The 72,089-nt window shown below is 34.1% G+C and overlaps 3 protein-coding genes, 1 long non-coding RNA gene and 1 pseudogene across 6 annotated transcripts; 4 read left to right on the top strand and 1 right to left on the bottom strand.

The window, feature by feature from the left end:
* Window positions 1-25,506: 25,506 nt before the first annotated feature.
* Window positions 25,507-27,485, top strand: LOC105775290 (uncharacterized). The gene is made up of 4 exons (XM_052622376.1): window positions 25,507-26,305; window positions 26,539-26,652; window positions 26,707-26,771; window positions 27,339-27,485. The coding sequence occupies exons 1-4, from the start codon at window positions 25,507-25,509 to the stop codon at window positions 27,483-27,485; spliced, it is 1,125 nt and encodes a 374-aa protein (XP_052478336.1).
* Window positions 27,486-30,583: 3,098 nt separating this feature from the next.
* Window positions 30,584-32,666, top strand: LOC128033786 (probable WRKY transcription factor 51; annotated as a pseudogene).
* Window positions 32,667-33,684: 1,018 nt separating this feature from the next.
* Window positions 33,685-35,545, top strand: LOC105778017 (uncharacterized protein At5g64816). Of its 3 annotated transcripts, none has more exons than XM_012601564.2 (2): window positions 33,685-33,751; window positions 34,912-35,545. In XM_012601564.2, exon 2 carries the CDS (start codon window positions 34,959-34,961, stop codon window positions 35,334-35,336), a length of 378 nt encoding a protein of 125 aa, XP_012457018.1. In that variant the 5' UTR covers window positions 33,685-33,751; window positions 34,912-34,958; the 3' UTR covers window positions 35,337-35,545. The 3 variants fall into 3 exon arrangements, with proteins under 3 accessions (XP_012457018.1, XP_012457019.1, XP_012457017.1); XM_012601565.2 differs by having other exon boundaries at window positions 33,731-33,878; XM_012601563.2 differs by having other exon boundaries at window positions 33,735-33,882.
* Window positions 35,546-56,173: 20,628 nt separating this feature from the next.
* On the bottom strand, window positions 56,174-57,523 carry LOC128033886 (uncharacterized). Its single transcript, XM_052622374.1, has one exon. The coding sequence runs from the start codon at window positions 57,521-57,523 to the stop codon at window positions 56,174-56,176; it is 1,350 nt and encodes a 449-aa protein (XP_052478334.1).
* Window positions 57,524-63,910: 6,387 nt separating this feature from the next.
* On the top strand, window positions 63,911-64,948 carry LOC105775055 (uncharacterized). Its single transcript, XR_001127652.2, has 2 exons — window positions 63,911-64,230; window positions 64,548-64,948. It is a non-coding gene; the product is annotated as an uncharacterized LOC105775055 (long non-coding RNA).
* The last annotated feature ends 7,141 nt before the right edge of the window (window positions 64,949-72,089 follow it).

Raw genomic sequence — 72,089 nt, 5'->3', positions numbered from 1 at the left:
TATTTCAATGGCTAAGTGTTTTGATTGTGTGTTTGAGGTTTTGGGTTCAAGGCTCATTTTTGGCAATTCTGTTATTTTTTATCCAAGCCTTATCCCTGCTGGGTAGGCTTTTGTAATATTCTTTATAAACCCATATCAAAATGAGCCTGCTGGTTCGAGTGGTAAGGAGTTAGTTTGCTGGAGGTCGTGTGTTTGAATCCTCGTGCGAGCGTGGATGTTAATTTGTGTCTCCAATGTCTGATAGAGTTTTGGTAGAGTTGAGATTTTGAAGTGGTTAGTGGGTTATTGGGGAGTGGGAGGAAAATTAGGGATATGTTGTCATTATTTAATTTTAATTTTAATTTTAATTTTTTCTCTCTCTCCTCCAAAAAAAAAATCCCCAAGTCTAATGTTTTTTTTCCTGTTAATTTGCAAAATTTCCTTTTCCCCTACCTTCTGAATTCTGTCACATTTTTGTTATTCAATCTTGGTATTCCAGTTCTTCAGTGTTGTTGTGCAGCTTGATAAGTGTAAGGGGTGAATTTTCGTGTAGGTTAGGGAATCTTTTCTCTTTTAACCGTTCTGAATCGATTCGATCATTTTCTTTTAGGTAATGTGGTTTTGGGTTGTTAGCAGTAAATCGTGAGGAACGGATTTCTCCTCTTGCAGGATCGTAGTTGGGTTTGTTCAAGAAGTTGGGATCGAACACTTAAATTTTATCGTTGTCAATTTCGTTGGTTCGGTTTTATGTAAGGACTAATATTGATTTTGGGAGTTGTTACATTAATTTTAGGTTTTGTTCACTCCGGGGGGTGCGTTTGCTTTGAAAATGAACCAGGTGTGTACTCTAAACACGAAAAATTAAGTTTCGGTGAAAGCTGAAAATAGAGTCTGTCTACGCCACACAGGCGTATGGCGGGCCGTGTACAAGAAACGGTTGTGTGACTGACGAAGGCGTGGCTGTGCATAGGACACGACCCTGTGACGATGTGAGTGTGGCCGTATGGACCACACGAGCAAGGCCAGATTGGGCGTGTTGGCACACACGGGCATACCACACAGGGGCCAGGCCGTGTGGGCCACACAGGCAAGGCCAACCTCGGCATGTGGGTCCATACAGGCCTATGGGCCCAAAATTTTGAAACTTTCCTTAGGGTCACACGGGTCATTCAGATCGACTGTGGGCCCACCATAGGGTCGGTAAGGGCTAACCAAACCCTATTTCATGTAATTTAATATTTTGATAGACTGATCTGAGTAGGGTACTGATATATATGTCTGACTGTACTGTTTAAGTATGTATCTATCTGTATACGAGCATGTTAAGCATGTTTAATCTGATATTTCTGCATCTGTACTCTGAATCTGTGATTGGGTGGGAATTGTATATGTGGAGAAAGTGATTTGTATGATGACTTTTTGCCTATATTCTGACAGATTGACTGCATATTATCTGTTATGTGTCGCATCGACACTATATGGTGTGTAGGGATGGGTCGGTGTTTTCAACCCCACATGGTGTGATGGGATGGTCAGAGATGGTGTGTAAAGGATGAGGGTAGGATTCTGTATATCTCTTCTGTTTATTTGATTCTAATGTTTATATCTGTTATAGACTTAGGTCTGAATCTGTAACTGATTGTATATGAAACATTGTGTAAGTTGCATGGTTATTTCTGTTGGATTACACACTGAGTTTACGAAAACTCACATCTGTTTATCTGTTCTGTTCAGGTAATCCACAAGCTTAGGCGGGTCGGTGCAACGAAGGTTCAAGGGTGACCACTCGACCAAGAACTATTTTTATTTAGTAATTAAATGGTTTAATTTTAAAGTCTGGTTTTTTCTTGGGAGTTTGTATTTTTTGGGGGGACTCTCTGGACTGTTTGGTTTTAACTTTTGGATTTGGATTTTGTTTTGCTATTTTTCCGCAGCGTCAACAAAAACACTTTACGCAACAAATGGGTTTTTGAAAACACAAGCTTGGTTTTTGTTTTAAACGATTTCCAAACTTCCACTGCGAAATAAACGGTTAATTTTAAGGATCATCTTACAACAGTTTCAGTAATGGACATGTTTTATAATACTTGGACGTTTTATCAAATAACTAAACATGGTTTATCAAAGAATCGTCAATTTCAAAACCCTTCTGTGTAACACTCCCAGATTTGGCCATAACGTTTAGGCTGTATTTGGGGTGTTACAGTGTGGGTCCAAAGTTCAGAACTTTTCCCTAGGGCTATATATATCGTCCCGATCGACTGTAGGCCTTCCGTGGGATCGGCATATGACTATATAAGCTATAAAACTTGAGTTTTATTAATCTGTTAGCATGAAACTTGACGTAAATACGTGTATATTATGTATAAGGTTCATTTATTATGATGCGATTGTATGATCTGTTATGTATAAAACATGTTCTACATCTGTTATACGAGCATGTATGATATGTAAATTCTGGCATCTGTTATTTCTATTTATATCTGATTATGAGGTGGGGACATATATTATGAGAATAAAATGTTCTGTGAGAAGCGATAGCTCCCCCACTATACTGGCAGCACCGTTGCGAATATTCTGAAAGTGACATATCAACACTAAGTGGTGTATAGGGCTAGATAGGTCTTTAAGACCCTACATGGTGTGTAAGGATGACCGGAGATGGTGTGTAGCGGATGGGGGTAAGACTGTAATTTGCATATGATTCAAATTATGTATGAGATATACATTTATATTTGCTCTGCTATGCAGTAAATCTGAAAATAAATTTTTATTTCTGTTTCCTTTTAAGTTACACACTAAGTTATAAAAACTCACTTTCTATTTGTCTGACACTCTTAGGTAATCCTCAGACTTAGGTGAGTTGGTGCGACGGTAGCTCGGTTATGTCCACATTTCCGTAAACTCAACTTACTTGAATTTGTTTTATTTAAAATTCTGATTTGAGAGTTTTGTAAATTTTTGACTTTCTGGACATTTGGGGTTATTTTTGTTTTGGACTTTTATTTTGGATTTTTGGCATGACTTTCGATAAAACGACTTTACAAAAACGACTATTTTTCTGCAATCAACTGTTTTCGAGAAAACAAACTTGGTTTTCCAAAATATAACGTTCTAAGAATTTCCGTTGCAAAATATTCGATTTATTTAGAAAATGTAAACAAACAACGATTTTAACTAAATAAGTATGACAAATATGTTTTCAAACAAAACAGTCTTTTTAAGTAACAAAGGTTCACGCTGTTTTTAATAAACGAAAACTAGATTTCAATCCATTTTACATAACCACTCCAAATTCAGCCATAACGTCTAGTCCGGGTTTGGGGTGTTATAAGAATGTTTGGATAATTAATGAAATACAAGTTTAAAGAATTGCAATTAATCAAATCAAATCAAATCTTATTTTTATTTAGTTTATAAGTAATTTAAATTTTTATGATGTAAAAATAAATGTTTTATATTCAAAATAATGGAAATAACTTAAAATTCTAAATAAAAATATTTCTTTAAAAATATATCATATAAGAATTATTTTTCATTTACTTGAATTATCGTTATGTAGAAATATTTATAAAAAAGATTTTAAAATTTTATCGAATAATTTCCAAAAGTCATAATAAATAAGGTCCAATTTGTCAAGATTAGTGTAAAAACTTAAAACTTAAATTAGTATGAAAAAATCAATAATCGAATTGAATCAAATAAAATTATTATAGTTAATTTAAAAAATCTAAAATACTTGATTGAACCGAACTCACTCTAAACTGTGGCTGACCTTTATTGGTGCAAGCTAAAAGCCATGAGTAAGGCAAACATCCACAGTGGCTTCATGCAAGCTCTCAACTCGTAGAATAATAAGGGTTGGCCTAAGGAGGTTTTTTTAATATAATTTTTAGAATTTTTCATACTTTCAATCTAATTTTTAAATAAAAAAATAAATATTAAATATATTTAAACTCACCTCTTTTTATATTAATAATAATATTGTTGCAAATTAAATTAAACTCTTGTCAAACTGATTGGGCTTTCACCATGGTTGCTGCCTGCAATGTGTTGCATGACGAAGAATTATTGCGGGAGAAATTGGATGGGGTTTTCACCTTTGGGCAACCAAAGGTGGGGCCAGAACTTCGGGAATATACGAAGGAGAATCTGAGAAAATTTGATATGCAAATATTTCACTTTTATATATATATTTTATTTTTATAATTTTTAATAGGTTTTTATTTTTATTTTTTAAATTAAAATTAAATTGATAAATTTTGTAAATATTAAAGGTAAAATTTGTTAAATTTTTTAAAATTAAAACCAAATTAATTGAATGCGTAAACATTATAAGGCTGAATTTGTTATTAAGATAAATTATACTTATAGCCACTCTAAAATGGGGTTTGTCCTATTTTGGTCACTTTATTTTTTTTCTCCATTTAGTCAATCTAATTAAAATAATTAAAAATTTCTTAAATTTAATCACTCTAATTAAAATAATTGTGTGAATTAATTATTGTTATTAAAAGTTTCGTTAATCACTAATAGATTAGGGTTATCAATAATTTTCTCTCAACTAAAAACCTTGGCCTTCCTTTTGTGCCCCTGTTGCCTCCACCGCCTAAATTCCAACACCGTCGTTCCACCTCCGATTGCCTTCTCCAATCATGCTTGCTGTCATTGTCCCCTTCTCTTTATTATTATTATTTTTAAAACCCTTGCCATTCCAACACATCGCCACCATAAGTCCCATTTTCTGAGTTGTTAGGACTCTTCAAAATAGAAAAAAATTATTTTATTTTCAATTGGCTTTTTAGTTAGTGGCTCCTTGTTACTATTGTTGGAATATGGTAATGGGTAAGGGAGGTTTTTGGGTGGGGTGATGGTTTAGAGCATGACATAGAGAACAGTAACGTATCCCTGAGATTTTTATACAAGAAAAAACAAGGAACTTGTAAAATGCCAATGTCGTGAATTAACCGTCTTGCACCCAAGTTTACATTAAAAAGTCCAAAAACCAAGCTGTTTGTAGTTTTAGCAGGCATTGGCAAGCATGCAATTTGTTGAGTGTTTTTCTTTATCTTCTTTAGATGGTAAGGTTGTATATTTATATGATATAGTTACTATTCATTAATGTTATATTCTAGGTAGGTTTCATGCATGCCAATACATACCCTACTCTAGACTTAACACGTGTTTATACGATGTGGGTTCACCGATGTAGTGACGTGCGAACCCACATCGCATGGTCCTATGCGTAACAACACTTAACGCCATGCGAGTTCGATATACGAGCTCAATGTGCAAGCATGATATGCTAGCTCGATACGCGAGCCCAATGTGCAAGCTCGATATGCAAGCTCAATGTGTGAACCATGTAGAATCTGACTCGGACCCATTCAAGTTGTTGGTCAGTATAGTTGTCCCCCACCTGGTTCGAAGAGGAGTTATGAAGTGACTCTTCTTGGAATCTGGTTCTATAAGGCAAGAAATAACATAAGGAAAAACTTATTGAGTACGTTTTATACTTTAATTTGCAACGTACACTTCACCACGTGTAAAGACAGAGTACAACTGTTTGCAACTGATTGTGCCCTCATTCTTGGTCATTTGAATTGCTAAAGTGCAAAGAAAATCCTTTTAAAAGGAGGTTATCGAAGCCCTAAAACTAACATTATTCAAATATGAGACTTAGAAGAAAAACCATTGTTAAGGAAAACAATTTCAGAGGTAATCTTCTTAAAATTTCCATCGTTCTTTCAATTTTTCTTTCTAGCTTTTGTTAGCACACCATGGCTAAGTCCAATGGAAGTGGCCTCGTTGCCCAGAACATCCTTTTGCGACACTGTGAAGCGAGAAGTCCAGTGGAAGCTAAGACCTACATTTGTACCACGAAGGTGTAAGAGATGAATCGATCATTGGATTTTCAGGGAATTCAAATACCAAATTTTGCTTACGTTTTATCGATTCCTGAAAGGTCAAACCGCTTGAGTGACACCAGTGATAGTAGCTTTTTACTTCCACTGCACGTGATAAAAATAGGGTTTCATTTACCCTCCACCCTTTTTCCTGTCATCTCCTCGATGAATATAGGATAACTCCTGGATAGTTATCTGGTTTTTCATAATAGGTTGCGAAGGCGTACTTCATTGAATGCATTCAGCACAATGAAGTGCCATTGATCATCGTTTTTCAAAATTTGTATTAATTGAAAGCATAAAATCGCTGTAAGTATATACTAGTTAAATACAAGCTGAATAGTGGTTTTGACTTTCCTACTGAATGGTCAATACCTGGTAAAGATGTTTGTTCAAGGAAGTAAGAAATTATGGCGGAGATAGGTTAAGGGCAGTATTATAGACTTCGCAAGGGACGTGTGCTAGATCTAGATGAAGTGCTAACTGTAAGGAATGCGTTTTGATATTATCTTTTGAACTTACTACTTTGTAAAGCCATCTGCTCTCTCGTCAACCTTAATTGCTCCTAAAGGGCAAATAATTACTATAGGGATACCTCCTGATCAGAGGGAAATGATAATCCCTGACCAAAAGAAACATTTAAATCAAAAGAATTCAAAGCCCCTACATAGGCTAAGTTACCCAAACTTTTCGGCCAATCGGCAAACCAACCAGCAAATAAATTCATTTCACTAGGTTTATTACCGATCCTAGAACCTCCAGCTTGCCCTGTAAAAAAATTGTGGGGAAATTATCATTAAGATGAGCCATTTTGTTCTTTTACAAATTAAAAATCTAAAGATCAAAAGTCTGTCCTCATTCACCACACTAATTTGTTAAGTGTTTGACTCTATCTTCTTTAGATGGTAAGGTTGTATATTTATATGATATAGTTACTATTCATTGATATGATATTCTAGGTAGGTTCCTACTCTAGACTTAACACGTGTTTATATGATATGGGTTTGCCTATATAGTGACATGTGAACCCACGTCGCATGGTCTCATTTGAGCTCGATACATGAGCCCAATATACGAGCACGATATGCAAACTCAAAGTGTGAACCATGTAAAATCTAAACTGGACTCATTTGGGTTGTGGATCGGTAATAGTAAGTATCATAACACAATTCATTACTAAGAAAAAGAGGTAAAATTTTAACCAAAATAATAAAAAGAATGTGTAAAAGGGTAAGATCGTGTATTGCCGAATTGAGGAGTATGTTTTCCAATGACGTTAACTGAATTGCCAAGGCTGGCGGTGCAACTCCTCGAAACCCCAACAATCTGAGTCTTGTATATTTATAATTGAAGAAATATATTATTAAAGCAAAAGCCAAAATTTAGATTAAATTACCAAAAAAATCTATTTTTTTAATTACTAAAATAGGCCAATTTTTGGAATATTTATGGGAATAGGCCGATTTAGGGAAAATGCTTCTAGCTGGAAGTGTTATATTAGGGTTTTTAAGGTTTTTAATGTGTTAGGGTTTAGGATTATGGTTTTAAAGTTAGGTTTAGATTTTTAAATTTTAAATTGATAAAATTTTTAACATAATAATTGTAATTATTGAATTTGATATTTAAAATATTTGTATTTACACCAATCGTATATTCAAATTTTATTTTGCAAATTGATTAAAAATTGAAACTCGGAGTACTCGGTTTGGATGCAGAACTAATTTAAAAAATCTTTGCCTTTTCTTAATCTTAGTTTGATCCGATATTTCAATAATATACGTGTCCAGTGACTTATTTTTTACCAGATGGGTTTTGAAAATATATCTCGTGAATTCTAGTATATCTGAAATGATTCTAAAAAAATTCCCCAGATAATAGGGGGTTGAATTTGTAGAGGAAAAACGCTCTAAGCAGGATGCATTATCAGCAAAAGCACCAAAAGCACGTCCTGCAAGAAGCGCTTTTGGCTGAGCTTCTTGTTGGATGCGCTTTTGGTACTTCTGCTGACAGTGTGTCCTGCTTGGAGTGTTTTTTTTTCTTTACAACTTTCAACCCCCCACTATCTAGAGAATTTTTTCAGAATCAAATACGAGGTCATCCCCTGGGCAATAAATGTAACATATTTCAACCTCCGATGGCATAAGCCGAGAAAATAAAATTTGAATAAGTTTAGAGGAATAAAATTTCGTAAGGAAGTCATAAGTTAGAGCAACGATACTATTTGTATAAAAAGTAAGCAAAAGCATTGATTTTTCTTGTTAATTTTATTTGTATAAAAAGTAAGCAAAAACATTAATTTTTCTTGTTAATTATTTTTTACACGCATTATATTATTTGCATAATGTTTTTGTTTTGAACTTCTTTCAACAGGTGATTTGGTTCAAAATGAGTGTATGGATTAATGTTATTATTTATTACGACGATGAGGTCCATGACATGAGAATGACGTGGTTTTTTATCGGAGAACACAACACGGCTGGCATTTAACCAGAACATAGAGTTGCTAAATTTTCAGAAAAGAATTAGGTGAAAAATCGTCAGATCCAACCAGACGAGAGTATCATCTATTAAGCATCAATTTGGAGGCGATAGTGCTGACGTATATCGGCAGTGGATCATCATTTCTTGAGTTATATGTGAAATTTTCAATGCAGATGAAGGTATTCGGATGTCAACATCTGTTCCTGTTTAAGATGCCAAAATGGTTGAAAATATCGATAGTCTAACGACACAATTATGTGGTGGGTTCACCACCTCGTTAGAAAGTTTTGGTTATAATATCCCGAAATTATCGATGGGAAGACACTCATCTATCTTGGCCTTAGATTTCAATCGTGAGAGGCAGAAGACCGAACAATCAGGTTTTGGTGGTAGAACGGTAGGAAGCTACATAACCCATACATAACACTTAGTTAGTAGGTTAGACATAAACTTCAGTGGGTCGATGTTCAACGCTGAGAATACTTACTAGGGAATGATAGCAACTTCCAGCGGGTGGAAATCGGCAAGTGATTCTGGACATTTCGACAACTACACGAGAAGGGATAATGTAATCCTTATGATGTCCACTGGTGAAGGGGCATCCAAAATAGCAGATGTTGATGGGTCTGATAATAAAGATGACAATGAATCTGATGTTAATCTATTCTAGGAGCCTGATGTCGACGGTTCAGAAATTGCATTATTTTTTTAATGGAGCCTATTCCAACTGAACCAGAAGACAGTGAAGGTGGTAGAGCTAAAGAAAAAGATCCACAATTCACGATGTACTCGCCTCCAACCCACATGCATAATGTTGATCTATAGGTAGAGGATTTGTTGGATTTTGTAGAACTACCACACAGGAGGTCGAGCTATGCGAGTTCTTTGTTGGATTTGAGTGATTTGAAAGTGGTCAATGAGTTTTCCACTAAAGATGGTTTTGTCATTGAAGTGAAGCGATACAACATAAAGAACAAGGTTAACTTCCATGTAGTTAAATCTCGATCTAAGAAGTTCAAGGCCAAGTGTGCAATGAGAGATAGTAGATGCGCGTGGAGCGAGCACATTGCATCCAATTATTAATAAAATATTCCTCTACCGCTGAACGAGCACAAGTAACCAACTTGGGTATATAATCACCACCAATATTCTTTGATTTTTAATATTTTGTTTGTTTTTTATATATATTTTAGTATCTAATCACCACTATTTACTTTTATTAATAGGGTACGAGCTCATGAAGGGTCATTTCCATGAGATGCTGAAGATCTTATGGTCAACTAACCAGGCGGGGGCACAGTACCTCTCTAACATACCATTCGATTAGTGGACACAATCCTACGATGGGGGTCTACGTTAGAACCACATGACCTCAAACTTGGTAGAATACATAAATTATGTTTTAAAGAGGACACATCATTTGCCGATAACAACGGTTGTAAAATAGACATACTCCCGTTTGGTGGAAATCTTCCTAAAGCGAGTGATGAGTTATGTTAGGCAATTGTAGGGAAGCCGTGTATGGAGCCAAGATGTTGTGAAACAAATTAAGAAGGCTACGACACGAGTGAACTGCATGCACTCAATGTTTCACTCACACGAAGACCTATGGTTTCGGGTAATAGAGTTCGACAAACTGAACCAAGATATTGTCGGGGGAGTGAACCGTGTAGACCTGAGACATAGGACTTACGAATGTGGTAGATTTTACGCACTTCGTTTTCCATGCGCTCATGCAATTGCAGCGTGTAGAAGTCAACGCTTGGATCCCATGAGCTTTGTAGACGAAGTGTACAAATTAGAAAACTTGTACAACGTGTGGAGACATATTTTCCCACGAGTCCTAGATGAACGTATGTGGTCGTCTATATCAGTGCTCCATTTAAGTTGTTACCCAATAGCTCATTGCATTTCAAACCAAAAGGTCGACCGAGGTCGACTCGAATACACGACAACATGGATATTCGGGACAAGTCAAACCAACCAAGATTATGCGGGTGGTGTAGGAACCCGGAACATACAATGCTGTCATGTCCACATCGAAGAGACGATGCAAAGTAGAAAACAAATATAAATTCCATTGTAATATGTAAACATGTGGTTTTATGAAATGATAACAAATATCAGCTTTCATTTTGTGAAATGATAACAAATTACAACTTCAATTTTGTGAAATGATAACAATGGGAAACCCTAAACCCTAACTTTAAAACATTAACCATAAACCTTAACACACTAAAAACCCTAACAACCCTAAAAACCCATAAATAACATGGGGGAAACACTTTCAGCTGGAAGCGTTTTCCTTAAATCAACCTATTCCCGTAAATATTCCAAAATTTAGCCTATTTCGGTAATTTAAAAAAACGGCATTTTTGGTAATTTAATCCAAAATTTAATTATGGAATTAGAAGATTAAAAAAAACAGATAAAATTATAATAAAAACTAAAGAGACCCAACCATTAGACCTAATAAAAGAGAGCGTATTGAACTTGGGTGGTGAAAAAAGGTATTAGAAACGGAGTGAGATCGCCGAAGCAAGCAGTGAACGCCATTAGACCCAACCATTTGCGACCTGGAGCGGGGGCACAAAAGGATGCTAGGTTTTCAATTCAAGATAGGGTTTTCTTTTTAGTGATTAACGAAAATTTTAACGGTGGTCACTAGTTCAAATGATTATTTTAATTAAAATGGTTAAAGTAAAATATAAAAGTGGTTAAAATAAAATAAATCTTATTTTAAAGTGATTATAAGTATAATTTATCTTTATTATTATACTAATAAAAAAACATCACATCAAACTTTTATGTAACATCAAATTTTCATTATTAACTTAACGATAAGGTGACAAAAAATCAAATCTTAAAATGCTAGTAACTAAATTGAGAAGTTTTTAGTTAAATGATGAAAATAAAATCACCCTAAAGTTTACCAAAGATTTAAGGGATAAAAATGGTTGGTTCCCCGTACATTTTGTTTCCATCTTCATTGTGTACCGTTAAATAAAGATATTGTCTCCATCTTCATTTTGTTTTCCAGTGCCCGTTTCTTTCGGACCAAAAAGCTTTAATGGAGAAAAAGGCAATTCAAATTACTATTTGTATTTAATGTCTTGTTTTTGCATAATGACATATTCAAGGATATGACTTTAAAGGCAAACTTATGTTAGCATTATTTATATATATTTTTTAAAACTTTAAAAAGGTTGATGTGATTTTAGGGGTTTGGAGAATAAAATTTAAATTTTTAGGGATTTAATGTAATCAAGTTGATTGAGTGCTATGTAAATTTTTAAAAAATTAGGGGTAGTGGCCCTACCTAATCCCTTGTATCCATCAATATTTATGCATAAAGTTTTATATTCATAACTAGTCATTAATCGCAATTTAAATTACAATTTATATTTAATATTTTGTTAGTGTATAAATTTTCATATTGAAAAGTTTTATATTGTTAGTGCATAAATTTAAGTTGTGGTTTTAATTGGATATTTTTTAGATAATCTAGGTTTGAATAATAATTGTGCCAACAAAATATTTAAATTAAAAGGTTTCGATTTAATTCAATTCAATACAATCATTTTTTTATAAATTGACTTTTGAGACGAATTATGATAAGTTTCAACTCAACAAAATATATTTTTTATTTTTTAATTAATTCACAAGTGGATTCAAAATTAATTTATCTTGGATCTAGTCCAATGTATCATTCTGTCAATGAATACATCTATGTCTCTACCTGTGGAGTCAACTGCTCTGATAACCAAGACTAGTCATCTCCTCAATTGGAATTGTAGACGACATAATAATCATTTTCAATATTTGAATCAAATGCTCACTTTGATTCTTTTACGGGATTACACACTCGTTTAGATTATCTACTGAAGTAAGTTGTCTTTCTCACAATGTAAATGTTCTTAAAATGCCACTTACCGTCAATTTGAACATAGACAATCAATGAGCTAATATTTGTTTGTCGCAATTTCGCTATGCATGCAAAATATGAAAGATAGAAATACAAAAGACATAATAATGAAATGTGAAATTTCTTTATTCATCGCTCAAATGCATAGAAAAGAATTACATATTTACTACAATATGGGCACATTTCCAAATAGGCCGGGTTGGGGAGGTTACAGTGTTATTCATCTGAGGAACTTCTCTTCATCTCATATTGATGTGAAGGTACATGAAGAGGATGGGATGGTACCATGGCGGTTCACGAGATTCTGTGGATTGCTAGAAGAACGACGGAAAGAGGAGTCATGGAACCTTTTACAACAGCTGGGTAAAGATCTCTCATTGCCATGGTTGGTGATGGGGGATTTTAATGAAATAATGTTTGCTTTTGAGAAAAGAGGGGGACGCTTTCATAATGAGAAACATTTAAAGGCGTTTCAAGGAGCTCTAGAGGAATGTGACCTTAATGATTTGGGGTTTTGGGGACAATGGTTCACATGGGAGAGAGGTCGATTACTAGAGAATAATGTACGAGAACGTCTTGAACGGGGGTGGCCAATTCAGCTTAGTAGGACCTTTTTTAGGGTTATACTGTTAAGCACCCCCTCACAATTTTTCCAACCACTGTCCGATATAAATTGACACGATTGGCAACAGTAAAGGTCAGTTGATAAGGAAACACTTTCAATTTTTATTTAACGCTAATTGGGTACTTCAAGAAACATGTGAGCACCAAGTAAAAAGCTTTTGGGAATCAACTGGGACGGATGTTCCTAAAAAATTAGAAGAGCTCGGCTCCAAGCTAAGTAACTAGGCGAGAGTGAATCAAATAGAAAGAAAGTAAATTTTGACTACCTTGAGTTTTCGCTTGTGTGAACTGAATCCTGATGATCTTGATAAGGATAACCTAGTTAAGCTAGTTGAGGTTAAACTTGTATTTAACATGGAAGTAAATAAATGAGAAATGTTTTGGGAGCAGTGAGCAAGAGCAAACTGGCTCTGGTTCAGAGATCAAAACACATCCTACTTTCATAATTTTTTATCTTATTGCAAGAAGAGGAATACTATTAGGGGAATGCATGACAAGAATGGTGAATTGGTAACTAGAGATAAGGAAATGTCTATAATCGCATCAGATTACTTCAAGGAGTTGTTTACATCTTCACACATGAAGGATTGTGAACATGTACTATCAGGAATTCAACCTTGTATCTTGGAGAGTATGAACGAAGAGCTCACAGTTGAGTTTCGAGCTAAGGAAGTTAGGATGCAGTTAAAAGTGTGGCTCCTTTAAAAGCATCAGGTACGAATGGTTTTCCAGCCTTATTTTTAAGAAATATTGGCATATCATAGGAGAGGACATATCCCAATATTGCATTGATGTTTTAAAATAGAAGACAAGATATTGATATAATTAATTGCACTAATATCATGCTTATACCTAAAGTTAATACGCCTCACAACATGCTACAATTTTGACCAAATAATCTTTGCAATGTTATTTACAAGATTATATCTAAAGTGGTGGTCAACAGATTTTGACATGTCCTTGATATTTGTAATGATGAAGCCTAGGGGGCATCTGTATCTAGGAGGTAGATCATCGATAATATTATTATAGCATATGGGATATTGCATTCCTTAAAAAAAAAGGCGGGACGGTTCTAATAGTTCTTTTGCCTTAAAGTTAGACATGAGCAATGCTTATTATAGAGTCGAGTGGACATTTCTATAAAGGATGATGTTGCAGTTAGGATTCAATAATGCTTGGACTTCACTAGTGATGAAGTGTGTAACAACAGTGTCATTTTCAGTGGTTTTCAATGGATCTTAGGGTGAAAAGTTTCGCCCTTCCTTGAAATTACGGCAAGGGGATCCAATAAGTTCATATCTATTTTTTATTTTTGTGGAAGCCTTTTCTAGCTTGCTCAAATTGGCTAAACGATATGGTGTAATTAAAGGGGCAATAATGGCGCGGAGTGGATTATCGCTAACGCATTTGTTTTTTTACATATGATAGTATTATATTTGGTGAGGCAAATGTGGAGGGAGTTAACACAATGAAAGTAGTTGTGTTAGAGTATGAAAGAGTTTCGGGTTAATTGGTTAACTTTGACAAACCACTTATTTACTTCAACGAGAATGTACCTATGAAGATGAAGAGACGGGTTGGGAACGTACTAGGAGTGCGAACATCAAGTAATCCGAAAAAGTATCTTGGACTGCCAACAATGATAGGGTGACGAAACAAGAAAGCTTTTTCTAGCATTAAGGGTAGGTTTTTCAAACATATAGAGAATTCGATTGTTCGCCTATTACCATTAAGAGGAAAGGAGTTATTCATAAAATCAATTTTATAAGCAATTCTAGTTTATACAATGCAATGTTTGGTTTTGTAGATTTCATTATACCATGAATTTGAAAGCATCATTAGTAGATTCTGGTGGTGTAATTATAGAAAAAAATAAGGGTATACATTGTTGCCAATGGAGAATAGTTTGAAAACCTAAATCGCAAGGTGGACTTGGATTCGGAGATTTAACCAAATTTAACGTGGCCCTTTTAACAAAACAGGGTTAGCGATTGTTAGGGAGACCTAACCACTTGTTCGCGCAAGTTATGAAAGCCAAATATTATTCAATGGGTGGCTTTATGAGTTCAAGAGTAGGATCTTACCCCTCTTATACCCGAAGAAGCATTTCGAGTGTTCGAAGGTTATTGGAATAGGGTACTAGATGAAGAGTGGGCAATGGAGCAACAATTAATATTTGGAACGACTCTTGGCTACTGGGACCTAGTCAAAGGAGAGTCGTTGTTTAGAACATTAATACAAACTATACGACTCTTGCATATTTAATAAATAGAAATACTACTACCTGGAAATCAGGAGTAGTAAGTTTGCTATTTGATTAAGAACACGTAAAAAGGATTCTGGCAATTTCGCTTCCCAGCATTGCTCAAGTAGATGAATTGTGTGCCATGGGACAATACTGGAGTCAATTATGCTAAAAGTGGATACAAATGGATCGTGACAAAAGACTCAAGTTCTTTAAGTAATGACTTGATAACTCAAACTACAATGCTAAAGACCTTCTACACAAAGCTATGAAATCTAAACATCGTGAGAAAAATCAAGACTACAATGTGGAAAGTTGTTAACAACTATCTGCCTACACTAAGTAATTTACGAATAAGAAGGATATTTGCTGAGAGCTATTGCCCTACCTATCGAACTGCTGTGGAATCGGTTGTACATTTGTTTCGCGAGTGCCCTTTTACTCGAAAAATCCGACAGGGGGTGGATGTGATATTCTCACCCACCAACGGGGAGCACAATTGGAAAACTTGGTTAGCTAAGAAGTTTATCACCAGTAGTCGAGGTAAGTGCAAAGTGATTGTTGTTACCTTTTGGGCACTGTTGTACAACCACAACAGACTCTACCATGTGGTACAGGTCAAAACGTTTACGGGTTAATAGCACTTATCAAGGCATATATTACAAAAACTGGTAATCTGGAAAATACAACAACAACGATGCAAAACCCAATCACTAGCAAATGGGAACCGCCAGAAGGTGAATCCATGGAAGTAAACTTTGATGCCACATTTCACCAGTTTAATAGTCATTCCTCATTAAGAAATTCATTAGCTTTACTTGTTCAAAAAATAAAGATTTAATAGAAATATTATTACTAAAATAATTATAATTCTAAATATTTTTATATCATATTATTGATTTTATATATTTGAAAAATATGGAAAACATAGATAATACAAAATATTAATTCTTAATTGATCGATTTTCTTTATCTTAATTTCTCAAACAAATATGAGTAATACTAACTGTCAAGTCAAAATTTGTGTTAGATCAAATCAATTTGATTAGATGCAAATAGTATTTAAAAATAATAATACTTAATTAAAAACTTTAATTTTAATATTTTTAATTTATTCAAATTATATTCAATGATTTTATAGATTTATAATTTTTTAATTAATAATATATTATATTATTTTTAAGTATATGACCAAATTAATTAATTTCACATTAATATACTATCATATTAATTAATATTGCTTTTACTATTATCATATAATAATACTAATAAATTATTATTCTAATATCAATTTAATAATATAATTAACAATATAAGGATATTCTCATTAGTTCAAAAATTTATCTAAGCTCATTTTATATATATATTATAAATTAAAATATCAAAATATTAAATTTTATTTAGGGTTAGTATTTAATATGTTTCTAATAGGATTTTTAATTTAAAATTACTATCTACATATCATCATAGTTTTTATTTTTTATCACACTCTAAATAAGACATGTGTTATCTTTATAATCGTTTAAAATTTTCATTCAAAGTGTAACAAATAATTTTCATTTTATTTATAAATGTTATATTTTTATTGATTGAAAACAAAAGTAAAAAAAATATTTAATTACTTTTTGGTATATTTTAAAAAAAAAATCATATGTTCGATAAAAATGGAATCATTTTATCTTTTTATTTTTTTTATACAATGCCTAAAACTACCCATAACTCCTACCTAACTCTTAAATAGGAGGAAAAACACTCTTCAGTGTGCTTTTGTCACGGGCCGTAGTTCAAAGCCAGTGACCATCGCACCAAATGCATCCAATGGAGGTCTATTGTAAAGATAGGGATCATTTAGCCCGCAAGAACTGGCCCGATTCAAGAAGTTGTTTGAGAAGCCTGTTAGATTGAAGCTTGGTTGGCCTGATAATGAAGATATGACAACTTAGGCTAATTTGGCAACTAATCTTAGAAGATTGAGGGAATCATATCTTGTAAAGATTAGATTAGATTTGATATGACATATCTTGTAAATCCCTAAAATCAAGGGATACGGTTAATCTCGTTTGTTGATGTAAACGTATCTTGACCGTAGGTTTTAGGGGAGCTCAACTATAAATAGAGAGCCTCTCCCTCATTTGTACTCACTCTATTCATTGTTTCATTATTCTTCGTGAATAAGAGAATATTGAGAGCATTTACTCAAACACTTTGTGTGCACTCTTTCTGTTGCTCTTTGTAGCTTATTTTGGCTTAAATCGCTTCTGCTTTTCAACTTGGTGCCTTGGAGGAGTTCTTAAGGAATCCTCACTTGAGTAAAGACTGACTTAGGCGAGTTTGGACGAACGAATCACCTAAGGTTGCACAGATCGCGAGACGAAAGATCTAGCCCCTTGACAAGTGGTATCTGAGCTATTGGTTCGAAGGCACCATTGGGATGTCGAAACAAGAGTTCGAACAAAAGTGGGCTAGAAAGTCTTTGAAGGAGATGCTGTCGGCTGTTGAGGAACGCATGGGTAAACTTGAAGAGTCTATGGAAGACGCAAAAGAGTCAGACAATACGCTTGGGGAAAACATTGAGGACTTGAGGGAGCAATCTAGGGACTTTGTGACCATGTGTCTCACTTCCCAAAGGGATAGCGTGCAAGAGTTGCTAGATTCCCAAAGGAAGAAGCTGATTGAGAGGAACGATGCTCTCGAAGCCATGGTGAAGGCTTTGAAAGAGGAAACAATGGCCCCGACAATGGCTTTGAGCACAAGAATAGAGGAGCTCGAGGGAGAGCTAGCCTTGTGCCGAGCAATCGTGGAGAAAGGAGTGTCAAGTGCAGCACTCAATTAGGAGGATGTTCCGAAGTTGAAAGAGTTTGAGGGGACAAGGTCTGCATGCGATGTGGACAATTTCTTGTGGAGGTTGGAAAACTATTTTTGTGCCAAAGGCATCATGGGTGATGCGGTTAAGGTAAACACTGCTTCAATGGTTCTTACTAATATTGCACTTTTATGGTGGCGAGACAGGACCACAGATAAAAGGAAATGTGAGATTGGGACGTGGCAAGAGTTCTAATGTGAGTTGAAGGGACAGTTTTACCCAGAATTTATCGAGGAAGAAGCTCGAACAAAGTTGCAAAGGATAATGCAACGGGGCACAGCGGGGGAGTATGTTCAAGAGTTCAAGGAACTCATACTCCAAGTTTCAAATGTGACCGAGAAATAAGCATTGCTTACTTTTCAGAATGGATTGAAGCCATAGGTTAGACAAGAGGTGGAACAAAAAGGTGTCCAAAAGCTGTCAGAAGCCATGATGGTAGTAGAGTTCATGGTCAAGCTTGGTCTAGAGAAAGACAAGCTTGGGTCTTCCAAGTCAGAGGAAAGGGGCGTATGTGAAAAAGATCACAAGGAAAATGTTGTTAATGGCAATGGCAACGGCGATAATAGTGGTAATGAGAAACCACGACTTGGGAAGAAGAAACCCAAGAGGAAAAGGGACAAGTTAAAATGCTTTCTCTGCGACGGTCCACACATATTGAAGAAATGTCTGAACAAATTCGCGTTTAAGGAGAAACTGATGGGTAAGGCCTTGGTACTTGGTTCAAGCGCAAGGGTTGTCGAAGTCAAGGAGGTTAAAAGTAAGAAGAAGCCAGTGGAGTGCTTCTTGTGTCATGGTCCGCATAGGTTGCAGAAGTGTCCGAAGAAGTCTGTCATTGAAGGGAACGATGGAGCAGACAAGGAGCCTAAGAAGCTTGGTTCGAGCAAGGGAAAAGCCGAAGCCAAGAGGGCAAAGAGGAGCAAAAAGAAGTGAGTAAAGTGCTTCTTGTTTCGTGGTCCGCATGAGTTACGGAACTGTCCAAAGTAAGCCGTAGTCAAAGGAAGGGCAACGTCTGAGCTTGGTGAGTCATCAGAGGGGCTTCCACCCAAAGGAAGATGTGAGTTTGTCATCGGACTTAGAGGAAAAAAGTTGCGATGAAAACAGTGAAACTGGGACTAATGAGGCTCAAATTGAGTGAAGCATCAGAGTTGGCCGAGTCATCGACAAGGCTTCCACTTATGGGAGAGGTGGGTGGTGCATCGGACTTCAAAGGAAAAGAAGTGATGCAAGTGGGACAGTTAACCCGAGTAAATGCAAAGGTACATTTCAAACACTTTGATAGTGTGTTGCATTCTAACTTTTTGACTTGGCAAGAACGTAGGGGCCCTTTCGAAGTTCTTTAGCAAAGAGGCCGATAGACTGTGGGCAAAGCGAAACCAAGTGTTGTGAATCAAGAGGATTCTGTTCAAGTCAAGTTAGAATGTGGGCAAAAGAGTGACATAACTTCTTGTTTTCGAGATGTACAAATGAGTAGGACGGTTCAAGTTAAGAAGTGACGTAAGCCGAGGCAAATGTCTCGAAGGAAAGGAAAAGCTAAAGCGTCGAGACGAGATCGAGGCAAATCAAGTCAGTGCCATTCGAAAGTCATAACGAGAGTGTTGCGAGAATGGGTGGGGGAGAATGTCACGGGCCGCAGTTCAAAGCCCGTGACCATCGCACCAAATGCATCCAATGAAGGTCTATTGTTTAGATAGGGATTATTTGGCCCATAAGAACTGGCCCGATTCAAGAAGCTATTGGAGAAGCCTGTCAGATTGAAGCCTGGTTGGCCCGATAATGAAGATATGACAACTTAGGCTAATTTGGTAACTAATATTAGAAGATTGAGGGAATCATATCTTATAAATATTAGATTAGATTTAATATGACATATCTTGTAAATCCCTAAAATCAAGGGATATGGTTAATCTCGTCCGTCAATGTAAACGTATCTTGACCGTCGGTTTTGGGGGAGCTCAACTATAAATAGAGAGCCTCCCCCTCATTTTTACTCATTCAATTCATTATTTCATTATTCTTTGTGAATAAGAGAATATTGAGAGCATTTACTCAAGCACTTTGTGTGCGCTCTTTCTGTTGTTCTTTGTAGCTTCTTTTGGCATAAATCGCTTTTGCTCTTTAACTTGGTACCTTGGAAGAGTTCTTAAGGAATCCTCACTTGAGTAAAGGCTGACTTAGGTGATTTTGGACGAACGGATCACCTAAGGTCGCACAGATTGCGAGACAAAAGATCTAGCCCCATGACAGTTTAACCCACACCCTCCTGTACTAGTACCACTACTGATACCAATTGAGCTAAGATTCAGTTGGTATCTTATTAATTATTTTGATAGAGTTAAAAAAAATTAAAAAAGCATAGGTTCTTTTTCAATAAAAAAAATTACTTTGATTAAATTAGATGCATTTGCAAGTGAAGATAATAAGAAAAGGTAAATTAGTTTGTTAGTCACTCTAAAATTAGGCCAATCTTATTTTGTCCATTTAAATTTTTTTTTTGATTTGATCACCATCGAGAAAGAAATTGATTAAACTGGTTACTTAACTGTTAAATCTATTTTTTCTTAATTTGTTTAATTATTATTTTACTTATTCCTTTTCTTTTTGCCTTATTTTTCTATCTCCTCTCCTTTTCTCTATATTTTCCCTTCTAAGCTAGAAACCTTAGCTTCCACCTCCCTTAAAGATGTAATCACTACTTCCATCAAACCACTATCAATGAGTTAAAAAGTAGAAAGACATCTCAAAATTAAACCATATCAAAAGTGAGATTAGGAGATAAGAGCACGAAAATTATAAAGTTTTCGGAAGTGACCTTATAATTTTTGAGGTTTTTTTTTAAAAATCTAACCCTATAGATTTGAAGAGGAGGTTTTGGGCTTCACTTTGATGGTTTTGGATTAATAGTTTGATATCGAAGAAAATGCCAAACAATCGTAACAATGACAGTGAGAAGCGGCGACACTGGGTAAGAAGAAGAAAGGGGAAGGAAAACAAGAAAAAGAGGGATAAAGAAAAAGCGTCCCTCAATATTGTTCATTGGTAGGACAACTCTCACTAATGATGGTTTGATAGAGGAAGTAATGACATCTTTAAGAAAGGTAACAACTAGGGTTTCTAGGTTAGAAGGGAGAAAATGAAAAAAAAAAGAAGAAAGAAAAAAAAAATAAATAAATAAATAAAAAGAGAGAATGAGAGCATTCCATTCAATTTAACCGAGGATTGACTAATTTGGTCAATTTCTTTAACGGAAAGACCAAATTAATTTTTATAGGTGACTAAAATAAGAATGATCTAATTTTAGAGTGACTAATTATGTAATTTACTTAAAAGAAAATATCGACTATATTGTGTGAAATGATGACATTATATAAATGTGTAACACCTCGAATCTTGGGGTTAGTAGTTTTGAGCTTTTGTGATAGGGTCAGTGGCTAGATGGTACATTTGAGTTTCATTTCGCGTTTTAATGTCAAAATGGGTTTGTTGGTTTGGTGTTTTGTGGAATGTTAGTGTACTTTTACTTTCTATGTTCGAACCTTCATAGGTGTATTTGGGGAATTACTTTTAGTGGGGTTTTATTTATTTTTTCAAAAGTCAGATATTTATTTTTAATTGTTATTTTATTTTAATTTTAGAAAACTAGAAACTCTTCACGTTGGTTTTTCCCAAAAATCTCTCAGAACTTTCTTTTTTCGTTCTTCTCTCCCTCTCTTCTCACGTTAGATTTTCTTTTCTTTTCTTAAGTTTTCCTGCTTCGTCATTTTGTTCCTGCACCATATTTGTCTTCAATCATTGTGGTTCATCGGTAGAGTTGGGTGTTTATCTCGCAAATCAGGTGTGGGATTTGAACCTTATATAATTTATTTATGAGTTGTTGATTCGGTAATTCTTGTGTGTGCTCTAAACCGTTGATTTTGGGTATTTAGATGTTGAGGAATTATAGGGAATACTGCGTATTCTAATATATTTTTGTTATAGTAAAGGTTGGGGATTGATTTGATGGTTAAAACAGCGATTTTAGCCTGTTCCGGTGTGGTTTCGTGACCACACGGGTGGCCACATAGGCGTGTGCGTTTTCACACGACCGTGTGGAATTAGGAACTAGGGTTTTCGGGTAAGATTAGGTGCTACACGACCTGGCCACACGACCGTGTGGCTAATTTGGGGAAATTAGTCGACATTCACACGATCGTGTCCCATGGGCACATGGGCGTGTACATTTGGGAATTAGGGTTTGGGTGTTTTGGTGCCATACAGCCATATGGCTAATTTAGAGGTTTAAAAATTCCACATGGGCGTGTGTTTTAGACACATGGTCGTGCCTGGTAGGCACACGAGCGTGTGAAACCCTCACACGGCTGTGTCTGCCCTGTACTCTATTTTAGCACAAATGGACAGAGAGTTACACGGCATGTTCAAATAGCCATGTCCCTGGCTTACACGGGCGTGTACCTTAGCCATACGGCCGTGTGGCTCTAAGTCACCAATTTTAGTTTTGTGTATGTTTTTGATCTATAAATGTGTCTATGTGTTTCGACCCTTGGCTAGGCTTTAGTGAAGGTAATTCTGATCTGGGCTTCGGCTTATGTGTTATTTGTGACTGTTGTGTGAGATATCTGATTCTGAACCCGGTTAGCTGGGTGTGTGCATGTCTATTTTTGTCTGACTTTCTGTCGATGTGTTCATTGTTTCTATGAGGTTGTAAGCATACATGCACTTGCATAAAGAAATTTTTGGGTTGGTTGTGAAGAGAAAGAAGATTGATTTTGATCTGATCTGGCAGTTTAACTGTAACTTATCGGTACAACAGTTTACCACACTATACCGCATGTACGTCAGCTTTGCTGTGTGCTATTATCTGATCTGGTAACTTAACTACAACTTATTAGTACAGCGGTTTACTGCACTGTACTACATATACGTCAGTTTTGCTACGTGTTATTATCTGATCTGGCAGTTTAAACTACAACATGTCTGTACAGCGGTTTATCGCAATGCACTGTCCTACATATATGCTAGCTTTGCTGCGTATTATCATCGAGTGGCTTAGTCCACATACATGGTGTGTAGGTTTGGATGGGCCTTTCGAGGTCCTTTGTGGTGTGTTTGGTTGGTGAGCTTGAACAGCTCTTTTGGGGTGTGATCGGGGGACAGAGACGTGTGTTGGCCGGATGGGCGGGTTTTTACTACTTGACTGCATTCATATGCATCTAATTGTCTGACTGGGTGTAAATTTGTTTGTTTGTTTTCTATCTTCTTGTCTTAACGTTCGTGACTGTACTAATTGCGGGTATTAAGGTGTAAGCGTAATTCCTATTTTCTTATCATTGTGTTTGTGATGATAGTGTTTTGGTATCAACCCATTGATGGGTTTGCCTGTTGTGATTTTATGTATAGTATCAAGTGTGTTGATTATTGTGTATGGTCGGGACATAGGTTCTGAGTTTACCCTCTGTTTCTGTGTATCTCTGTAAATACACTATGTCGTTGAACTGCTATTTGGATTTATGTTCTATAAGTCTGTTGTTTGTCACATTTTGGACTCACGTTGAACTCGAGTGGCTCACCCCCATAGTGTTTCCCCTTTCAGGTACTTACTCACACCTTTCAAAGCTTGGACCCGGTACACGAAGGCCTCAGACAGTCTCGATAAGGAAACATGTTTAAGATTCTTCTTTTCGATTGCTATTTTGGTAAATGGTTTTGAAATGTAAACGGTTATAAGAACTGTGGTATAGTTTTAAATTGGGCTTTTCGTAAATGATTTTGTTTGGATTGAAAATTTTGTAATATTGGGATTTTATAACTGAACGTTTTTACACAACTTAAATGCTGTAATGTTTTGTAGTGGTAAATTTTTTATTTTTCCTATGATCACTTCAATGATCAATGTGACCTCCAGAATTCAGCCAAAACTTCTGGGCCGGTTTTGGGGCGTTATAAAATGGTTTTATAATATTAATAATATTAGAATGATAAGATGATCGAAAATGAAAAATCATATATGCTACATTTGGTAGGAGTATTGTTTTTTACATATGTTTTAGTATAAAGTTAGCAATAAACTAATTCAATTGATAACATTTTGCTACTCAATGACTTATTTCTAGCAAAGAGAAAAATTTTTGCTTATTTTGAATAGGTCTTATTTTTTAATAAGAGTTTTACTCATTTTCTAATTTCAATGTTAAATTTGTACTATCTATTCTTTATTTTATTCTTATGTCTAACTATTGTAATACATATGCAATAAATATGTTTTTCTCATATTATTACACTAATAACCAAATGAGGCAATATAATTTTATAATATTAATAGTATTAGGATGATAAGGCGATGAAAAGTAAATCATAAAAATTAATGATGAGTTTACAAGTATAATTTTAAGTACAAATATAATTATAAATTATAAATAATACATGTGGAATAAACTAAAATTAACTAAATATAAAATATAATAAATTAAAAATTAAAATATATTTAAACATAAATCATAATAATGTTAAATGGTACATAATAAACTTGAGCCTTTGTCAACACCCCACCAAAGCTTTATTAGCAATTTTATTCTTTTTATAATTCAATAATGGCGTTCTCTCATTCTACTCGTTGGTCAAATAGTTCATCCACTCATCCTTATAATGTACAATTTTATTAAACATTTTTCTATCTCCAAAACCAAGATCATGGCCCCTTTTGGTATAATAAAAGAATAAAAGTACAATGTCAACAATACATAAAATGAACACTTAACAGATTACAAATATACTAGAAAGCTGTTTTATGTGATTAATAATTACTTTGTTTAAGATGTATGAATCTAAAGTGAAATTATTTTTATTATCATGAAATACAAAACATCTTTTTAATAAAATTTAGGTACATGAGGTTAATCTTTAAAAAATCACAATTACAATATTTTTTTCTTAGCCATAATTAATGTTATTATTAAAACCCATAAAGGGTGAGATTAGTACAACAAAAGCAACAATTGCCCTGCAACAAAATACCAGACCAACACCAAAATAAGGCCAAGAAACTCCTGAATCCTACAATTGAAACAACTCACCAAACAACACCCAAATATCATATACTTAACTCCATTGCAAATATCATAGACGAATGAGCACCAAAAATACTTGCAATGAAAGCATTTCTCCACCCCTTGCTAGTTGAAACCCCAACTAAAAAAGCTCTCATGCCTGTAACAAGCTCTACCCATTAGTCCATGCCTGTTAGAAATGGTAGCAGTTAGTGGTAGTTGACAGTTAGGATGGTTAAGCATTTTCAGTTACAGTTGGTTAGCTGAAGTTGGTTAGTTGAACTTGCAAGTATTAAATACATGCAATTGTATTCCTGAGTTTAATCAATGAGAATAATCCGTTATGTTTCTTCAGATTGAATGAAATCATAACATGGTATCAAGAGCCAAATATTTTTTCACGGTGTGAATTTCTTGTGTGTTTGTTTTATTTCATGGCTATGGAAACAATCCCTGAGACTGGGACCCCGCGTCGTTCGACCAGTTCTAGAGAAGGCGTTCATTCGCAGAGTCTTAACAGCGGTGGTTCGTCAACAGTTCACTACTTTGCCAAACATGATACAGTCAAACTTGCTGAGCACAATTTCTTGTTATGGAAGCATCAACTGTTATTGATTCTTGAAGGATATGGGCTTAAAGGTTTTGTATTGGGGACAGTTTCGGCTCCTTCAGCAATTCTTGCAGGAGTTGATAGTCAACTGATGCATAATTTGGCATTTCTTGTTCATAGAAAGCATGACAAATTTTTAGCCTCTTGGCTTCTCTCGTCAGTTACTGATGAAATTTTGGTCCATCTTACAGCAGCTAAGACAAGCTTTGAGGTTTGGACTACAATTGAAAAACGATTTGGTACCACGTCAAGTATTAGGGTAGCAAGTCTGCGTCATGCTTTGTATTCGATCAAGAAGGCTAGTTTAACTGTTAAAGAATACCTGTCTAAGGTAAAGACTCTTAGTGATAGTCTAATGGCAATTGGAAGCTTGGTAACGGAAAGAGAACAAGTTAGTGTCATTTTGTCCGGTCTTCCTTTGGAGTATGAGTCTATTCGAGTTTTTACGTCTGCAACTCTAGTGTCTTTGGATTTACTTACTGATATGCTTCTTGATTGTGAAGCCAGACACTTAGCTCTATTCACAGAAGCTCCTTTGCAAGCGAATTTGGTAGACAAATATCAAGAGACCTTAGGGGGTTCAAAATCCACTTACTCTCAGGTTTCCAAGCAAGGGTATAGTGGTTCAGGTCGAGGCTAGTCTCGTGGGAGAACTAGAGGTGCTGGTCGGGGCTGGTATCGGTCCAGGCCACAATGTCAGCTATGTGGGAAAATTGGGCATATTGTTCAGAATTGTTATCATCGATTTGATGAGAACTTTTTTGGTCAGATCCCTTCAATTAACCTTCATCAAACTCGTGATTTTACTCCTTCTTCAACAGCTTACTCATCTATGGTTCCTTGTTCTGGCTCGTGTTCACAGTCGTCACCCTCACTGACCCTCTTCATACTGATCAGACTTGGTATCCGGATTCGGGTGCAACGAACCATGTTACACCTGAAAGGTCTACTCTGATGACTGCTTCTCCTTACACAGGTACTGGTCGAGTTCTTATGGGAAATTGTAAGTCTGTCTCTATTGCTAATGTAGGATCATCTAATGTCTTACCTGGCTCCAGGCTATTGCGTCTTCAGAATGTGTTACATGTTCCTACAGTTTGCAAGAACCTAATGTCTGTGGGTCAATTTGCAAAATATAATGGTGTTTATTTTGAGTTTTACCCTTATCTGTGTTTTGTGAAGGACATTTAGATAGGGATGATTCTCTTCGTGGGCCACATGCATGAGGGTCTATACAGGTTTCAGTTCTCAAAGTCTGCTCCCAAACTCGACTGCTCTCTCTCGAAGCCTAACTCGTGCTTGGTCAACAGTGTTCAACTCTAGTCTGCTGCCTTATGGCATAACAGGCTTGGACATCCCTGTTCCAACACATTAGCTCATATACTGAGATCATGTAACGTACCTTTTGCACAAAGTAGCTTGCCTCGTATATGTACTGCTTGTCAGCTAGGCAAAGCTCACAAGCTCTCGTTTTCCTTTTCCAAAACAGTGTATTCTTTTCCTTTTGAACTAGTAGTGTCAGATGTATGGGGACCAACTTGTGTAGCTTCGAATAGTTTTTGTTATTAGGTCTCTTTTGTTGATATGTACAGTAGATATACTTGGGTTTACTTTCGTAAGAGCGAATCTGAGGTGGTTCAATGTTTTCTCAACTTTCATCAGATGGTTAAGGTTCAATTTGGTTGTTCTGTTAAGATGCTACAAACTGACTGGGAGGGAGAGCATCGTAGGGTATACACCATAGGGTCACCTGTCCCTACACCTCAAAGCAAAATGGCACTGCTAAAAGGAAACATCGAAAAATCGTAGACATGAGATTGTCACTTATAGCCCAATCCGGTATCCCTTTGAAGTTCTGGTATTTTGCTTTTACACATGCTGTTTACTTGACAAACAGACTGCCTACTTCAGTTCTTCATAACGTGAGTCCTTATGAAGCACTTCACAAACACAAACCTAGTTATGATTTGTTTCGGGTGTTTGGCTGCACTTACTTCCATGATTTGAGACTTTTCCACCAGCACAAGTTATACTTCAGGTCTCAGATGTGTGTGTTTCTTGGTAGTGCTCCCAATACAAAGGGATATAGATGCTTAGCTGCAGATGGTCTAGTTTATCTCTCTCGCCATGTTCGGTTTGATGAGAAGTGTTTTCCTTTTCAAAAAGGATTTTGCTCTCGATCTCAAGTAAATTCTACAAGGGATTCGCATCGACAGACCGTCCTTCCTATTGTCATGGATAACATTTATGTTCAACCCGATACAAGTTCTATTAGAATGTCTCCTGTGGCATCTTCCCTAGTTAATTCTCCTTCCACTTCTCTTGATGGTTTCCTACCAACAACTGAAATGTCTCCCTCGAATGATCAACCTGAGTGCAGTACAATGGTTCCTCAAAATAGAAATATTTATCCCATGCAAACTCGTGCCAAGAGTGGTATTTTTAAGCCGAGAGTTTTTGCTTCAGCCCTGGATGAGAAGGAACCTTTGACCATAACTGAAGCTCTTCAAAGTCCTGACTAGACAGCAGCTGCTCAAGCTGAGTATAATGCATTACTAGCAAATCATACTTGGGATCTCATGCCCTTACCTGCAGGTTATCGGGCGGTTGGCTGTAAGTGGATTTTCAAGCTCAAAAGACATGCTGATGGGTCTATTGCGAGGTACAAAGGTCGACTTGTGGTTAAGGGATACTTGCAGGAAGCTAGGGTTAATTTTCAAGAGACATTCAGCCCTGTGGTTAAGCCCACTACAATAAGAGTGGTTCTTGCTTTGGCAGTCTCTTTCAATTGGTCACTTCGACAAGTTGATATCAATAATGCGTTCTTAAATGGGGATTTGAGTGAAGAAATTTACATGTTGCAGCCTCTAGGATTTGAGCAGCAATGCTCTAATGGATAGCAGCTGGTTTGTCGACTTCGAAAGGCCCTGTACGGTCTCAAGCAAGCACTGAGGGCTTAGTTTCACAATTTGCAAGAATTTTTGTTAACCATGCAGTTTAAAGTGTCCAAAGCAGATAGTTCCTTGTTCATCGTTCAGTCAGGGTCTTAGTTGGTGTACGTGTTTGTCTATGTTGATGATATTATCATCACAATGAATGATGATAAGGTCATAGACGAGTTTGTCACTCAGCTAAATGCAAAGTTCTCATTAAAAGACTTAGGAAGGTTCCATTATTTCTTGGGCATAGAGGTGAATTACACTTCACAAGGGATATTCCTTACACAAAAGAAGTACGTTGCTGAACTGCTTCAAAGAGCTTCCATGGACAGGTCAAATAGCTTGTCAACACCTATGGTTACCTCATGTCGACTGTCAGCCAATGAAAGGAGTCCTGTTGAGGATGAGCATCATTATAGGAGTATTGTTGGTGCCTTGCAATACGTTGTCATCACTAGACCAGACATAGCTTATTCAGTAAACAAGGTTTGCCAATTTATGCATAAGCCTTTGGACCTGCATTTCAAGGCTGTGAAGATAATCTTAAGATATTTACAAGGGACACTGGATTATGGGTTGAAATTCACCCGAACATCAAGATTTTTACTTGAAGGATATTCGAGTGCAAGCTGGGGGTCTGATGTAGATGATCAAAGGTCAACCTCAGGCTTCTGTGTCTTTCTTAGAGCTCCTAGAGCTCAAGAAAACAACAAGTCATCTATAGGTCTACAGCAGAAGCAGAATACAGGAGTGTGGCTCATGTCACTGTAGAGATAGTATGGATTCGGGCGTTGCTGACTGAGTTGTGCATTTCAGTTCCAAAGAAGGCCTTGATATGGTGCGATAGTTCAGCGGCAGTTGCAGTTGTGGGGAATCCAGTCATGCACTCAAAATTTAAACATGTTGAAATGGATCTGTTCTTTGTCAGAGAAAAGGTTGCAGATGGGGTACTTCATGTAGGACATATACCTGGTTCAGATCAAACTGTAGACATACTGACAAAACCACTGTCAGTAGGAGCTTTCACTAAGTTTCGCGACCGGCTTTGTGTTGTTGGTACAAGTGGGAAAAGGCTTTGATGAGAAGAGAAGTTGATAAGTATGGGGCATGTTAGGAATGGTAGCAGTTAGTGGTAGTTGATAGTTAGGATGGTTAAGCATTTTCAGTTACAGTTGGTTAGCTGAAGTTGGTTAGTTGAACTTGCAAGTATTAAGTACATGCAATTGTATTCCTGAGTTTAATCAATGAGAAAAATCCGTTATGTTTCGTCAGATTGAATGAAATCATAACACTGCCAAAGGAGCCATGGCCAAGAAAGCTGTCAAGCTTAATGCAATCCACAAAGCTTGTTGAGACTTTTCCTTAAGGTCAGCTCTTTTGAGTTCAAGTCCCTTTCACTGGCAAGTTTATTGAAATAGAAGCAACATTGGTCAACCTAGTGAACAAAGGTCCAACAAAGAAAACCCAACATGCAGCGAAAAAATTCAAAACCTACTGCCATTAACATTACAAACCACAAATTTCAACATCTCGATGGTGTGCAATGAGTTGCAAGTTAAATGAATCCGATCCGATCAGAAAGAGCCACTTAAATATGGAGCCCATATATGCTAAAATTTGTGATCTAAGGAGCTTGGACACAATACTTCCTACTAACAGCGGTTCCTGCTTATTAAGGACAAAAAAAGAAACAGATTGACTATCATTTAAGTGGTCCCAGATTCGAATGCACTAAAGTTTATCCCATACGTCATGCGCATGACGTCATTCAACAGATCGGGACACGTGGCAGAACTTAAGCACCTTCGACGCATCCCTCCAGGAAATGTCCATGAAGGGAGAAAGATAATTATTTAATTAGAATATTTTTATAAAATATAAATTGCATAAAATAGTTGAATCTATGCCTAACGAGTCTGCCTTCCTACACACAGTCAAAGACCAAAGTCCTCCTCTCCTTGGAAATTAATGGACTTCTCCCGGGAGAGCTCAAAAACCTTAATATCACCTTCTATCCCGATAACTTGGATCCGGTGACCGAGTTCGAGATGTCGGATTATCTTATGCTCGACGGTGGGGTTTTCGAGGAAGACTCATCATCGCAAAGTATAGCATCGTCGGAGAAGGGCTTGGGAGGAGGTAACGAAATTAGTGGTGCAACATCGAAAACCCCCATCATGCAAGTGATATAAGCTCTTTTTCTTCTTTCTTTTTTTCACATTCTTCTTGAAAACCCATAAAAAGAAGTAAATATTTAAGTAAAAAGTAGTAGTTTTTATTCTTGTTTAAGCAATAATGGGTCTTCTTTTTTATTTTTCCTAAAATTTTGTAGAAAATGCAAGACTGAAGCGAGGGAAAAGAAGTTGGAACAGAGGCATCGGGTTGCATTTATAACGAAATCGGAGATAGAAGTCATGGATGATGGATATAAATGGAGGAAATATGGGAAAAAGCCTGTGAAGAACAGCCCAAATCCAAGGTAAATTTTGTACAAATTAATTAAGATAAAATATATAAGTTATTTTGAGATGTTGCCTTTATCTTATTGCATCAAGTGATGAACACATTTTGGTGATTTATATTAATTTATTCGATATATTATAGTTTCAACTTGATAAATAACTTAATAATTTTCTCACATTTCTTTCTCGTGATCATTTGAAAATTATATATAATTCAACCATGCAGACAACCTGCGTCTCATAAAATTATTGGTTACATTATTTAAAAAATAATAATTTATTGCAATATGGTAGTAATTACTATAAAAATTTGTTGTCTTTCTCCAACCATGTACTAATTGGAATCCAAGATGCGACTGCGATATTGGTACACGTTCATGCTAAAAGATTAAGATTAGTGTGTCTCTCACACGTCCCTTATGTCAAAAACTTATACATTGAATCTTCTAATAATTTCTTTCTTATTATATGAATTAACTTAATATGTACTCAAAACTTTATATTATCACAAAAGAACTTAAAATAATATATTCTTCTTAAAATAGAAGTTACAATGAATCAATTCAAAATATCTACAATTTTTTTAATCTTATATTATCTATAATCTTTTTTCTTATATAATATAAAAAGGGGATGAATTAAATTAAATCCATCAGATCATAGAGTAGGATAGTAGCATAAATGGGTGAAGGGGAGCCAAAGTGGGACGCCCCATAAACTAAGTACCACCATCATTCAATCATCCATGAAGTAGATTGCGAATCAATGCAAGAGGCATTAGTTAATAGTTCACTCCACACACACAATGGGCTGCATCATCAGCTCAGCTGTAATATCTATATATAGAATCACTTAAACACACATACACTCTCTAAGCTCTATATAATATGGATACGCTTACAAGATTATATGTACATTTGTGTGTGTCTTTCATGACCTACGAAACAGCTTTGAGTTTTGAATTTTTTGTGTTTGAATCTTAAAACAGAGGAAAAGAGTGGGATTATAGATGAAGAAAAATAACCCCATTACAAACAATAACTTACACATAAAAAATAACATCGCTATGAAGTTATGTGTTACATCTGTATTCCCAACATTCTTCTTGGGTAGTTCATGAACGATAAGCCGATGTGAATAACTATTATATATTATGCAGGAACTATTATAAATGTTCAAGTGGAGGATGCAATGTGAAGAAGAGGATAGAAAGGGACAGAGATGACCATAGTTATGTGATAACTACCTACGAGGGTTCTCACAATCATTACAGCCCTTTCACGGTTTATTATAATCAAATGCCTCCAAATGCTTGGACCTAGCAAGCTTCTCCATCCTCTTCTTCTTCTACAAGAAAAACAAAAATATATACATACATAAATACATGAATGTATTGTTTATTAGGAGATGCTTCTTCTAATCATCATGTTTGCTTAACATGGCCATCTACTTTACATATTTTACGTAATTATATGTATAGTATATATGGGGTCTATTTTATTAGTGCCTATAAACACATTTAGTCACCAATTTAAGAAAATGTTTTACCATATTCAATACATTGCTTTCACCGAATCCAAGAAAAATAATAGCATCATTCACATTTCTCTTATATATATATATATATGTATATTGTTTTTTTATAAAATACTTTAAATTTGTTTTCAAATGTTAAATAGACTAAGATGATATATCAGCTTCCCAATTCAATGCATTTCTTACCATTAATTTTGTTGATAATCCATAGGTTTTAATTTGGTCCTATTATAATTTTGAGAGTATATTGTTTTAAAATTATAAACCAATTCATAATTTTATTATCTTTTTCTAATGTGATATTGACTTTGTTTACTTTCGACCCACAAAGTTGTTTGGCTATTGACGACTGCAAATTTTATTTCCATAAGGCTAACTTGAAACGGCTTATTTTACAATTAATTCATGGTCTTATATTAAATTAATTTTATCTTCTTTTTTTTTTTGAAAAATTCACAATATCAATGTCAAATAACTTGTTTGAAGCTCATAAAAAATTAATTTGTTTGAAGCTTGAGAGGTAAGCAAAGTGAATGGTACGTCAACCAATTAACATCCACAATTGATTCGTAAATCGTAGATCATTTAATTAATATTTTTACTTAACTATTACTTTTTAATTTAGTCACTTAATTATTATCCTCTTTTTTAGCACGCAGATATTTTCTCCATTTTTAATTTGGTCACCCACGACACTTAATAGAAATGGATAAAAAACAATCTCAATTAGTTAGGTGACTAAATTAAAAAAATTGATAATTAAGTAATCCAAAAAGAAAATGAGTAATAGTTTGGCGACCAAATTAAACAAATTGATAGTTAAGTAATCAAAAGAAAAAATTGACAATATTTGGGTAACTTGTGATGTAATTTACCCTAATTTATAAATGGTTAAAATGCTCCTTATACTCTTTATAAATTTAAAATTTAATCTATGTATTTTAATTTTAAGAAAATTTCTCAATTTTTCAATTTTAAAATTCATGTATTGATATTATATTTTAAAATAAAAGATTTGACTCGATAATCATATAATTAAAAAATATAACTTAAATAAAATTAATTCTATGTGCCAATATTGCCTCACATAAACAGTTCACTCTCTTTGCTGAATTCCCCTAAAAGCCCTGCTCCAAAGGTCAGTCCCTCGTCCTTTCACTTCTCCGAAACCCTGATTTTTTTTTTCTTTCAAGTTGTATCTTTTTCTTCTGGAATCAAATCTCTAGGATTAGCGGAAGCGTCGAGTATCTATTCTTTGTAATTTGGTCTGTAAGTCGTCATCTGGATTTCTCTTCTTTTTTTCTTTTCTTTTGCCTATTTGTACAAATTTTATGGGTTTAACAAATTTTCGGGCTTTTAATCTCTCTGTGCTTTTACTATGCCTTCAGAATGGGTTTATGTTACTGCATTATTTGATGCTTTTGTTCTTTTAATAAAATGGATCTTTGCTAAATATTGTTAGAAATAGATTGGGTTTTAAAGCTAAAAAGTTTTGGGATTTTGCTCACTCTGAAAGAGTTTTTTTTTTTTTTTTAAATGCAGAGGAAGAGATTTAATTGGGAATTTGTTTATGTGATTGTTTGAGAAAGCTGTAGTTTTTCGTTCACTAAAATAAGAATGTGCTTTGCAGTTTACTAAAATTGGAGTTATCTATTTGATTGTTATGTGATAATATTTATACATATATACAAGGGATTGTAAGGCTTTCTATTGCTGTTGGCTATGATAAATGCAGTAATGTGCCTTGTCTGGATATGTTTTCGTTTTAGTTTGAAATCTTTCCATAGTAGATGAGTAGCTTGCTTTATGTTTGAAATATCAAGTGAAACATGCTAAAAATGGTTGATATTGGGACGTAAAATGTGTATGTTCTAAAGCCATTAGCAGCGGCATTGCATAGGTTCTCTCCTTATTTCATCTCTCTGATGTTCTCAGACAACATAATGCAAGTGGCACTTATCTGAAGTGCTTCTTATAGTAATGCGATGTTGTATTATTTGCAATCTTTCAAAGTATTGAATGGTAGATGTACTGTAACTTCAAATGGTAGGCAGTGTAAAATCCAACTTTCTAACTGCAGATATCCAAGTATTGTCATTTGTCTACCTTTAAAGTCTTTTTTTTTCCCACTCAGTGATTCTTTTGTAATTTTAGATTTGATTGCCCTTGCAGTGGAATTTTTAATTATGTGTTAAAAGTGAAGTTAAATGCCTGTTAAATTTAACTGCTATATATGTTCAGTCAAGAAATGAATATATATAAGAAGTTAAAGTGCTGTATTTTCCTCTTTCATCGCAGAAGAGGACATAGGGAAAGAAGAAAGGAGTTGCTTACTGCAATTTGTGATGGTAGAAGTTTGGTGGTCCCTTCTTGGGGCTGCCATCCCTGCAGTTATTGCAGGGCAAGCTTTTAGAATGAAGAAAAGGCATGCTGAAGATCAGAAAGTTAAGAGTGCCAGAGGAAGGGAGAAGACTGCAGATGATGTTTTTGTTTGTGAGAGAGTCTGCACTTCAAAGAGAATGCTGAAAAAGGTTGGGGCATTTTCAAAAGATCCAATTCGTGACACTTGTGTAACTGTCTGTGGTGTGTCTGAGCTCGATGCATGCTCCGATGCTTGTGCTCGTACTGTTTGCGTCAACCAACATCAGGTACCCAACTGGAATGACATTTGCCTTCGAAGGTGTCAGAGTGAATGCCTTAGACTCTCTGCTTCGAATTCTTAGTGTTTTTTCCTCTTAGATTTCGAACATCAATATATGTAGAATATAGTGCTTTAATTACAGTGACTGCTATCTTGGTCCCAGTAGTTGGCCTCAAAGTAGTGATCCTACGCAGGCAATTTTATGTTGAATATTATGGGTGATTGTCAGAATGGAATTTTTTTCTTTGCAATAATATTTTGGCTGATCCTTAGCAGTCAATTTCAATCTTATTTTCTATATTGTGCTCCTCTTCGGAGCTGAGTTCTGCTATTCTGTTTTGCCATTTATCTTATGTCATTGTATCTGAGTTTCTTGTGGTGCACAGCATTATCAATCTGTGTTTTATGCATAATGTTGTCAATGATTGCTATCTGCTAGTGAAAAAGTTCAATTATGCTTAGCTCAAGCAAGTTCACCATGCTTTTTTTTTTTTTGGTGAGATTGTAGATCCTGGGATTCAGTTTCCGGATCTGTTGGATGTCACCTTTGATAGGTATCTGCATGAACTAATTGCTTCAGGTTCAAGTTCACTAAGCTATTCTTTCCAGTATTCACTGCAAAAGATTTCCTTAATAAGTTTTGAGGAAGGTTTTAACAGATGGTCTTCCCTTTGTTTACATAAAAAAAGCTGGTTTTGAAAGTTGATTGAAAATGGACGTGAAAGCAATTATTTCAATGAATTAATATAACATTAAAATATTGTAAGGTTCAGCCATAAACCTAGGCTAGGAGAAAAGTACATCAGGGATGGAGAACGAATGCATATTAGAAACTTAAAAGATGATATAATTATAACAGAAAAGTTGACTTACAAATAACACAATAAATTAGTATACTGATACGATTTATGGGTTTTGTTTAAAGTTCATCACGGGATTCTTTTTTGTCTTCAACCTTCTCAGCAGTATTTTGCAGAGTTTCTTCTGTAGATTTCTCAGTTTCTTGAACTTTTTCTTTATTTGTTTCAAAGTTTGTCTTCATTGCTTCTTCACTGGCAAAGATGAGGAACAAAACATGTTAATGACATATTGACATTCATAAAATAAATCCCATCACTTTCAACAAATGTACAAATTTCATGGAATCGTACTCTGGCTTAGATGAAGTAAACTGCAAGCGGAAATCATGGACAATGGTTTTGATTTTTTCCAAAGAATTTTTATGAGATTTCTTCAACAAAGAAAAGGTGTTTGAAACAACCTGGAAGAAAGATGGTTTGTCTTCATTTTTTATCTGGTTCTGCCCAGTTTCACCAACTACCCATAGGATCTGATGCGAGAGAACGATGAAGTGAAGAAGAAGAAGAGATAATGTGAAGCATCTTCTAGATTTGTTCATTGCTTATATTTGGTAAATGTAAATCAATAAAAAGAGGAAGTGTTATCGGCATTTGATGTAGCTTTGTAGTTTGTGTAATTGGAGGTGTTTTCAAGTTTGTTCACGTCCTACTACATGAAGGAAAGGTGGCGTTATCGCCTTGCTTCTCTACGGTTTGTTCCTGAACATTTCAAAACATACATGTTATATATATACTCACCCTAATTATAAGGTTTATGATTTTAGTGAGATATTTTCTCAAAAAAAGAAAAAATAAAGTGAGATATAAGTTGCTTTTGAAAATCTTGGTAAAATAATTTCTTTGGTCCCTCTAAAAAACAGAGCAATTTGATCCTTATCAATTTTGAAAGCGAGCAACTAGTGACAATTAATCACAATGTTAACCTTTTTTTGATAATTGTACACATTTTTTATTGATATAATAACAAGTTTAGCCCTCAAAGTATACACATTTTGTCAAATTGGTCTTAATTTAACAAATTTAGCTCATAACATTTATATATTCTGTCAACTTTATTTTGATTTAACAAATTTAACCTGCAAAATATACACATTCATCAACATTTACACAAGATATGTAAACATCAAAGGCTAAATTTGTTATTATACCAATCAAAATTTAATTTAATTGATAGAAAACATTAACATTATGATTAATTGTCCTTATTTGTTCATTTTTAAATTGATAAGATTAAATTGCTCCAATTTTTTGAGAGGAACCAAATTGCTCAATTTCAAATTAATAAAGACTGAAATGTATTTTTACCGAAAATCTTTTGTTTAAAGATATTTAGATTAGACTCTCCAATTGATTTGAATAATTCATATTTATTATTTTTACAATAATAAAATATTTAATTTATATTTATATTAATATTTATAAATAAAAATTATTTTTATTATTAAAATAATAATTCAATCTAGATCAAGCGGACTTTTATCCAAACCCTAGCCTAAGCAAGCCAGGTTTACTAAATGATGTTAATATCTTTATGAAAACTTTTAAATTGAATTTTATTTAATTTTGTACTCTCAATGATCGTTTTATGTCCTTATGCTGGGTTTACATAGACTCATAATTGCTGTTATATTATTATAATATACTTGAAACTTATAAAGTTTTTTTATTAAAAAAACAATCAATCTTGATTAATTATGTATCCAGTTTATTTTCTTATACCATTAGAAAAGACGGTGAAGAAGAATCGTCCATAAATTTGCAATCAATAGTTAATGGTTCCAATTTATTTGTCTTAAATTTTGACTTTTGTAATTGAGAATCCACATTTTCTTTTCAATAGAAAAGAAAGGAAAGTTTTAGATATTGTGTCTTGAGATACTATAACTAATTGAAAGTATGAATTCTATCTAAAATGAAAAATAAAAAAGTAGTTACTATTCTCAATAATGTTGTTTCTAAAGTTCAATCTCCGTCTTTCTTTAAAAATCCAGTATACACTCCCACTTTTTAGTGAAATAAATTTATAACAACTATCTACTTTTATGCTAGAGATCAAACTACTTAACAAATTACATTATTACTAAAAAGTTACTAGTTTCTGAAAACCAATTATCCATCTTCTATATACAAATTCATTTTGTAAGTATTTAATAAATCAAATTATATTATCTCATTGAAAATATATTTATTTACATTTAATATGTTTTAATAAGATGGAATGATACATTGCTAACAACAAACCAGTCTATATTCTATCCACATTTGTTCAGTTTTGAGAGTTTTTCGAACTAAATTTTGGATAATTCACTAACAAAAGTGTTCTTAATATCATTAAAAAAATATTAGACAAAAGATCGAGTTATCCACCTATTAAATAATTGTTCTATTTATCTAAGTTTGAAGGCTTATTCGAATTAGGGTTTAACAAAAATATTAGATTAAAAAAATAGGCATGGACAAAAAAACATAGATCTGTTTCAGAAATAGACTAAGCTCGAGTGAACATTCAAAGCCTGAATGTAACAACCCATTTTCCAATTGTGCTAGAAACGGCGGTTTCAGAATCCCGTTTTTCGATGATCAAGTCAGTAAATATTATTTATTAGTATTTACGAATTTATTATAGAGTTATAATGATTTTCGGTTCGATAAATTTATTAAACGATTAATAATTAAGGTATAAGAATTAATCGTAAAAGAAACTGTAAAAGTTAATCGTTGGTAATTTTATTAATTAAAAGGCTCAAATGATAATTATTTGAGGGTTTATGTGGAAAATAAACCTTATTTATATATGGTGGACGGTGAGTGCTTGTTTCCTAATTAAAACATATGTTAATTTTTACTTAACTTAAAAATTAAGTAAAATATAATAAAACTATTATGAATATCTTATTAAGTGGATGACCATTATGATCAAGATAAAGTTTTGGTGTACTTTAAATTCTAATAGTTATTAGAATTAGATCTCTACTTCTTTTATACTTCTTATGCCTATAAACAGAGACTCTAATAAAGCATTGTAATCATCCATTTGATTAATAAAGTACATTCTCTATTGCTTCATATTTTTTGTTCTTTATTCTCTCCATCTCTCTTTATTTTATAACACGTTATCAGTATGATGATTCTTTATTTTTTTCAAAATCTTTCGAAGTCATCCCACAAATAAATTTTTTTTCACCTTAAACTTTCACCCTTACAACTTCATCTTCGGGATGTTGAAAGATTCAACCTCAGAATGGATTATGGTTCTTATTCTCAATCTTTGATTTATTGTACAAGCATGGGTAAAGTATAGATTTGGTAAGAAACTTTTATATTTCGACCATATTTCCTTTTTCAATTAAGGAATGACTACTATTAATTTTTATTTGACATAAATTTCACATTCTGATGGTATTTGATTTTTGCCTTTCTAGGTTAAAATTTTTTTATGTAAAAGAATAATTGTTAATTAGATATGTTTTCTATTAATATGGTATGTTTTCTCTATTATTTTTTCAAGTAAATCATTCTTTTTGAAGTTTTTAATTAATTTATATTATGCATAATATTTAGATGTTTTGATTATTAAATTCTTATTATTAAATATTCTTGAAATTTTATTAAAATTATGGTGGAAAGTGTTATTAACCTACCATTGTTGATAGGATCTATTTATTCTTATTAACTTGCTAATTTTGAATGATTATATGATATCTTTTAAATTGAACTTATAAATATTTCATTAGAGCAAGATAAGATTTTATAACATATATGTGGTACTGAAATTTGGTAAAATGTGTATCGGATAATTTTCAATTTTCAAGCATCTTACATGAAAATTTTGATTATTTATCAAATGATTTTTACTATTAAATTAAAAATGTTATTACTAAAACAAAGTTATTTTACTATTTGTAATAGTGCTCGTGATAATAGTCAAGGTGATGATGATGATGTTAAAATCTTGGTATATTTTACTATGTTTTATTTATTATATCATGTTTATTATACTTGGAGACTAATCATGACAACATGAATATATAAATTTTGATTTGAAATCTCACGCATGTTTGCAATGGTGATTATGAAATAAAGAATCTATTGGGATGTTTATAAGTCCATCTTACTAGATTTGTCGTATTCCCAAGTGAATTTAAACATAAAGGAAATAAAAGATATAATCATGGACCACTAAAATAGGAATATAGTAATAAATAAGAGAACAATGAGAGTTTTCAAGATAACTCTTCAAAGGGTAAAGATAATTTATGTTATCAATGTGATATGAAAGATTATTGGCCACATGTGGCATATGCCTAAATATTTTGATTCATTAATATTCTTTGAGGAAGGATGTGAGAATGTAGTAATAAATTCTATCATTATAGATAGAAAGTATTTATCTTATTTGGTACTAAAACAAACAAATATTATTTCAATGTTTGATAGTACAAAATTAGTCAAAAACTATAGAATAGCTAATATGTTAATATCTTGTGATGATTAATCCATTGGTTTTAAAAGATATTTATAATGGATCTTATATTGAGATTGTGAATGAGGAACATATTATATTTCATATGAATCATTATTTCTATAAATATCTATTTTAAAAGGATGAAAAAGAGGACTCGATTATTAATTTATATTTATTTTATAATATTTGTGATCTTCTTTTGTCTTCATCCCCATTAAGGGATTGGAAGCGAAATATTTGACTGTGAAAGATCTATTTATGAGCAATAAAATATGATAATTCTATCTAAAGCTCGTTTTGGTTGGATGCACCTGAAGTTGCAAATTTATTTATTTTAGATATTTGAAGATTTTGACATATTCCCAGGCGAATATTACATATAATTTGTTTAAAATTATATTTACCTATTGACTTAGTGGCATTATAGACTTCACATTGATTTAAACATTTCTATTAGTAAATGTCACAATAGCACTTGTATGTGGATACTGATTAAAAGAAAAGTAAAAGGAATGATAGTAAAATTATTAATTTGTTACAATTTAGTACAATTGAAACACATGTTAAAGTAAACCGAAGTTTATTGATACAAATGCATTTACTACTTGGTGTGACCAGTTAGACCATCCTGGATCATATATGATGCGAAAATTAATTGATAATTTATATGAACATTCATTAAAGAACCAGAAGATTCTTTAATTTAAAAACATTTTCATTTGTGGTTTGTTCTTAATGAAAATTGATTCTTAGAAACTCACTAGCTAAAGTTGAGATCTAATGTCTTGCATTTCTGAAATAAATATGGGCTCATTGATCCATCATGTGAATGATTTTAATATTATATGATTTTGGTAGATGCATCTACAAATAATCATATATGTGTTATCAACTTGCAACCTGTCGTCTGCAAGATTGCTTGCTTATATAATTAATTTTAGATCATACAATTAGACAATTCATCTTGCTAATATTGATGAGTTTATATCTCAATCTTTTATTGGTTGAGTTTGAAAAACATTTGTAAAAGTTTGCGCATAATGGTTTAGAGAAATTATTGATTAAACACCTCTGATTAATGTCTAAACCATTACTTATGAGAATTAAACTTCCTATTTCAATACGAGATTATGTTGATTTAAGTTTTGTACGCATCAAGCCAATAAGTTATAAATACTCCCTATTACAATTGGTTTTTGATCAATAGCTAAATATTTCTCATCTTTGAATTTTTGTATGTGCCTATATGTTCCAATTGCTCCACCACAACACACAAAGATGAGTGAATCCTCAAAGAAAGTTGGAAATATATATTAATTACAAGTTTCTTTTTACTATTAGATGTTTTGAATGCATTGGAGATTCAATTATGATATTATTTGTTATTATAATTTTGATTCGATAATTTTTCAGACATTAGGGGGAGAGAAATAATAGCTTGTAATGAGTTAGGGGATGATAATTTGAACCAGAGTTCAACAATAATAACTCATTACAAGTTAACTATCAGATGTATTTACAAAATTAATGAGAATAACCAAGTGTTATATACCATCTAATATTTTAATTTGAATCAAAGTCCCAGCAGGACAATCAGTTAGAATAAATAATAGCTTGATCGGTTTCAAAGATGAAAATTCTTCTAGATGGTCATATAATGAAAGCGAGTGCTCCAAAAGAGACCCGAGACATAACTAATAAGTAAAACTCCAGAAGAGATTCAGGTACCTTAAACTAAATTTTAAAATAATGAAAATAAGATATATCGATAAGTTATGTCAATTCAAGAAAATGTGGAACCGAATAATAAAAGTGGTCGACAGTGATTTTGCATCCAATATTATTATTGAAATAATGAAATAAAAGGAGGATCTTGAATAAATCTATTGAGAAATATAGATATGGAATAAATTGATCAAAATAGAAAGATGCAACTCAAGTACAATTAAATTCGTGGAGTTTTTTGGACCAATTGTCCAAATATCTAAAGGTATAAAGCCAGTGAGGGTGCAAATGAAGTAATTTTGCAAAAGCGGAATAAAAATATGAAGTTTTTCACTAAGTACTAGTATTGATTATGAAAAGATATAATATTCTTTTGTGGTGGATGCAATAACCTTTAGACATATTATTTTGAAAATTTATAAAAGACTTAACTTGAGTCTAATGGTTGTCGTTACAACCTTTTATGAATCACTATATAGTAAAGTTTATATTAAAATCCTTAAAGGATTTAGGATGCTAGAAGCATATTGAAATTTTCGAGAAATTGTTCATTTGTATAAATTGAAATAATTTAAACATATGTGGTAAATTTGACTTAGTGAATATTAGTTGAAGGAGGATTATAAAATGATCCAAAATACCTATTTGTGTTTTTATAAAAGAATCATAATTAAAGTTTGTTATGATTATTGTTGAATCTCCTGAAGAGATCAAAATATATTTCCCCCAAATTTCCCTCACTCATGACTTTTAAAATAATGGTAATTTAAATGTTTAGCAATACATTCCAATAGTCATTTGAAAAACTAGTATTCAAGATTGAATACGTAGAATATGAGAAAGTATGTGATGTTTTCATGAGGGGGAGTAAATACGAGTTGTACTCTTTTTCCCTTAGCCGAGGTTTTGTTCGATTGGGTTTTCCCGGTAAGGTTTTTAATGAGGCAGCATATTATGCATAGTATAGATTGTGTACTCTTTTTCCTTCATTAGGTTTTTATCCAAAGAGTTTTTCCTAATAAGGTTTTAACGAGGCACATTATCTACCAATGGACATCCTAGGGGGAGTGTTATGAATATCTTATTAAGTGGATGTCCATCATGATCAAGATAAATTGGTGTACTTTAAATTCTAATAGTTATTAGAATTAGATCTCTACTTCTTTTATACTTCTTATGCCTATAAATAGAGACTCTGATGAAGCATTGTAATCATCCATTTGATCAATAAAGTATATTCTCTATTGCTTTCATATTTTTTTGTTCTTTATTCTCTCCATCTCTCTTTATTTTATAACAAAAACATAATAAAAAAAACACATATTCAACTATTTTTCTTTCCCCCACCGTTTGTTCATAAAAAAAATAGAAGAAAGAAGCGTTTTTGGAAGCTTAAGGTTCCACCTTTTCATGTAAGTGCTTTCAACGTCCATTTTTTGTAAATTTTATATTTTAAAGATTGTTGTACTTAGATTTAGATAGTCTAGGGATTAAATTATGAAATTGTTAAAGTTTTGAATGTAACACCCCTAACCCGTATCCGTCCTCGGAATAGGGTTATAGAGCATTGCCAGAGTTTACATTTTAGAACTATCAAAAATTTTAAAACATTTAATTCATATCATCAATCACAACGAAACCAATCAATAGCATACATATTTTCCCTTATACGAGCCCTTAAGGCCCTAAAAAAAATTAGAAACAAATCGAGACTAAATCAGAAACATATAGAAATTTCAGGGAAAATATAAAAATTTACAAACTGCAGGGGTCACATGGCCGTGTGGCCAAGCTGTATGACTCACACGGCCAAGAGATACGCCCGTGTCTTAAGTCGTGTAGGCATTCGAAATAGGGACACACGGCCGTGTCCCAGCCCGTGTCTGTGCCAGTGTAACTCACTGACTTGGGTCACACGTCCAAAACAAACGCCCGTGTGCCAGGCCGTGTAAAACCTGACTTGCAACCCTTTGAAAACTATAAAGGACACACAGCCGTGTTACCTGGTTGTGTGTCACACACGACTGAGACACATGCCCGTGTCTCTGCCCGTATAGACGAAAATAGGCTATTTTACAAGTCACTTTTCTCACCTTTTTCAACATGTACCTATAATCCCTTTTGCACATATACCAAAGCCCTCAAAAGGCACCAAAACCATGCATAATCAAGCCTAACACATATGGTATAATAACATCCAACCAATATGCCCAAAGGCACCTCAAATGACAACATTAAAACATGTATAACCATGTATTCAATTTGGCCAAAATAATTGATTAACTTTTAACTAAATTTGCATCATTACACAACATGTAAATCACTTTCCAAAACATACCATTTGGTACCAACTGTACCACATAATTATTAGTATCAAAATACATATATGCTTATTATGGAAAAACACCAATTCACAACAAGTTATATGTCAAATCTAATATGCACATTCATCTACTTTTCTATCTACCATCAATCAACCATAACAACTCACAAATAAAACATTACAAGGCTACTTATATACACCTTATAATATATATATCATTTTACCAACACAAGGTCAAAATGCAAATTAACCAAATGATCATTTCCACAACCAAAACACATAGGCTAACATTAGCCAAAATACCTATACATGCCATTATAACCTTAACCAATATATCAAAATCTACCGGTATAATCGCTGGATAGTGTGATAAATCTCCGACGAGCTTCTAACCCAATCGAGCTTCCGATAGTCTAAAAAGTAAAGAAAAATAACTACGTAAGCAATGAATGCTTAGTAAGATCGTATAAACTTTAATCATGTCTATCCATTTCAAATATGAAATTTATACATATCAAGAATAATCATATATTGATACCACACGATTCATGAAACCAAATTCAACAACTCACCAATTGAATAATTCATCAGCATCACTTATACTTATCATCCCTAACAAAGTAGGATTTTAAAAAAACTTTAAATCTCTTTCAATTTTCTTCCTTTCGTTTGCATGTCATTACTTTCCATTACATTTACTTTCTTTAGCTTAAATAACATCATCAATTTAACTCATCGTTCCATTTCATATGCATAATACACAAGACACAAGTCTATCATCAACCATAGCCACAAGCTAGTGCATTTAAACATAGCTCTTTTAGAGTTAATCACATGATAAACCATTTCTTAAGAATTTTCATAATTTAAAACTTACCACTTATTCAGGAGTACAAGTATATTTTTATTTGAGCACTTTCCATTTCAGTACGACTTATAAGTAAACATAATACCATTCAACCAACAGCTTGGCACTTGCCTAAGCATCAAATAGCAACACATGTTAGCATACTTGAACATATTTCATATAAATTCAACATTGATAACCTTATTTTCTCAACATGTCACACTTGAGTTTATTACTCGTCTCAACTTACATAATTACCATGTATCAACACATCAAAGATATTCATATATGTACATTTCATGATACATATCATTATCTTACCATTTCATCATATACATATATCATCCATTACAATTTATCAATGTATCATGTACCATCATTTCCATGTATTTCATGTATATACCTATATTAGTTCGTATCAAACTCATATCATCTCGTAACAGAATTGTGCTCATTGAACCACTTAGAATATCGTTAGATACGCGGGTAGTACACACGAGATATACTAAACTGTAATCCATCAATTTCAGTACATGTATGCTCATACGAGTTATAAACGGTAAGCTCTTCCGAGCTGAATAACGGTAAGCTTGTACAAGCTAAGTATCGGTAAGCTCATAAGAGCTGGAATTGATAACCCTAATGACATGTCATTTGTATCCTATGAATTTCTAAGGTTCAAACGGGGCCCGGTATTCTTTGTACATCTTTGAATTATCCTCGTTTCATTATAATCTAAATGGTATAATAACAAATATATATCGTTTCATTTTCAATAAAATTCATATAATAACATTCAATTTAATCAACAATATACATAGTATAGTTCATACGAACTTACCTGGCTAAATTGCAGAAATACCAAAGTTCAAGGGCATTTTGGTAATTTTCCATTTTCCTTGATTTTCCACCCGATCTTGATCTAAATTAATAATTTCATTCAATATATTAATTTAGACAATAAAACAATTCATTTCATGCAATTTGGTCATTTTTGAAATTTTTACAAAATTACCTAAAAAGTTTTACTTTTATTCAATTTAGTCCCTGATCCCAAAACATGCAAATTAACCATATTCACCCAGAATTTAGCTTATTAAAATGCTCATGGTATCCAAAAAAACTCATTTATGCAACAATTTCACATTAAATCCTTGTACTTTTATTAATTTAACGAATTAGTCCTTAATAGAAAAAGTCATCAAAATCACTTAACAAAATACTTTTTAAATATAAATCAACATTCCAAATTCATCATCTAACATAAAAAATCACAAGATTCGTAAATGGAAACATTCAAAATCTTTAACAGTTTCAAAATCGAAGGTATGGGCTAGCTGGACCTAGTTGCAACGATCTCAAAAATATAAAAATTACAAGAAACTGATAGCTTAGGGGCTTACATGCAAAGAATAAAACATGGCTGAACTAAGCTTCCATAGCCATGGCTTCTTTCTTCTTTTCATGCGTGAAGAAGACACCAAAATGATGATATAACATTTTGGTTTTTATTTTATTTAATTTAATAATCAAATTACTATTTTACAGTTACCTAACTTTAAAAATTACACTAATGCCAAGCCATTCACATCTACTATCACCTTTAATTGGCTATTTATCATATAAGGACTACCACATTAAAGTTCTATAGCTATTTAATACCTTTAGCTTATAGAAACAACTTTTTCACTTTACACGATTTAGTCCTTTTGCTTAATTAAGTATTGAAACGATAAAATTTTCCAAAAAAACTTTACTACCACCTTAATTACACTCCTTAAATATTTATAAAAAATATTTACAGCTCGATTTATAGAAACGAGGTCCTGATACCTCATTTTCTAAAACCACTTGAACTTAATAAATCATTTATACAACAAAAATCACTATATCAAAAACCTTTTTAAAATCACAATTAACTCGTAAATATTAAATATAATATTTACAAACTTGACGGATTTGGTGACCCCGAAACCACTATTTTGAACCACTAAAAAATGGGCTGTTACATTGAAATATTACCATTGATGATTTTTGAAGCTTTTGGTGTTAAATGGTTTGATTGTAAGTTTAGATATGATTAATGACTAATTTGTAAAGTAAAAGTTGTTAGTTTTGAGTATAGAGACTAAATTGAAAATATTTTAAAATTGACATAAAATTTCTGTAATTATAGATATTAGAGAGCTGTAGAAGGACGCGATTGAAATTAGATTGAAAAATGGGGCTTAAATGTGAAAGATATGATAATTTCAGTTTTAAGGTCTAAATTGAATAAAATGTGAAGCTTTATGGAAATTGTGAAAAATGGAATTAAATTGTTGTCGAAACCATTTTTTTTTAGTTTGAAAAATTGGGTATCGATTTTTGAAAATGAAAACTGGGAGTCGCCACCGCTCTTTTATTAAGGTGTGATCGGTTCGCCATTAAAAATAATTTTAGGTCTGCGAATTTTGAGAAAACAGGTTCGGGAGTCGGTTACGCCAGAGGAAGGGTTAGCACCCTCGTGACGCCCAAAATTAGTACCAAATTGATTGTTTAATGTCTTAATGTCAAAATTTTGAAAAGATTTTAAAATACGATCCTTTGAAAAGAAAATTTGAATAGACTGAATTGAATAGCAAGATGGACTCGTTTTGAATAAATTGCTACACTCAGTGAGTTAGAGTGTGACAGTTCATTTATCGAAATTAAGTATGTCTTCTTGCTTTCAAATTCACGCATTTTAAAAAAGGTTGTTCAATCATTTAAGTCGAACGAGAAAGTTAGAATCCAGTAAGTTAGGTTTCTATTTCTTGATGTTCTTAAACATCAAACAATGCCATAAAAAAAACGGATAACAGAATATCACATCCAGTAAGTTAGGATCCGACATTTTGAAATCCTTAATGCTTAATTTAAAAATTGAATGGTTTTAATAAATTGAATTCTTGACTATCTAAATTTATCGAGAAGAACCGTAACCTAGTAAGTTAAGGCACGATTCTTTCGAGAATTTATGAACATCAACCTTTTAGGAATTAAATAACTATAGTGCCTTTATAAAATAACATTCTAGCAAAAGGACCATGATTGGATAACAATATATGCAACGCAAAGTACGAAATTCAATCTAAATTTAAACTAACAACAATTAAGCAAGTGGTAGGCAAATGCAAACATCAACTTTAATCATTATACAAACGGTCATAAAATTTAAGTATCCCATAAATTCATGATCGATAGTAAACTAACAAAAAACAATGCAATAGAAAGTAAAGGAACAAAGAATGATAACAACAAATAATACAAATGTTTAATACAATTTGGTAAGGATATATATAAAAAAATAAAAGGTTTGAAATAGTTTTAATGAAGGACTTTTAAAAAAGAAATAAAAACGTAGTAAAAATAAAAGCAAACAACTTGAAATTAATATATACATTCTAATTTATGTAAATAAAACTTAGTAGAATTAATAGTATATACTTAATAGTAATATATATAAAAGTTAAATAAATAAAATGAAATAACAAACTTAAAAAGAACAAAGCTTTTGCATAAAATATTTCATCATTTGGAATAAATAACAATATATTGTTATATATGTAAATATATTATTAAAATACTATATGTATACGTATAAAAATATACAGCATTATTGTTAAAAATTTTGAAGTTTATATTATATATATATATACGCACATGAGAAAAATCTATATCATATAATAGTATAAAGTATTATTATTAATTATCTCTTTATAAAAATATAGGTTGATTATATTTATAGAAAACAAACATAAAAATAATAGGAAATTAATAGTAGATTTCTAAATAAGAAAATAAAGAAAATGAATAATAAAGGGATTAAATCATAAACAAAATCGAATTAACAGTATGCAATTGGAATTAAAGAAAAGCGAAGGACCATGCTTAACACGCACATTACATGGGGAGCCCGATTGGGAAATATCTCGCCCCCAAACGTAGCGTTATGAAATGGACCAAATGAATGAAAACAAAATGCACGGCCAAGATTAAACGATGTATGAAAGCTTATTTGAATGCACCATGAAAAGAGGGACTAAATGCAAAAAATCCCTCAGACCCAAAATGCGCGGATCCTTCCCTGGTCGGGTCACCGCTGGTCGGGGTGATCGACGACGCCGCTTTGAAGCTACCACACCAAAGAACAAACGGCGATGTTTGGTCCTATGATTAAAACTAAAACAAGCTTAACAAAACCCTAACAACCATTTTTCTTTTTTATTTTAAACTAGATCTCTCCTCTCTCTCGGCGCCAAGACTACGGTTCACTACCTCGTTTAGAGACTCTTGAACCATGCCCTTAACCCCGATGACGACGGAGAAAGGGCGATCGGTCCAATCATGAGGTATGCCGACTCTTTCATCGCTTTTATTTTCCTTAGTAAACACACAAAAGAAAAAAGAAAAGAAATAAAAACTATGTAGAAGAACAACAAGGAAGAAGATGAATACGAAAATCACCTTTTTCGCTTTTTTTTGTATTATCAATCGTCACCGCTTTTACAACCTTCTTGGGCTTTTATAATGCCCTTTACGAAAAAATGAAAAGAAAAAGAAAAGAAAAATAAAATCCTCCCCGCAATCGTATTTCTTCCTTCTCTCTCTCTCCGCTTTGCGTCTGCTTTTGCTTGCTTTTGTGCGTCTCTTGCAGTCTGGTCTGCGTCAGTCAAAGTGATGGAGGCGGTGGCGGCTCGGCTCGAGGCGGCTGAGGCTTGGCACGCGAACAGTAGAGTCATTCATGAAATGAGGCGTCTGCTAGGGTTCCAAGGGCTATCGGACTGGTTACTTGGGCTTTTATAATCGGGCTAGGGACCTGGGCCCTTGTAATTAGAAATTGGGCTTATTATATTTAGTTTGTATTTCGGGCCTTTGTATTTTGGGTATTAGTTTTGTAATCTGGACACTATGTTTTTTTTGGACTATTTTTATTTTATTATTTTTTATTATTGGTCCGGGCAATATTGGGCCATTACAGCTGCCCCTCTTTGCTCATTGTCGTGTAACAAGAATAGAGCAAAGACTAAAGAGGACCAATTTTGCCCGGTCATGCTTGGACCTTGGTGCTCTTCTTCCTACCTACTGCATCTTCAGAGGTAAGAGTTGGTACCGCAATGTCGGTGAGGTTGTATTTGTGGCTTAAATATGTTTCCTTATTCTTGGGAAAGATAAGGTTCGCCATTTTGGATCTGCTCCACTATTGCTTAGGGAGATAGAACCAGTGGCTTAAATCAGTTTCGCTACTCCTGGGGAAGATGGGATTCGCCGTCTTCGATCCGCTCCACTATTGCTTAGGGAGATAGAATTAATGGCTTAAATTTGTTTCCCTACTCCTGGGGAAAATGAGATTCGCCGTCTTCGATCCGCTCCACTATTGCTTAGGGAGATAGGATTAATGGCTTAAATCTGTTTCCCTACTCCTGGGGAAGATAAGATTTGTTGTCTTCGATCTGCTCCACTGTTAACGCAGGAAGGCAAGATCTATTATCTTCACTGATCTGTTCTCTGGGGAACATGACCTGTATAATGAACCTAATTATGCCTAATGATTAGGACGACATGATCGAAATGAACCAAATGCTCCTAACTAGACATGTGTGAATGGTGTTTGCATGAATGCAGAATTTTATTTTTTCAAAATGATCCCACTTAGGTCGTCATTACTCGAAGTTTATTAAAGCTGACATTGGTACAACACCTTCTTGCTCGACTGGCCTTTCTGAAGAATCACTTAGTCAAATTGCCTCCACCATAAACCTCAAAGTTTAATTCTTTGAGTTGTGTTCAATGTGTAACTCAAAAAGTGGGGAACTCTGGTTCTTTCTTCATATTCTATCACAATTGAAGGATACCGAACGTGTAAACCTTTTGGTATACCACTCTCAAGATTCCATATTAAATGCTTATGCACGAAGAATTTTCCTCCAAGGAGATCTCTCTTTTCTAACTCACGATTATTGCTGACATTTCATCCAATTGACGCTTCTGTCAACAAAATCTGAAGGAATTGTTTAAAATCAGACGTTTTTTTAGATTTCTGACCTTTAAACCTAGTTCGTTCTAAACAATAGTCCTGTTTCAGATTACCGTATTATTTAGAGACTTTTTCAGAGTAATGTGCAAAACTTACTTTGTGAAAGTTTAGTAGCCCATTAATCATTATTCTAATACAACATGTTTGCTGAAAGATTATGACTATGGATAAATGTTGGTTCTCGAAAGAAATAAAATATCAATAATAGGGAAACAAGAATAACAAAGAAGTTGATTGAGAATTTGTATGTTAATAGAAAGGTATTAACACATTCAATACAATAAGAACTAGGTGCCCCAGTTATCGCAGCTTGAATTTCTCTGTACAAACTTCTGGAGACTATTCTGAGTTTAGCATGTGTTTAGGAGATCTGCAGTACTCTGTCGATGCTCAAAGATGTCGTATGCCTTTTCTTGTTGGTTCAGGTATAGCAAGATCATTATGTGCCTTAATCAAAATTTGAACAGTTCCAACCCCTCTCTGACCAATATTTGAGTCGCCCATTTCAGGTTTTCGACTCAAATCCCCTTTGATCTCAAGGCGCCCTTTGCGGGTTTTCACCTTGGTCTCTTCAAATCTTTATCTCTTCTCTTTTTTTTTAGGAAGCAAAGTGCCCTTTTCGGGTTTTCACTTTGGTCCCCTTCCATCAAGTGAAGTATCTTTTAACGGAGTGTACGTTTACGGGGTTTGACAGACTTTTACCATCCATCTCACTTAGGATCAAAGCTCCACCAGAAAAGGCCTTCTTTACAACATAAGGACCCTCCCAATTTGGCATCCATTTTCCTCTAAAGTCCTTTTGCATAGGAAGGATCTTTTTTAGCACCAAGTCTCCTTCGCAAAATTCTCTGGGGCGAACCTTTTTGTCGTAGGCTCGCATCATTCGTTTCTGGTACATTTGCCCATGGTGAATGGCTCTCAACCTCTTCTCTTCTATTAGGTTCAGCTGATCATAACGAGATTGGACCCACTCGGCTTCGTCTAACCGGAGTTCAGATAATATCCGTAGAGAGGGGATCTCAACTTCAATGGGTAGTACTGCCTCCATTCCATAAACTAGAGAAAATGTGTTGCCCCGGTAGAAGTTCTAACAGATGTTCGATAGGCCAGGAGGGCAAATGATAACTTCTCATGCCAATCTTTGTAAGTCTTAGTCATTTTCCCCACAATTCTTTTAATATTCTTATTGGCTGCTTCCACTGCGCCATTCATTTTTGGACGATACGGCGATGAGTTATGATGCTTGATCTTAAATTGGCTGCAAACCTCAGCTATTGTTCTATTATTCAAATTCAACGCATTGTCGGATATGATTCTCTCAGGCATTCCATATCGAAAATAATCTCTTTTTTTAAGAATTTACTGACTGCTGACTTCGTGACATTGGCGTATGAAGCAACTTCTACCCACTTGGTGAAGTAATCAATGACTACGAAGATGAAGCGATGCCCATTAGAAGCCTTCGACGATATCGGCCCAATGACATCCATACCCCACATGGAAAACGGCCATGGAGAGGTCATAACATGAAGTGGCGAAGGGGAAGCATGCATCTTATCCCCATAAATCTGACATTTATGGCACTTCTTGGCATAATTAATGTAATCCCTTTCCATAGTGGACCAATAGTATCCAAATCTCATGATCTGTCTGGCCATGGTGAAGCCATTGGTGTGTGTCCCACAGATACCCTCATGGACTTCCTCCAAGATTTTCTTAGCTTCCACGGCGTCCACACATCTTAACAGTACTTGATCTTTCCTTCTTTTGTATAGCACTTCCCCGTCTAAGACATATTCGATGGCTATTCTTCTCAGAGTTCTCTTGTCGTTCTCTGTTGCCTGGCTAGGGTACTCCCGATTCTTCACATATTGTAGAATATTCTGATACCAAGGGTGATCATCTTTTCCCTCCCCCTCGATATTGTAGCAATGAGCTGGGGTTTCATAGATACTCATTTGAATAGGCTTCATTACTTCAAGCCTGTTCACCTGAATCATCGAAGCTAGAGTAGCCAATGCATCAGCCATTTGGTTTTCCTCTCGTGGGAGATAACTGAAGGTGATGTCATCAATCCCGTCAATCATTTCAAGAACCAGTTCTTTTATAATTGATCAATTTAGGGTCTCTGGTTTTCCATTCTCCTTTGAGTTGGTATATCACCAACGCGGAATCTCCATATACTTTAAGCACTTTGATGTTCCGCTCGATGGCTGCGCGAATGCCCATAATACACGCTTCATATTCTGCCATATTATTTGTGCAATCAAAGACCAACTTGCTAGCCACAGGGTAATGATCTCCATTCGGGGATACCAAGACTGCCCCAACTCCATTACCCATAACGTTCGAAGCTCCGTCGAAATTTAACCTCCACTCGTGATCTCTTCGAGGATTTTCTTCAGTGCTTGCCACATACATCAAATCCTCGTTTGGAAAATTGAAGTTCAAAGGCTCATAATCCTCCAAGGCCCTACTAGCCAGGAAATCAGCTATTGCACTTCCCTTTATGGCCTTCTGACTTACGTATACTATATCAAATTCAGAGAGCAGGATTTGTCATCTAGCCATCCTCCCATTTAAAGCAGTTGATTCCATCATATATTTTAAAGGATCCAACCTTGAAACCAGCCAAGTCGTATGATACAACATATACTGCCTTAGTCTTCGTGTTGCCCAGATTAAAGCACAGCACAACTTCTCGATTGACGAGTATCTCATTTCACCACCAGTGAATTTCTTGCTGAGATAATATATTGCCCTTTCTTTCTTTCCCATTTCATCGTGTTGGCCCAATACACATCCCATGGAATTCTCAAACACTATTAGATACAATATCAATGGCCTATCCGGACTTGGCGGTGATAATACGGGAGTATTAGCCAAATATTGCTTTATCTTGTCAAAAGCCTGCTGACATTCCTTATCCTAATCACCCGGGTTATGCTTCTTTAAAAGACAGAATACTGGATCACATTTCTCCGTCAATTGTGCAATGAATCGAGCAATGTAATTCAATCTTCCTAGGAAACTTCGGACTTCCTTTTGAGTGCGCGGAGGGGGCAATTCTCGGATTGCTTTTACTTTGTCAGGGTCCACCTCAATCCCCTTCTTACTAACTATGAAGCCTAATAACTTCCCTGATCTGGCTCCAAACGTGCATTTTGCAGGGTTAAGCTTGAGCTGAAATTTCCTTAATCTCAAAAATAATCTCTTCAAGACTTGAACATGCTCTTCTTCAGTTTTAGATTTGGCAATCATATCATCAACATAGACTTCGACCTCCTTAAGTATCATGTCATGAAACAAGGTCACCATAGCCCTTTGATATGTTGCTCCCGCATTCTTCAATTCGAAAGGCATTACTTTGTAACAAAACGTTCCCCATAATGTAATGAATGTTGTCTTTCCCATATCTTCAGGGTGCATCTTTATTTGATTGTATCCAGAAAAGCCATCCATGAAAGAGAATAGTGAGTATCCCGCCGTATTGTCTACCAAAGTATCAATGTGAGGCAACGGAAAATTGTTCTTCAGACTAGCCTTATTCAAATCCCTGTAATCCATGCACATCCATACCTTTCCGTCTTTCTTGGGAACGGGGACGATGTTAGCTACCCAATCTGAATATTTGATCTCCTATAAGAACTCAGCATCGAACTGCCTTTTGACCTCTTCTTTTATTTTTAGCACAACATCAGGTCTCATCCTCCTGAGCTTCTGCTGAACTGGTTTACAATCTTCTTTTATGGGCAGACGATGTACCACTATACTAGTGCTTAGCCAGGGCATATCTTGGTATGACCATGCGAAAACATCTTGGAATTCTCACAGCAATTCAATGAGGCCTTGTCTTGTCTTTGTGGTGATTTCAGTTCCAATTTTCACCTCCTTTCCCTTCTCTAGGCTCACGATTTCTAATGATTCCCTATAAGGTAGGATCTGCTCATCCTCTTGTTCTACATTCTCGGCAAGTCTGGAGATATACTACAGTCTTTGTCATCTTCAAAGTCGTGAGAACCCTCTAAACACATGTCTTGATCAAAAAGAAGCTTTGTGTTTGAAACAGCGTCATTCATGTCGTTGATATCTGAGGACCTATGAGGGCATATCAAAGAACATACCAAGAATATATGAATTTATGAATGACTATTTATACAATAAGGTTATAAATGAAAGAATTATTTGCAGGACAATCAATTAGAAAGTGCTTATTTGTATAAAAAGAAAAAGAATAATTACTCGAATATGAATGTAAAGATGTATTTCATTAGAATAACGATGTTCAGACTCAAGCCTTTTTCACAAAAGATTTCCTGTCATTTCCAGGCTAAAACAACAAGAATTTTCTGAGCATTACTCTGAATAAGCCCTAAAGACTATAGGGATTTCTTCCACAGTCCAGTTGTTTAGCTCGCTTCCAGGTTCATAAGGATAGATCTCCAATGAGGCTCTTTTTCTCAGATGTTTCTATAGCATTCATATGAACATTCCAATGTCTTCGCTTCTGGGCACCCCACGTTCAGGATGAATAAATCCACCCGATACAAAAGATGTAAATATGTGGGGAAAGGACATAGGCTCCCACTTGACCTCTTTTCCGCTTACACGTGCCCTTTTTCTCTCTTGTCTTTTTTCTACCTATTTCTTCTTCTGCTTCATGTCTAGCTTGTATCCTAAGCCATAACTGTCAAAATTTTCCTTCAGCATCGGTGCTTCAATCTTTCCTTGAAGATACTTTCCCAATCCTTTTCCGGGTGCAGCCCCTCTTCCAATCATCAATTGCAGCCCCATCTCAGCGGTCTTGGATATTTTTGGTACAGGAACTCTGCTTCTTTCAGCAATGAACATCGCGTTTACAAATTCTAAAGACTGAAAAGAGCATTCCACTGCCTCATCATCAATCTCCACGTAAGGTGCATCGCCAGTTACTGTCGCGATGATATCTTCCTCCACATTTATGGTGATCAACCGACCCTCTGATACTATCTTCACCTTCTGGTGTAGTGATGAAGGTACTACCCCAACTGAGTGTATCCATGGCCTTCCCAATAAACAGTTGTAGGAAGGCTTAATATCTATCCCCAAGAAGTCCACATCATAAGTAATTGGGCCAATCCTTAACGGTACCTCAATTCTCCCCATAACCCTCTTTTCTGTTCCATCAAATGCCCTTACTATGCTCTGGCTCGTTTTTATATGGGAACTGTCTACTGATAACCGGCTAAGAATAGATAAAGGTAATACGCTCAGTGCAGACCCGTTATCAATCAGGATCCCCGGGAGTATGTACCCTTCGCATCGGGCAGTGACATGCAAGGCTTTAGTGGAACCTCTTCCTCCAGATGGTATTTCGTCATCACTGAAGAAGATAAAATTGTCAGCATTTATATTGCTGGCCAACCGATCCAACTTGTTCACCGAAATGTCTTCCGCCACGTATGTTTCATTTAATACTTTCAATAGTGCATTTCGATGTGCTTCTGAACTTAAGAGCAAAGCCAATATAGAAATGCGGGTTGGCTGTTTGCGTAGCTGTTCCACAACACTATATTCGCTATGTTTTAAAAACTTTAAAAATTCCTTTGCCTCATCTTTTTTCACCGGCTTATTAACCGATGGCTCAACGACCTTTCCTTTCTTTTGCTCTTTCTTCCAATTCTCTTCTCTTAACGGTTCTGCCTGAGCGTCATAGCGTTTCCCATTGCATGTGTAAGAACCTACTTCCTGATTTCTTTCTGCTTCTTTTTCCAAGATTGTCACGTTACATCCATAACTCCACGGTACCATTTTGTCATCCTTGTATGGGAAGTTTGATGGTTTATGGATTACAAATTTTGGTGTCGTCTGGACCCTAGACCCATCGCTCTGAGGGCGTGAAATGATGACCACAGGATGATTCGTCCCTGTAGTCTTTGCTTCCAACTCTGATGCGCAAATATTTCCTTTACCCTCTATTTTTTCATAAAACCTCATCTCCTTGTTGTCCATCATGCTCTGGACCAAAGCCCTGAATCCTCACACTATTGAATTTCATGTCCTACCTCATGGTGGAATTCGCAATAGTTTTCAGCCTCATAGCCTTCTTCAGAATTTGAAATAACTAGCCCTCTCATCGCCATTTGTCTCCAAACCCACTTCAATGGAGTTTTTACTTCAGCGATGTCATTCTTGACCTCTTCTCCCCTACTTTCGCTCATCATGTTCACTCCCTTATCAGTATGATTAGGTAGCGGATTTTCTGTGTTAGGGGAGTCATCAAACTTGACAACACCCATGCTAATAAACTTTTCGATTAGCTTCTTGAAAGCAGTGCAATTTTCTATTGAGTGCCCTATAATTCCGGCATAGTAATCACATTAGGCGCTGGCATCGTACCACTTGGGATACGGGGGCTGCAAAGGGGTCAAGTAATGGGGAGAAACTACGTGTGTGTTAAACAAATTCTGATATAGCTCTTTGTATGACATCAGAATTGGTGTGAACTGGGGCTTTTCGATACCTTGCCTCCCACCAGATTCTTGTCTCGTTGAACCTTGTTGACCAACAATCACCTTCCTCGGCTGGTTCACTGTAATTGACTTATTGTATGCATTTACATTATTTACTTCATTTTCTTTCCTTCTCGAGGCTGACCTTTTGTTGCTCTCTCCTGCTTCTATTTTCCCGTTTCTGATGGCATTCTCAATCATTTCACCATTCATTACTATATCTAAGAAACTTTTGGTTGCACTTCCTAGCATGTGAGTGATGAATGAGGCTTTCAAGGTATTGATAAAGAGCATTGTAGTCTCTCTTTCTAAGAGCGGTGGTTGGACTTGGATGGCAACTTCCCTCCATCTTTACGCGTACTGTCTGAAACTCTCACTTGGTTTCTTCTCCATGTTTTGCAGTGTAATTCTATCGGGAGTCATATCCGTTACATGGCTGTACTGCTTCATGAATGCCTGTGCTAGGTCCCTCCATGAACCTATTTTGGTACGACTCAATTGATTGTACCATTTAGATGTTGCCCCTACTAAACTGTCTTGAAAACAGTGGATTAACAACTGATCATTATTGACGTAGCCAGTCATCCTTCTACAGAACTTAGTGATGTGGGCCTTGGGGCAGCTAGTTCCATTATATTTCTCAAATTCAGGCATCTTGAATTTAGGAGGTAGTACCAAATCTGGGACCAAGCTTAGATCTTTAGCGTCGATTCCCTGATTATTATCAGCGCTTTCCAAGGCTTTGAACTTTTCTTCCAACCACCTATACCTATCCTCTCATTGTTTTGGCAATTCTGCACTTGCTTTTCCTTCTTCAGCTGCTTCATCAAAATACGGAATAATGGGGTTGATTGGGTTTTCTCCCTAGTTTAAACTCGATCGTCCTTGAAAAATTGTGGCACCAGTTTGTAGTTGCTGCGGCATAATTGTGACAGACGGTCCTCTTGGGCACATTTCAGTTTGGGTTCATACATTTGGTGGAGTAAAACCAGGAGGATACAAGGAATCCTCGCTACCCTCTCCATGATTAGCCATAGGACCCTTTCCTTTATCTACTCCTCTCGTCAATAGATGGGTCAATTCAGCCATGGCATCCTTTTGAGCTTTGATCAACTTTTCCATCATGTCCTCTTAAATTTTATCTAGTCGCTCTTGTATTTATGCTTGCAAGCGTTCTTGCATATCCTTTTGCATTTGCTCCAGTTTCTCTAATCTTTGGTCCATTTCTTTAGTTTTCCGTCGAGTACCATATTGATGCTTAATGGGTGAGCTTTTGTCGGTTTCCAGGTTAACTGTAATAATTTTAACCAATTAGGGTCTTTTGGTGGATTTTAATGCATATGATGCAATGTGATGCAATGCATGATGTAAAAAGGCGTCGATTCTGATTCAATTTCAATTAGAAAGCTTTATTTGGATAACAGCATTCTTTACATAAAATAGATTACATATACGATTTTGCCCTAATGCTCAGAATTTTAATCTTTTTAAGCAGCGAAGCAAGCTCTCTTCCCCGGTCAAATTCCAGCTCGTACTTTACGCTTAAAGTATCAGCTTGTATCGCTAGGGCCTGCAAGTAATCGGCTACCTCCCGAATCTGGGTCACAGCTTCTTCCATGACGTGATCTCTATCTCTAACTTAGCTTTGATGATAATAGAGCTGTTCTTTCTGACGTTCTTCATTTACTTCGAAAAATGCAATCCACGCCTCACAATCCTGTAGCGTCGCCTCTAACTCTTCCACTCTTTTCTTTGTTTCCTCAATCTTGTTCAAGCTCGCTCTTAATCCCACCGCGGTATTACAATTTCGGTAACGATGAAGAGACCTTTCAAGTTCAACTATTCGTGCCTTTAATTAATCTGTCATGCTCTGGCTTTCTAACAAATTCCTTTCCAGGGCCTGGTTTCGTACTTGAGTCTCTTGGCATTTCTTTTCCCATTCATTAGCCTTGTTTTTTTCTTCTTGGATCTCCCGTCGCCATTGCTCTGAAGTATTTCCCAGCCCCGCGGTTCTCATTGATACCCGTAGCTTTTTGTAATCTGTCTTTAAGCTATCCAAATCTTCTTCCACTTTATTCTTCCCTTTCTTTAATTTTTCGGTCTCTAACTTTTGGACATCCATGTCTAGTCTCAAATGCATCTTCTCTTTTTCCAACCACTCTATTTTCTTTTCGAGTTCTGAATTCCTCCTTTCAAAATCTTGTTTTATAATCTCCAACTCTGATAGGACTACTTGTAGATATTCCTCCATTGGCCGAACACCCTCTAAGTTTAACTCTGGAATGTTATCATTAATTCTCTTACTTCACCATTCACCGTACTCTGGAGTTGTCATTAAACCCACAGCTAGCCTTTTCATCCTATGAATCTAATTCCAAGCCTGAGAAATTTCTTTCACCTTTCTCTTGTAATTGTCTCCCCGGTACGAGAACTCACATTGAGCTAAACCCTACGTTGCCGGTACAAACTGTCTCGAATTGTATTACCTTAGGACCAATAAAGGTGCATACCCGATGGCTCCCCAAATCCCTAGCAACGGGACCCATTCGAAGCTTCTACAATGGTAAAGAATTTCATTAAGAATCAACCAGGGAGCTCTCCATTCCACATCATCATCTTGAAGATTTTGCAGGATTGCTGTCCAATTTTCTTCTGATATGTCGTCCCTTCTTGGCGTAGTCACTATCTCTTTTAACGGGGAGTAATGCCCCGAGAAAACCCGATACGAAACTTTGTCGACCTTCCAGAAATGACTATGGAACCAAGCTAACAATAACTGCGCACAACCTATGAATCTACCTTCCCCAGGTCGCCTACACGCATTCAGATATCTAAACATTTCAGCCAAAATTGCAGGAATAGGCGTGACGCCTTTACTCAACCGATCAAAGAGATCCGAAACCGCCTCGTCAACATGCCCCAATGCTCTAGGGAAGATCACTAACCCGTAAATACTCAAAGTAAACACGTCAATCTTGTTTTTCCCATCTAGATGTGCTATAATCAAGTCCCGTAAATTTTTCCATGGAATACATTTACACTCCCCTTTCTGCTTGATCTTGGCCGTAATCCACTGCTCGCTCATGTCAGTAATATTTATCAGCTTCTTCCAAAATGCCGGAACGTACGCGGCTCTAGAATATGCTTTATCCACCTGAAACCTGGGACAATGTAGTAAAGCCATATATTCCTCCACCGTAGGTACCAGATCTACTTTGCCAAAAACGAAACAACTATATGCAGGATTCCAATATTGAGCAAGAGCCCGAAATAATCGCTCATCTATCTTGACATCAAGCAAATACGGCAAATCTCCATAATTAGAATAGAACAACTGCCTGGTCTCATCAGTCCACTTATCCCATATTTCTCTCAGCTCATGTAGGCTATTTTACGTCACACTAATACGAGTATAGTCCCATAGCTCTGACACATAATCCTTAGCTAGACTGTCTCCCTTTTCCAATTACACCTTCTCTGGCCATATACGGACCATGGCATTGTCTTCCACCTTATCAAGAAAGTCATTTTCCATGACAAACTTCCTAATTTAACAATCGAATTTAAATCGACACTCTTTTGAATATGAAATGACATGCAAACATAGAAATAAAACACCATAAGTCAGTATAACGTATCAACATAATTGGCAACAAATTTAAGAGAAACAAGCATTTACATAAGCAATCCCTAGAGTTTGGGGAATTATACCTAAGCTGGATTCCTAGGCTATCTATATGCAGTTTGGTTCTAAAGTCGAGGTACCCGAACCAGCAGATTCCTCAATCTTCACCCATTATAGGCTCATACAGACCAAGTTCGGTTCAGGGGAATACATTTCCCTATGACTGCATGGAGATGAAAATCTCACGAAGACATAGGTACGGATGTACTCCGAAAGTGATTCACTATCCTGCACGGAGGTGAAAACCTCACGAAGGAGTAGCTTCTCACTCGTACTTAAAAAGGGCAAGACTAAATAGTCTTTATGCAATATGCTGACAAGTTATAAAACACAATAATCATACTAACATATGCAAAGAGAAGATCATAAAATCAAATTTTTAAATTTTGACAATAAGACAAAAATAATCAATTTTACGGCCTGACTCTCTTGGTGTTCCCCAGCGGAGTTGCCAAGCTGTCGAAACCATTTTTTTTAGTTTGAAAAATTGGGTATCGATTTTTGAAAATGAAAAATGGGAGTCGCCACCGCTCTTTTATTAAGGTGTGATCAGTTCACCATTAAAAATAATTTCAGGTCTGCGAATTTTGAGAAAACAGGTTCGGGAGTCGGTTACACCCAAGGAAGGGTTAGCACCCTCGTGACGCCCAAAATTGGTACCAAATTGATTGTTTAATGTCTTAATGTCAAAATTTTGAAAAGATTTTAAAATACGATCCTTTGAAAATAAAATTTGAATAGACTGAATTGAATAGCAAGATGGACTGGTTTTGAATAAATTGCTACACTCTGTGAGTTAGAGTGTGACAGTTCATTTATCGAAATTAAGTATGCCTTCTTGCTTTCAAATTCACGCATTTTAAAAAAGGTTGTTCAATCATTTAATTCGAACGAGAAAGTTAGAATCCAGTAAGTTAGGTTTCTATTTCTCGATGTTTTTAAACATCAAACAATGCCATAAAAAAACGGATAACAGAATATCACATCCAGTAAGTTAGGATCCGACATTTTGAAATCCTTAATGCTTAATTTTAAAATTGAATGGTTTTAATAAATTGAATTCTTGACTATCTAAATTTATCGAGAAGAATCGTAACCTAGTAAGTTAAGGCAAGATTCTTTCGAGAATTTATGAACATCAACCTTTTAGGAATTAAATAACTATAGTGCCTTTATAAAATAACATTCTAGCAAAAGGACCATGATTGGATAACAATATATGCAACGTAAAGTACGAAATTCAATCTAAATTTAAACTAACAACAATTAAGCAAGTGGTAGGCAAATGCAAACATCGACTTTAATCATTATACAAACGTTCATAAAATTTAAGTATCCCATAAATTCATGATCGATAGTAAACTAACACAAAAACAATGCAATAGAAAGTAAAGGAACAAAGAATGATAACAACAAATAATACAAATGTTTAATACAATTTGGTAAGGATATATATAAAAAAATAAAAGGTTTGAAATAGTTTTAATGAAGGACTTTTAAAAAAGAAATAAAAACGTAGTAAAAATAAAAGCAAACAACTTGAAATTAATATATACATTCTAATTTATGTAAATAAAACTTAGTAGAATTAATAGTATATACTTAATAGTAATATATATAAAAGTTAAATAAATAAAATGAAATAACAAACTTAAAAAGAACAAAGCTTTTGCATAAAATATTTCATCATTTGGAATTAATAACAATATATTGTTATATATGTAAGTATATTATTAAAATACTATATGTATACGTATAAAAATATACAGCATTATTGTTAAAAATTTTGAAGTTTATATTATATATATATATACGTACATGAGAAAAATCTATATCATATAATAATATAAAGTATTATTATTAATTATCTCTTTATAAAAATATACGTTGATTATATTTATAGAAAACAAACATAAAAAATAATAGGAAAATAATAGTAGATTTCTAAATAAGAAAAATAAAGAAAACAGAATAATAAAGGGATTAAATCATAAACAAAATCGAATTAACAGGGCGCAATTGGAATTAAAGAAAAGCGAAGGACCATGCTGCAACACGCGCATTACATGGGGGCCTGGGAAATATCCCGCCCCCCAAAACGCAGCGTTGCGAGCTGGATCGAAACGGAATGAAAACAAAATGCACGGCCAAGATTAAACGAAGTATGAAAGCTTATTTGAATGCACCATGAAAAAGAGGGACTAAATGCGCAAAAATCCCCTCAAACCCAAAACGCGCGGATCCTTCCCCTGGGTCGGGTCACCGCGCGAGTCGGGGGTGATCAGACGATGCCGTTTTGAAGCTACCACACCAGCAACAAATGGCGACATTTCGGGTCCTATGATTAAAACTAAAACAAGCTTAACAAAACCCTAACAACCATTTTTCTTTTTTTTTTTAAAAAACTAGAGCTCTCTCTCTCTCGGCGCCGCACGACGGTTCACTGCCTCGTTTAGAGACTCTTCGAACCATGCCCTTAACCCCGATGATGACGGAGAAAGGGCGATCGGTCCAGTCGCGAGGTATGCCGACTCTTTACTGCTTTTATTTTCCTTAGTAAACACACAAAAGAAAAAAGAAAAGAAATAAAAACTATGTAGAAGAACAACAAGGAAGAAGATGAATACGAAAATCACATTTTTTCTGCTTTTTTTTTTGTATTATCAATCGTCTCCCTGCTTTTACAACCTTCTTGGGCTTTTATAATGCCCTTTTACAGAAAAATGAAAAGAAAAACGAAAAGAAAAAATAAAATCCCTCCCCCGCAATCGTATTTCTTCCTTCTCTCTCTTCTCCGTTTTGCGTCTGTTTTTGCTGCTTTTGTGCTCGTCTCTTGCAGGTACGGAGTGCAGAGTCAAGTGCGTATGGAGGCAGGTGGCGCGGCTCGGCTCGGAGGCGGCTGAAGCTTGGCACGCGCGAACGAGGAGAGCCGCTGCGGGGCTGAGGCGTGCGGCTAGGGTTCCAAGGGCTATCGGACTGGTTACTTGGGCTTCTATAATCGGGCTAGGGACCTGGGCCCTTGTAATTAGAAATTGGGCTTATTATATTTAGTTTGTATTTCGGGCCTTTGTATTTTGGGTATTAGTTTTGTAATCTGGACATTATGTTTTTTTTGGACTATTTTTATTTTATTATTTTTTATTATCGGGCCGGGAAATATTGGGCCATTACAATTGTCATATGCATAGAATAAACTGTTATAAGGTAAATGAAACTAATAAATTAAAATGAATTATTGTATAGGTCAAGAGTTGATTCAACCGATAGATTATCGAGGAAAAGGAAAAATTATGGATTAGTCCTCGATACTTCACTCATTGTTGTTTTTATCTGGTAAGTTCATATGGTATAGTTATATATGTAATGTAATATATGTGTTTGAATTATGAATTTATATACTTTGAGTGATTTGAATTGTATGCAAATTAGTACAAAAAGATGAGACATAGACTGAATTGTAAAGAAATGAATTAATGTGTTAAACGTGTTCGGATGAATGTGATAAAGAATAGGATACAATTGGCATGCCAATAGGGTTATTTACACGTTGTATGAGATATGGTATGAGGTGATACTGATGTATGAAGAATTCACTGTTTAACCGAAATCCAGCATTTTTTGCCGATTATCAAGATCTGTCTGTACGAAAATCACTGTTACTGATTGTCTCTATGGAGATCCTGGTGTGTTCTGGAGGGATGTAATGTATTATGACAAACGATGCCTACAGGCTCGGCACTTCGATGCTCAGGTGTGTTTTGAAGTTATCACTCGAACGAGCAATTTGGTGTGTTTTGGTGATTACCCGCGTATCTGTATTTTTTTTATTATAGTTCATCGGGCTAAACAGGTGTAAAAGGAAATTATCTTATTAATTATATGTATGATTGATAACTTTAAATTATATATACTTTTTCACACCTTTTGACTAGTAATTCGTGTGAGTTCTGAGTATTTTTACAGTAAATTTTGTGATGTTATTACAAAATAAATAAAATGGACCAAATTAATAACAAATCTCCATTTTTAATTATTTATATGCTAAAGTTACATATTTTTGTTAAATTTGCAACAATTTAGTGCAAAAGGAGAAAAAGCAATTTCGAATTTCACTTTTTGACAAACAAATGCTACAACATTCATGTCACACTTGCCATGCAGAGGAGGGTTGATAATTAATCAACTATGGATTTCCAAATTTATCTAAAATAATTTGTGGATCATGGGATGGACTTGACCCAGCTTGTAATTGGATCGCAAAAGGGAGCAAGTCTGTGCTTATTTTTGGAAGCCAAACTGTCCATTAAGGGGGAAATAGCCCAAATTCGACTATGAATAGCCCAATCATCCACGGATTAATTGAGGGTCCCTAGACTTGTTTAAAATTCACAAAATAGCCTCAACAACTTTTCTAAGTGACCATTCAACTCCATCCCTTAAATCAAGCCTTGGACTAGCTATTTTTAGCAAAGTCATCCATTTCATTCCTTTTCTCAAGGTGACCGACCATACAAGGGGGGATTGGCGTGCTTTTTTTAGCAAACTCAAGCCATGCGCTCCTAGTATAAATACCCTTCTTCACCCCCTCATTTCATCATCCCTCATCCTTCATTCATCCATTATAAAATTATGATTATGTGCCTTGGATTGTTTATTCATTCAGATAAAATTATGATTATGCTATTCATGAATTTTAAATGTAGGGATGCAACTGAATTAATTATTTGTAGGGATGCAACTGAATTAATTATTTAATCCTAATAGAACTATAATTAATGGACGCAATATCTGAATGGTGAGTGTTTAATCTATATTTGAGAAAATTGGGTTAAATTTGTAATAATTTGAGATAACCTTATTACCTTGCATAATCCTTTGCATAATCCTAGGATTTATGTGATTAACTGTTTCAGTATAGAAATATTACTGTTACTTCACATAATCTATTTTTTTGCTTATTACAATACTAAGTTGTTGACATAGACATATGCTATACTTAATAATTTAATAAGTTGAATCCTTAGACGATGCCTGTAAAGGTAATATTGAAGTCGTAACAGACATAGACATATACAGACAAGAGGTTAAACTTCAGACTTCGAGAGAAGCCAAAGTACTCGTAATTTAAATAGGATTAATAAATAACTGAGTTGCCATGGATTATTTTCGTAACATCATTAATAGTATTTAAATATTTCTAAGTTAGGAAGGAGAATTATTTTAACACATGCATGCTATTGTGATTTTTCTTAAAGACTTGCATACTCAATTCTTCCTTTATTTAATTTAATTTTAAGCATTCTTAGGTTAGTTTAGTTTATTTAAAACTCATCACTTTAATTTATTTTTGACACCAACCAATTTGTTTAGTAATTAATTTTGCAATACTTGATTTGCATAAACAGTCCCTATGGAGACAATACTCTTACTCAATCAAATTTATTACTTGTCAACGATTGTATATACTTACACATCAATCAAATTATCTCGAGACAATGGTATATAAAAATGTATAGAAGGAGTCTTAATGAATATGTGCTTATCTTGAACATCTACAATTTTGAACCTTAAATATTATATGGCATGTATATAAGCTTTGTTATGCATATGTGTTTACGTGAATGGTTGCAACTTTGATCTATGGATAATGCTTGTCTTTTGATAATCGATCTTGTGAAAATAGATGTGTATAATGGCAATGTGTCAAGTAATTATATACATGGTGATTATTTATTGTGACTTGATTGAGTTTGAATGCTTAAATGCAAATGGTTGATGAATGTATAAATTGTAAAGTTATTCTTAGGTATCACAGTAAGGTATAATGAGTTTGGTATAATTGAATTGGCATGAAAATGTAATGGTATAAGTAAATGGAATAGTCTGGTTTGGAATGAATTATGCACCCTTATTGTAATTTGGTGTCAATTGTGGCATATTGGTTTAATGTTAGGAAAATTATGAATGATATGGTTTGGCATGGTTTTGAGAATGTTTTAAACAAGTTTGACTGATGCTAGAAGAACTCTTTTGACCTATTTGGATGATTGGATTGAAACAAGTATCAAAAGGCCTTACAATACCTAAAATAGGATTCATGTCGCGACGTCATATAGTGGTCGTCCCGATGAGAAGAAGTCTGTAATGTCACGTTGAGACGAGGAACTACGTCGTTGTCTCGACAAGGCCAAAATAGTGAGTGACGTTGCGACGTCGAACATATTGATGTCGTGACATGACAAACTGTTTTGGGATGTCACACACTGTTTTGTGACGTGACATTACAGTTTGGTCATTCTTCATGCTCGGGTCAACTTAAGAGCTTTCGTAAGCTCAATTAAGACTTGATTTTAATTGTATTTTATATTATGCTTAGAATTGTGAAATGAATTGGTTTTTAAATTGAATTAATTGATATGATCTGTATATGATTGCTTCGGTATCTGTAGTAGCATCCTGTAGCTCGGGTCCGACGATCAGACCAAGTAATGAGTGTTACGCTGAATTTGATTGGTGCTCTAATTTTACAATATATTATATTAAAATAGGTCTATAATCAAATATAATTCTATAATGTAAGAATTGAAAAAAATTTAATTTATCTATATATAAAAATTTAATATATGAAAAAAAAACAAAATTTTAAATTTTAAATTAAAAACAATATAAATATTAAAAAAATAAAGGCTACCTAAAATGACTTTGGGTTATCTACAATTGCGTACGAGTTTGAGTAAAAGTTTAGGCTCACATTTTACGTTGAACAGAACTCAAATAAATATAAAATATGTCAATATCATATTTCAATCATATCTGACCCCAAATAACTCCGTCTCATGAAAACCTCTAATGCAATATCAAAGTCTCACCTTATATTTAAAAGGATGAGAATGTTTGAAAATAAATATTAAATCAAAATATGAGTTGAAGCCCTTGAAAATAAAGATCAAATCTTAATTATTTTTGAAGATCTTACTCCGATCAATTTATTATATTACCATAATTTTATAAATTTTATAAATAAATTTAATTGTTGATATTTCAAATTGGACTAAACATGAATAAAATTAGGAGTTAGTATTTAATACAATGTGAATGGAATGTTGTAAGAATATTATTTTTATATATATTTTAGTATATGAGTGAATAATAAATTAATTATTTCTATGACTTATTTTTAAGAAAGAGAAGAAAAATTTTCGATCTTATTTTTACAAAATATTTTACTTATGTTTTTAATTTTAAGTTTAGAATTGTATTAACTATTATAATACATACGTAATTCTCAAATGAAGCAAACAAAATTTTTTTAAATTTTATAATTACACTCTTTAAATCCTATCTATTAGATCCAATCCCAACTTAAACAAAACATGTATATGAGCCTAGTTAAGTTGTTAGGTTGTTGGTTAGTTGATTATAGTTAACAGTCAGCTTATTCTCTTTTTCCTGATTTATTCAGTGTTTTGGATAATGATTTTTCCTTCAAACATCAAATGGTATCTACCATAGCTATAAATCTTTACCAGAGGAAATAATAAAGTAGCCGTGCAAACACACTAAAAAGTTTAGATAAGATTCAGAAAGCAATTAATGTTGTTAGTACTCAATTTTAATATTGTCGTCAGAGACTAGTTCTCCCCTTTTAGACAAGCAATAAATGTATGGTAAGGCTCTTTTACCTTTTGTCCCGAAACACGCACACACACAACAACAAACTCTTCTCTCTTTTTTCTTTACAAAAACAAAAATTTACTGTTGCATGCACACCCTCTCTTCATAGATTGAGATAAAATGGAGGAGTTTATAGTGATTGCTATTTTCAAATTAAAAATTTCTTTTAATAATGTTATGCCCTATTATTATATTCAAGTACTACTTAATAATTTTAGTTTTAAATTTTTTATCCATATTATTTTTATTTTCTATCAAAAACTTAGGAATGAGGTATATATATATATATGAAAAATATCAGTAAATTTAAAATGTTACGCGAACATTGATATATATTAATTAGTACAAAAACAAAACTATATTTCTAATGTTACCTAACTCAGTAACTACCTAAAATTTAAATTTTAACCTCCTATATTTTATCTATATTTTGAATATTGATATAGTTTTTGGTTTGTAATAATTTTTAAAATAAACTAATAATATTTTTAAAAATGAAACAGTTCCTTTTTTTTTTTCCAGAAATATACTTTGTTTTGTTTATATTTTGTTTTAAAATTGGAGTTTGAGGATGCCAATGGATACGTTGTTTTCAAGCTGACACTTGATAATGAATGTCTATAGGCGTGTTTAATTTAATTCTTTATACATGATACATGTAATAAGCCAATTTAGCCCGGACTCATAAAAAAAATAATAAATTTAAAATAATAAAACAAAGTCTAAAATTATATTATTTGGTCCGATCGGGATGACCCATCACTTGAAAAGGTTGAAGGTCTATCTACAAGCTTGATGCATATGGAAACATAATCTTCAAGGATATGCAATCTTAGATATGATATGTCATCTTAGATATGATATGCAATCTTAGATATGATATGCAATCTTAGAAGATATGATTTTGTAATCTTAGAGATTTAATTTGTAGATACCTTTTAATCTTAGCTGTTGATGTAATTAATCTATACCGTTGGATTTGGAGAGGCTCAACTATAAATAGATGTCTCTCCCTTCATTGTAAAATAGGGAAGTGGAGAGTAATAATAATTCTTAAGAGTATTTACTCAAATTTCTCTCTCTCTTGCGTTCTTATTTTGTTGATTTGTGTATAATTTATTTATTGATTTGTATATTATTGATTTCAAATCTCTTTTCCTTATTATTCATTTTCAAATTCATTATTTTCAAATTTGTTTACATTTTATTTGGCCTTATATTTTTTATTTTATACTCTTTGTTTTAAATTCATTGGTCTTTGATTATGATGCTATTTAATCATCTATTTGTTATTTTATTTTTTATTATTAAATTAATTATTTTAATATTATTAATACTATTATGTGGCATCATTAATCTTGTATCATTATTATTATTATTTTATATTCTTGTGCATGCATCGTTTTTATGTAATATATATATTGTTTTATATATAGTATACGTATGCTTATATATATTTTATACATATGTTTTTTATTTTATTTTACTTCCTAACTTTTATATGCATATATATACTTTTATTTTTAGTTTCAATTTTTTTTTACTTATGTATATATGTACATATATGTATTTATATATTTTTCTAATGAATATTTTTATATATATATTCGCACATGTCTATGTTTTTATTTGCTTAAATACAAACTTATATTTTCAACACATATGTTATAATATATATATATATATGTATATTTATATATTTTCTTTATTTTCATAAATGCATTATATATATATTGTTATAAATTCTATAGTCCAAAATTTTATATGTAAACCCATGTGTATGTCTTTTATTCTTTACAATTTCATGTATATATTTTGTACCTTTTTTCTCTTTATAGTTTTTGTTTATTTCCTTCATTTGCTTATTGATTTATGTTTTCATTTATATTTTGTTCATTTGATACTTTACATGTCATTGTTTTTATGTACATTAATTTCGTTTATGTTTATGCCATTGTTGTATTTATTATTGTATTTTACATTTAATGTAACATTACATCATTTTTTACTCGATTTTAAAATTTTCAAAATTGAGATAATACTCGTATTTAAGATTTTCAAGGAAATTGAGCCCTAACGTATTGGGTTCCAATTTTCTTCGTTAAAGCTAACAATCGAGAATTGCTCATTAATCAAAAAATAAAATGAAAAGCTTGTTGTCGTGAATTTAATATGTTGTATCCTAACGTATTGGATGTGACGTATTGATTTCTCGATACAAAGATTTTTTTTTTTAAATAATAACAAAAGAAATATTCCAAGTTTAGGATTTTGAAAAATTGTGTCCTAACATATTGGGCCGCGATTTCTTTATAAATCTTAAACAAATGAATATTCTTTTAAATTTTATTACACCAGTATTTTGGACTAATTCATTTTTGAGGAATTAGAATGTCGTGACCTAACGCATTGGGTGTGACATTTTCTTTCTTTGAAATGATAAGAGTCTTAATAAGTAACGTTTTTTAAGTTTTTATTAAGGGTCATATTTTTAAATTTTCAACATTAAGACACTAATTAATTATCTAGGTACCAATTTTGGGCATTACGAGGGTCCTAATCCTTCCTCGTACGTAACCGACTCCCGGATCTATTTTTCTAAAACTCGTAGACCAAAGCTATTTTTTAGGTGATCCAATCACACCTCAATAAAAGATTGGTGACGACTCGCAATTTTTGTTTTTTTAAAGTCGACAACTAATTTTTG

Source organism: Gossypium raimondii, chromosome 10 (assembly GCF_025698545.1).
Source record: "Gossypium raimondii isolate GPD5lz chromosome 10, ASM2569854v1, whole genome shotgun sequence".
Lineage (NCBI taxonomy): Eukaryota > Viridiplantae > Streptophyta > Magnoliopsida > Malvales > Malvaceae > Gossypium > Gossypium raimondii.
Note: the sequence above shows the minus strand (reverse complement) of the source record. Positions and strands in the feature narration are given on the sequence as shown.

Excerpts from the sequence above, each read along its gene's own strand:
- LOC105775290 (XM_052622376.1), top strand. The coding sequence starts at position 25,507 with ATGGAAACAATCCCTGAGACTGGGACCCCGCGTCGTTCGACCAGTTCT. Across the intron at positions 26,306-26,538 it reads GCAAGGGTATAGTGGTTCAG|TCGTCACCCTCACTGACCCT; the intron begins GTCGAGGCTAGT and ends TCGTGTTCACAG. Across the intron at positions 26,772-27,338 it reads ATGTGTTACATGTTCCTACA|ATGGTTAAGGTTCAATTTGG; the intron begins GTTTGCAAGAAC and ends AACTTTCATCAG.
- LOC105778017 (XM_012601564.2), top strand. The coding sequence starts at position 34,959 with ATGGTAGAAGTTTGGTGGTCCCTTCTTGGGGCTGCCATCCCTGCAGTT.
- LOC128033886 (XM_052622374.1), bottom strand. The coding sequence starts at position 57,523 with ATGGACAACAAGGAGATGAGGTTTTATGAAAAAATAGAGGGTAAAGGA.